This window comes from Camellia sinensis, chromosome 4 (genome assembly GCF_055761805.1).
Source record: "Camellia sinensis isolate YWXY chromosome 4, ASM5576180v1, whole genome shotgun sequence".
Lineage (NCBI taxonomy): Eukaryota > Viridiplantae > Streptophyta > Magnoliopsida > Ericales > Theaceae > Camellia > Camellia sinensis.
Window position 1 is genome coordinate 75081661 of NC_138964.1, and position 72089 is coordinate 75153749.

General features: G+C 40.5%; 1 protein-coding gene across 3 annotated transcripts; it reads right to left on the reverse strand.

Annotated features, from left to right (window-relative positions):
- Positions 1-4037: 4037 nt before the first annotated feature.
- LOC114291708 (putative lysophospholipase BODYGUARD 3) lies at positions 4038-31170 on the reverse strand. Of its 3 annotated transcripts, none has more exons than XM_028235571.2 (4): positions 30237-31170; positions 29776-30104; positions 29149-29348; positions 4038-4555 (listed from the first exon to the last, which is right to left on the reverse strand). In XM_028235571.2, exons 1-4 carry the CDS (start codon positions 30805-30807, stop codon positions 4225-4227), a joined length of 1431 nt encoding a protein of 476 aa, XP_028091372.2. In that variant the 5' UTR covers positions 30808-31170; the 3' UTR covers positions 4038-4224. The 3 variants fall into 3 exon arrangements, with proteins under 3 accessions (XP_028091372.2, XP_082781290.1, XP_082781291.1); XM_082925164.1 differs by lacking the exon at positions 4038-4555 and adding an exon at positions 4572-6036; XM_082925165.1 differs by lacking the exon at positions 4038-4555 and adding an exon at positions 28536-28659.
- Positions 31171-72089: the final 40919 nt, after the last annotated feature.

A 72089-nucleotide genomic window follows, 5' to 3' on the forward strand; every position in this document is an offset into this window, starting at 1 on the left:
TTTTTGTGGGATTGCTGATATGTTGGCTGTTGGAGTTTGTTGTTGAGGTGTTTGTTCTGTTTCTTTGGTTGGTTCCTCACCAACTCTAGGGGTAATGTTGGCACCATAAATCTGTAATTTTTATTATTATTTATTATTTCTATAATTGCAGGACATGTGGCATCCTTCTACTCATTTGGAGGTTATGAGAAGTTATGAAATGTGAAAAAATGATGGAGAATAAAGTGGAGAACATGGAGTATAAATTGGAGATTAAAAGAAGTTATGAAGACATGGAGGGATATGTCGCATTGTGGGAATGAAGATGGAAGAGTGGGTAGGTTTAGGTGGTTATTGGATAGTTATTGCTGGAAGTTTTTTTCTTACAAATATTTGCCTATAAATAGCCATTCATGGCTACATTGTAAAAGATCCAGAATTCAAATCAAAGACAATTGATATTTCTTGTCATTTTCCTTATCTTGGGAGTAGTTTAACATAGATTTATATTTCGAAACATTTATTTTCAGCGTTTCCTTTTCGAAGTATCTTATGCACTTCATTTTCAAAGCATAGGAGTAGAGTTAAGTAATTATTACTTCAATTATTCACTCAATCATCTTTCTTCGTCCCCCTTATTCTTCTTTTAATTTTTCTTTTCTTTACACTTGGCAATTTTGAAGTCCTCTTTGTTGAGGCAAAAGAGTGTCAACTCAATCGCTTGATAATTGGCTTGAATTTAATCTGTAAGGATTTTTCAATCCTTACTAGCACGCTCGCATTTACGATATTTTCCTTCGTAGGAAAAATAAGCCAACAATTTTTGGTATGCCTAGTGGGACGTCAAGTGTAAGAAATGAAAAATGAATTGGATTTGTCCATTTCAAAATAGCCTAGATGAAATTTATAGGCGTAAACAAAAAAATTTAGATCTTTAAGAAAAGATCCATTTTCTTGATGAAATAAACTTTCATCCCTTACAATATTATTTGGTGGAAGAAAAAAGACACCATTTAATTGGAGAAATTCATCAACTTGGTATGGAAATTCGCCAATGGAATGATAAGTTATCAACTCTCACTACCAAGTCTTTAACTGAGGCTTTAACGGGCAGAATTGGTGAATTTTTTTAAAATTTTTCTAGAATTTTTCCATGGTTAAAAATAACAAAAGTAAAGAGTTGATTTTATCAATGGCTCGGGAGGTTCAAGAGTCCGTTTTTAAAGAGCCAAATTATGAAATTAAGCATGTTCTTGAGCCAAATTTGGCTAAGAATGATGTTCCATGCATGGCTTTTTCAAATCCAATTTTTAGAGAGTCAAGTCATGAAAATAATATATCTATAGGTGATTTTCATAAGCCATTAATGGCTAACATGGAAAAACAACTCACTTTGCCAAATAATTATGAAAATCAATTCAACAAAAGTCATGTTTTTAAAACAAACATGGTCAAGAATAATGAACAAGCCATTGTTCCTGAATTCAAAATTTTTGACATTTTTCAAAGTGTCAAAAAGTATGAATTTTCATGCTCACACTATATCATGACTTTTGTTGTTCGAAATCCATTTTGGATTTGTGGATCACATCAAACGTTGATTTTGATGGAATGACTAACAAATAATATTTCTTTACTGCAATATATTGACCCAAAAATATTGTTATTCGTTGATCCATAAAACCATCACCATTTGGTTTTGTGGTTACCTTCGAAGCATGTCTCAAGACACTTCGAAGCATGTTATTCATTGAAATATCATTTTATAGCCATTAATGGCTAGTTAAAATGCTAAACTAATTTCATAGTAATCCAACTCTTTGGATTTGGTTCAAAGAGATGTCGTAAGCACTTTCGAAGAACAACTTTGATCCTTTAGTAACATATGTGACTTTTCGAATGGTGGTTTTGTCATTAATAAACACCTTCGAAACGTAACATGGGACGAGAAAACTTTCAAAATGTGTACCTCCCTTCAAATATATGTAAAATAATAATTAATTAATTATCAAATAATGTCTATTTTTGACATGATAATTAGTGGCTTTACTGATAACCATTTTTATAGCCATTTATTACATGAAAATGTAACTAGTAGTCTACAAAAGTTGGCTCGAAGAACAACGGTTTTAGTATCTTCGGAGAATTAATAATTGGTTTAAAGCATAAAATTAATATTTTTCATTAATTATGTGTGAACCAAAACATACAAAATTTGAATAACCACAATGTTGGCCAAAAGTTGCTTTGAATGCCCTTTTGCCATAATCCTGTAAGTTTCGAAGCACTCCATCTTGTATTAACAACAGTTTCGAAGAAAAAATAGTGATGGTTGTGAACCTTCAAAGCTTTTCCGAGTATTTATAAGGATGTAATTCGTTCTTTGTCGGCACTTTCGACCTTCGAATGATGATTTTGGTCCTCTATACCACCTTCGAAGCTGGTTATTTAGCATGTGTAACAGTTTGCTAAGGTGAATCATTGACTTTGACTTGAAAATATGTAGTTATCCTTCGAAGCTTTTCTGCAATAATATCCCTTCAATGCGTATATATATAATTCACAACATTTAATCATAATTTCATGCTCATTCGAAGCACTTTATTGGTTCTATTATATCATTCGACGCACTTTGTTGATATTATTTGAAGCACTTTATTGCTTAGATTAGTCATGTGCTTGGTTCAGCCCTTCAAAAATTCAAGTAAACATCATTTTTTAAAGGCCACAGGAGGGTAATGTTGGCACCATAAATCTGTAATTTTTATTATTATTTATTATTTATATAATTGCAGGATATGTGGCATCCTTCTACTCATTTGGAGGTTATGAGAAGTTATGAAATATGAAAAAATGATAGAGAATAAAGTGAAGAATATGGAGTATGAATTGGAGGTTAAAGGAAGTTATGAAGACATGGAGGGATATGTGGCATTGTGGGAACGAAGATGGAAGAGTGGGTAGATTTAGGTGGTTATTGGATAGTTATTGCTGGAAGTTTTTTTCCTACAAATATTTACCTATAAATAGCCATTCATGGCTACATTGTAAAAGATCCAGAATTCAAATCAAAGACAATTGATTTCAATATTTCTTGTCATTTTCCTTATCTTATGAGTAGTTTAACATTAATTTATATTTCGAAACATTTATTTTCAGCGTTTCCTTTTCGAAGTATCTTATGCACTTCATTTTCAAATCATAGGAGTAGAAGTAAGTAATTATTGCTTTGATTGTTCACTCAATCATCTTTTTTTCGTCTCCCTTATACTTCTTTTAATTTTTATTTTCTCTATACTTGGCAATTTTGAAGTCCTCTTTGTTGAGGCAAAAGAGTCGCCGACTCAATCGCTTGATAATTGACTTGAATTTAATCTGTAAGGATTTTTCAATCCTTACTGGCATGCTCGCATTTATGATATTTTCCTTTGTAGGAAAAATAAGTCAACGGGTACTAGCAAATGATAGGATGGGCTCTTTAGTACCAACCTAGTTGGGATGATTTAGCCCATTGTGATGCTTTTGGGCTTTCTTCTCTTTATTGGTACATTTTGTTTTGTACCTTGTACTCTATTCTTACATCAATAAAGTCTCTTTCACTACAACATGTAAGAGTTTTAGAGACCAAATGTTTTGGTTTCTAAAAGTGAAAGTTTTGTTGCAAAATATATTTAGGGACCAATTTCCATCGTCATGAGGATAGTCGCTAAAAGATCGTCCCGAAAAGTTAAAAATAAGGCTTTTAGCGACAAAATTTTGAAAATGTCACTAATAAATAGACTTTTAGGGACAAAACAATTTGGTCTCAAAATGGTTTATTTTTTTAGACAAAATTTGGTCCCAAAAGGATAATAATTCATCACTAATGTCTAATTTTTGTTGCTAAAAATATGATTGCGACATTGTTTGCAACAAAATTATTTGGTCCCTAAAAAGTAATTTTATCCCTAAATTTTGGTCTCTAAAACTTAATTTTTTGTAGTGTTTTTTGCCGTTCAAAAAAAAAAAAAAAAAAAAAAGTGGTAAATTAGAAGACAGACCATTGTTAGGCATTCATATCCCAAAAAAAATAATGGCTAATATTTCACTAGGCCTTACTAAAAGTTCATACTTGATGAATGAAGAAAAGATACGGGAGAAAACATGCCAAATTTCAAGACCATCTTGAATTGGTTAGATATATAGGATAATCTGGTGCTTGTCTTCACTTCTTCTATCTAGCATTGCAAAAAAGAGAGGTTTCAATTAATAATCTGTTGAAGACAACTTCCAAATTTCTTCAAGTTCTCTGGCGAATGCCTTCTGTCTTCCGACTACAATGGTGATATGATCTTTGTTCTCAACCACCTTAACACGTGCACGATGAATTCTAGATTGTACATTGTAGCTACATTCTACAGGAATGAGTTCATCGTCTCTACCATGGAATATGGTGACATTGCATTTTAGAACATTTCGGACGGTGTCCAAGTATCCATCAATTTTGCCAGCAGTCCCACATATGATGTTGTGTAGGGTATGCCATGCAGCGTTATGGGTGTGGCAGCAAAACCCTTCGATCAAGAACGTTCTGATCCTGTAAATGTTTCCAAACTACCATTAATGAATAATAGCAACAGCGATATCGGATACAAGTAACTTTCTATAAGAAATTGTTTAGTTTATAATTGAAAATTTGTTGACCAAGTAATCTAAAGAGTGTACCAACATTTATTGGAAAACCACTTCAGTTTATTTAAAAGTTGCTTCTATCATTTTCAAGAAAAAATGTCTCAACAACATTTGACCTTGCTCGCTCAGCATGGTATTTAAATTGACTAAAATATCCCAAATTCAGTGACAATCTTCCCCCTAGCCTTTCCCAACTCATTTCCAGTCTTCTTAATTTTTCAGAAAAAGAAAAAGAAATGACCCCTCATTTAAAAAATTTATATAAATTCATTAGAATGATGTGAAGTTGCATTTTACAAATGGTTTTGGATTTTTTTTTTTTTTTTTTTGGACTTTTTATGAAATCACATAAATTTGTTTCTGAATGTCTGAAAACTGTTTTTGTACAAAAGATGAAAATAATAGAAAAATTATGGATATTTTTGAACTTTTTATTTATTGTTCTAAAAAATATACAAAAATAAAATACAGTATTGGAAATACAATCAAAGAAGCCCTTAATGGTGTGTTTGGTTAAGGGGATTTGGAGAGAGATTTAGAAAGGGAAAGAGAAACGGTGTGTGAAACTATGTGAAATTTAGGTATATTTTATTCACATTTCACCTGTTTTTTCTATTTTCCTTTCCAAAATTCCGCTTCAAATCCCCCAATCAAACCCAGTATAAAGATCACAAAGATTGTAGAAGAGGGCTCAGGCCAAAAAAATAAAAGCAATAAAAAAAATGTTTGGCATCTTATTAGTTTTAGCATCTTTAACTAGTCTTACTAAGTAGTAGTGTTGTTAATGAGTGCTTTAAAAATATTGATTAACTAAGTTCAAACTGATTATATATTGTTCAATCGCGCTACGTAGCTCGCATTGGAAGCCCCCCGAATCACCCGAAATCCCAAAACGACATCGTTTTGGGATTTATTTATTTATTCCTTTTTTCCTTCCCGTTTTTCTGAAGAAGAAGAAGACGCAGAAGAAGAAGAAGAACATCATCATCATCAACAACATCTTCTTCATCACATCATCATCAGCCAGCAATTTTTTTCCCCCTTTAGACCTGGATTCAGATCTTGATCTACTAGAGAAAAGAAAAAAAAAAAAAAATCAACAAACAATCAACAACAACAACATCTTCATCAGCATCACCATCACCATCACAATCATCAACACATCATCTTCATCTTCATCATCAACACATCAGAGCCAGAAATCGCAAGGGTGAGCATCCATCGTCGCATCCACCGTCGCACCCTCCATCACCGTCGCTCGCACCACCATCGCCATCATCTCTCTCTCTCTCTCTTTGTTTCCCTTCTCTCCTCTCCTCCTCTCTCTTTCTCCCTCTCTCCTCTCCTCCTCTCTCTTTCTCCATCTGTTTCTCCCTCTCTCTCCCTCTGTTTCAAACAAAAGGAGAAAAATAAAAAAAATAAAAAAATAAACTGCCCAAAACGACGTCGTTTTGGGCAGTCGGGGGATTCGGAGGGGAAAACTTTCGAGCTACAAAACATTTCTGTATATTGTTTGTCAGATGTATTTATATATATATATATAGGAAAATTATATGATACATAATTCATTTTGGAGGGTCTATCATATGGCATTAGTTACGATGTTAGTAGTATTTGATTATGATTTATTGTAATATTAATTATGATTTGGTTATATATATTGTAATGTGAGTTATGACTTATTATAATGTTGATTATGATATTATTTAGTTGTAATCAACAAAAGTCTTTTGTTATATCTTATATAATGTTTGGTTCTGATTCATATTTTTTATTATTTAGTTATGACTTTAAAAAATATTCAATTATAATATTTGTAATAATTAATCACACAAATATTATGGCTTGCATAAGATACACACTATTTTGTATGGCTCATAAATAAAATACAATTATTGTAAATTTGCCTCATCAATCTCATCCATTTTTTTTTTTTTTTTTTTTGGTATACTCAATCTCAATCTTATCCATGTCTATCATAGGGTGCCTAACTACTTTTGAAAAGTCTAATACGCATGGCATGAAGTGCTATCTATGGTTCGTCCTGTCCAAATTTGAGATTAGTAATTCCACCGAATAATGTATATGGAGAATTATGAAATGCATTCCTTATATCATAGTAATTTTAGATCCTACTAAATTTCTAATGGTTAATATTGTCTTTCAAATAATATTATTCATCATTTATGATTATCTATAATGAAATATGATGATTTGACATTTATTTTGATTTTCAAAACTTTAAAATATCAACTTTAAAATTGAAATAATTGAAAAAAATAAATGTCTTTTTTGAAAAAATGAAAAAGTTGAATTATTTTTTTGTGTAAAATTGAAAATTTTGTGTCTATAAGGAAATATGATGATGGAATATTGATGTGCAAAATTAGAAGAAAAAAAATTAAAAATAAAAAAACAGATAATGTTATCAGTTTTAAAATTGAAGAAAATTGATAATATTATAGAATCAAACCAATAATAAAAAGATAAAAACGTTTAATCTCATATTCTATTTTTTCTTCAGTTAATAAAATAATTATTTAAAATATTATTATGCAAATTTGATAATACTCTTAATTTTAAAAATTAAAAAAAATTAATAATACTTTTAATTTTATTAAATAAGACTTATTTGTTCAAAACAATTTAAATAGAATCTAAATTATCATAAAATTTATAAACAAGACTTTTAAATGATCTTTAATTTAAAAATCTGGTTTATTTTGGAAGTAACTTCGTTACGACGGTCCCATACAATCCTTAATTATCAGATGGCCAATTCAAACATGCCACGTCAATTCATTTTGAATCACATTAATGATTTTTACACGCAAACATACACTCACACTTATGTAATCATCTCTCACATGTCTCCACTGTCCTTGTCGTTCCGCTTCTCTCTCTCCAATCCATGGTTTTGAAAATCGGATTGGATACGCCTTTTCGACCGGTTGAACAGTAGACATATAAGAATTTCGATTTGAATATACTCTTTAAATCGTTCTAATTTAAAAATCGATCTATTTAAAAGAATTGAAAAAACTGACGGTTAGACTACTAATGGGTCAAGTAAATCGGCCAGGTTTAAAAAAAATTAAAATCTTAAATTTTTTTTGATATTTTTTAACTATTTTTTTATTCTTTCTTTGCTATTATATGTGTATATATATATAATATAAAAAAAAATTTAATTATAAATTCTCTTTTAAAGGTCTCCTCTTGTGAGAAATTTCACTAAAAACATAAAAATATTGTGAAAGTTTTCATCTATTTATTAAAAAAAAAATTCAAAAAAAACTCAAAAAATCTATGTGCGATTCAATTAAATTTTATTGAAGAAAAACTTAAAATTTTGATATCCCTCTAAACTTTTTGTTTTTTTTTCAATCAAATTATTTGAATTAAAATTATATGGGAAAAATATTAAATATTTGGTTTCCTCTTCTAAAATTAAAATTAATAATATTTTAAAATATATTATAATATTTTTTAGTAAAAAAATATTAAGATAAATATTTAACATAATTTAATATTTTTTATTTTTTTGAATTTATAATTTTATTACTTATATTTTTATTTAAATATAATTTTAATATATTTATTGTGTCACGATTTGATTCCAGTTCAAACCAAATCTAATTAGATTCTTTCAAAATTGCTGATCGCATAAGAGTTTTGTTTTTTTCCTAGTTATAATGGGGTCTTTTGGAAACAATGGTAAAAAGTCAATTTTTTGACCTTTTAATTTTTTTAGCCAAAAAAATCAATTTTTTTTTATCCAAGACAACCCAATTTTTTGTCCAAAAAAATACTAAAAAAAGCTAAAAAAACCAAAATATTAACTTTTTACCATCTTTCTAAAACAGCACAGCATGGGTCTTGGAGGAGTGAGATGAGTCAGAGGGATAATCATGGCGAGAGTGGGGGACTTATAGATAAGCGTTTTAGGAAGAGGGTTAACAACAGATTTTTTTTTTATTTTTTGTAATTTTTTTTTGAAAAATATGTAAAAAATATTAAAGATAATATGATGTAAAATAAGTTAAAAGTTAATTTTGCTGTCCAAATACGCCAAGGCAATGGCGGTAGCCCTCAGTGATGGAGAGAGAAAGAGAGCGATAGAGATGAATGTGTGAAAGAGGAAGAGAGGAGTGATCACATAAAGGTGAGTGTATGGTAATGAATGTAAAATTTTTATAAAATTCAATAAAATGTTGATGTGGAACCTTTCAATTGGCTTTTCGTAAATCAGTGTTTTACAACTGAGTCGTGAAAAAGTTAAACTCATTTATTTTTTTTGTTTTCTTTTAGGCCTGTTTGATTTCGATATAATGGGTTAAATTAGATATTATATACGGTGAGATTCATATATCTTATATTTGTAATTTTTTTTTTTTTTAACAGAGGATATAATCTATTATGAGATTGTATATCTTTCAAAATTGGTAGATATATAGGCCTCGTTTGGGAAGTGGCTATTTTAGTAGGCTATTTTAGTTTTTGGCTATTTTAGTATGCTAAAATTTTTGTGTTTGGGAAGATGATTGGATTTTTTTGTGATTGGATGTGATGTTTGTGAGAGAAAAAGTGAAATTATTATGGGTTTGATGTGATATTTTGTCTTATTAACCATTTTAACCTATTTTATTTTTTTGTGATTTTTAACCTAAACTAAGCTATTTTTTTTCTTCCCAAACAACCCCTACCCTCCCCCTATTTTATCATATCTTGTAATCTTGAATAAAAGTTAAAAAGACCCATTTATTTTTCTGGTCTATCTAATATGTGGTCTTTTAACCAGTTGAGTTAAAAGCTGTGTTTACGACGTGGGGGTTAAAAAGTTAGATGGCATTTTTAGTTGTCTCATTTGACGGTTCTAAAAAAGTTGCATGTAAATTATAATTATATTTTTTATATTATTTAGGATTATACTTAAGTGAAAATGTAAATTTTTTAAATTGGATGGGGTAATTTGATCATTTTATTATGATGTTACATCATAAATAAATATTAACTAAAAGTAACTTTTAAATAGGGGTGCAACTCGGGCGGGTTCGGTCGGGTTGGAAGATTGTCCAAGCCCAGCCCAAGTTGTGCTGAGACCTGTCCAAGCTCGCCCAAGCCTGAATTGTAACCCGAGGTTGTCTGCCCATGCCAACCCGAGTTAAACCCGAATTTCCCGAGTTGCCCGAATTGTAAATGAATTTTATTTATTTTTTTTTTTTTGCAACTATATTATTAAATTATTAAAATTTAACTCTATTTATAATTTTTTTTAATAGAAAATCATTAATACCATCAAAACAAATAATTTATATAATGTAAGAGAGATACCATTATAGTAGTCCTTACAATTTATGAGTGAAAATAAAAAGAAAAAAAAAAGTAAGATTTTATATTATTTGTATATATAATATATATTTAATATGATTTAATAATATAAATTACTTTAATATCATGTAATGACTAATAATTTATATGTATATTTAATATTTATATATATATATATATATATATATGTAAATTCGGATTTCGAGTTGCACGGGTTGTGTGACGTCTTTGCCCAAATCCGCCTAAATTTAATTCAGACTTCTGAATTTTTACCCGAGCCCGTACCGAATTTGAAAATATTTTGTTCAAGCCCTAAAAAAATTCAGGCTGGGCTCAGGTTGCTCGAGTTGAACCCACCCAAGTTACACCCCTACTTTTAACTATCTTTCCAAATCATTTTCTAAAAAAATCAAAATACTTAGCAAAAAGTTAAAAATCAATTTTTTTACTATCTTTTCAAAGTACCTCTATATACAAACATTACGATTCAATGAATCAAAATCTGTTGCTCAAAATATATCCAGACAAAAAACCAGGAGCTCTGGTGTAGATCAACTGTGATTTTCTGACGATTTTCCATCCACATAATGCCAAATATATAGGTTAGAAAGTGATTTCTTATCTTCATGCCTAACACATTTTGAAATCATTAAATTTAAAATATAGATTTAATTTTTAAATTTAAAAAACATTTTTTTTTGGTAATTATTTAACTTTTAGATATATAATATAAGAGAAGAAAAATGTTTAGGATTCTTTTTTTTTTAGACTTCATAAACCTTTTGAGCCTCCGTTTGGGAAGTGGGTTGGCTTTTTGGCTTTTTGGCTTTTTGGCTATTTTAGCCTGGGCTATTTTAGCCTGGTTTGGGAAAGGCTTTTTGGCTTTTTGACTTTTTTGGCTTTTTTTGTGAGAGATGATTGTAATGATTATGGGTTGGATTTGATATTTTGTTTTTTGTGACTAAAATAGCCTATTTTGTTTTTTGTGGCTATTTTAGCCCCAAACCAAGTTCCCAAACAATGCCAGTCTCAATCATTGATATATTTGTGAGATCTACTCATATATATATATATATATATATAGCATTCACACCTTTAATAATTAAGATTTAAAGAGAGTTAGGGGCGTCTAAAAAAAAAAAAAAAGGGGTCACTAGTGTGTTTCAAGTGTAAATCAACTGTGATTTCTGACGATTTTCCATCCACACATAAAGCCAAATATATATGTTAGAAAGTGATTTCTTATCTTCATGCCTAACAGATTTTGAAATCATTAAATTTAAAATATAAATTTCATTTTAAAATTTAAAAAACATTTTTTTTGGTAATTATTTAACTTTTAGATATATAAGAGAGGAAAAATGTTTAGGATTCTTTTTTTTCAGACTTCCATAAACCCTTTGAATTTCAATCATTGATATATATATGAGATCTATTCATATATGTATAGCATTCACACCATTAATAATTAAGATTCAAAAAGAATTAGCAGCGTCTCAAAAAAAAAAAAAAGGAGTCACTGGTGTGTTTCAAGTGTAAATCAACTGTGATTTTCTGACGATTTTCCATCCACATATAATGCCAAATATATATGTTAGAAAATGATTTCTTATCTTCATGCCTAACAGATTTTGAAATCATTAAATTTAAAATATAAATTTCATTTTAAAATTTAAAAAAAAAAATTTTGGTAATTATTTAACTTTTAGATATATAAGAGAGGAAAAATGTTTAGGACCCCTTTTTTTAGACTTCTATAACCTTTTTGAATTTTAATTATTGATATATATGTGAGATCTACTCATATATGTATAAGACCCACACCATTGATAATTAAGATTCCAAAAAAGTTAGGGGCGTCTCAAAAAATAAATAAATAAATAAATAAAAAAGGTCTCTGGTGTGTTTACAAGTGTAAATCAACTGCGATTTTCTGACTATTTTCCATCCACATAATGCCGAATATATAGGTTAGAAAGTGATTTCTTATCTTCATGCCTAACAGGTTTTGAAATCATTAAACTTAAAATATAAATTTAATTTTTAAATTTAAAAAACATTTTTTTTTGGGTGGTAATTATTTAACTTTTAGATATATAAGAGAGGAAAAATGTTTAGGACTCTTTTTTTGGAGACTTCCATAATCTCTTTAAATCTTAATCATTGATATATGTATGAGATCTACTTATATATGTGTAGGATCCACACCATTAATAATTAAGATTCAAAGAGAGTTAGGGGCGTCTCAAAAAAAAAAAAAAAAAGAGGTCTCATTATTGTATAAGAGAATGCAACCTGTTTTTTTTATTTTTTTTTTATTTTACAGGAAAATCCTCCCTACTCTCCTTCAGGTCTTAGGTAGTGCCCCTTGCAGAGATCACCATGATGTCCTATTAGCCGTTCCGAGCGAGGAGACTATAACTTGGCAACTTGTCCTGATTTCCCAAGACAAGTTCCACTTAAGTCAGGACTCGCACAACGGGGGAGTATTGAACCCACACCAAGTGCTGATTAGACAAATTGAGGTCTAACCTCGTAACCAATTATACTTCGCCCAGGAGATTAGCCCGGAGGGAGAATTGAACCTGTGACTTGGGGGCTTAATCCCCATATCTTAACCACAATGTCACCCACCCCTAAATTACATCCTGTTAATATGATGGGGTGTGTGAGAAACAAAGAGGACCCTTTCAGTATATAATGTAACAACTAGATGCCCAACCAAACATCAGAAAGGGGGCCCTATGGGTGAATCAACACACCACCTGAGTTTGTGTCCCAATGGGTGGCGTTCGGATCCTCTAGAGTGATAGTGCAACACCTGTTTCACTAGAATGATCCAAAGACTGATAAGTTCCCTCACTAAAATGACTTCACGAGGGAAATAAGAAAAAAAGGAAAATTTCTTGAGTTGAACCAGGTTCAGAATACAACGTGAGAGAGGGAGGAGGAGAGAGTGAGGAATTGATTGAGAGCCATCGCTGCCCCGTCACTGACACCAACAAACGCACCGCCTGATTGAATCAAATCTGTGGCTACTCAGATCCTTCAGGTTCTTTTCCAAATCTGAGCGGTATCTGCTCAGATTTGTGTTACTTGAAACGTGAGTGGTTTTGGTACAGAAAATGAAAATGGAAACGTGATACGTCACATGTTCTAAAATGTAGTATGATAGGGATAGATTTGTATATATTATACTCGCAAATTTAAGATACTTTTAGAATAATTTTTTTTAACTATTAAGCATCTAATAAAATTTAGTTTTTCTTCTACATATAACAAAACACTTCTATGAGTATTATGACTCTTTTTTTATGTTTTGTTTTGTCAAAACTTAACTTACTTTAGATTTTAATTCATTATATTTGATTTTTTCATCTTAAGGAAACATTTAAGAAAATTTATTAGAAAAATCTTTTGGGATCGTTTCAAATCACTAAATTTATTGTTTTAAAATAAAAGTGTACCATATTTTAAAACGCGTGTATCAATACGTAATTCAATAGGGTATTAACGTTTTCTGGTAACACAGGCTCAGATCTGCCTTGGGTTATTCCTCCTATTCTTCGCACTGGCTTATACCCTCCAAAATGAAGCCCTTTTCATTTACATGGTTGCCTGGCCCTTATGAGTTTTTTCATGCACCATGTTTTACCATTTCTTTCTGGCATAATCAATGAACCACATTTAAGATTCAGATTTCAGAGCATCGAATGATCTGTGGTCCACAACATAAAGCAAGGCAAGTTTTGTGATAACTAGTTGAATAAAAAAATCAATACTTACCCAAACTTTGGTTCTATTACTGACTCAAGAAAGAGTTTCTTTCAAAGTCATCAACAACCGCTAGTACAACTTTTCCAAAACTATCAAAACCAATCCCCCATTAATTGCTAAGATAGCCTCTCTACTTCAACGGTCAATTATTTTCTATTAGCATCGCACCAAAGAACCAGGGTTGAATCAAATCTATTGAAGGAACTTCGGCATATATAAAATAAGAAAGAAAAAAAGAAAAAAAGAAAAAAAGAAAGAAAGAAAAATAATTAGAAAATATCAATAACAAAAAAAAGGGTCCAAAATTTTTATCGTCGATTTTGTCGGTTCTCTCTACATAAATAGTTTAGAAGATATATCTGGACCAAAATCCCAACTGGTCGAACTGGCTGGTCCGATCCGATTTTTAAAACCATGCCCTCAATGTTGTGTTCTGAATCTGATTCAAACGAGGAATATTTTTTCTTTTTTCTTTCGGTTTAACTCACCAACATTTTGGTGAGGAGACTTATCAGCCCTTGGATCACTTTAGTGGGACAGGTGTTGTACGTTTAGAGGATCACTTCACAGGATCACTCTAGAGGATCCGAACACAATTGGGTGTGGTGAGTTTCTAGTTAAAAAAATCAAAAAAATAAAAATATCCAATCATATGTAATCATTTTTTATTTTTTATTTTTATAAGTCTTTTCATAAAAAATTTAAAAAATAAAATAAAATAATCAATACTGAAAGGAGTTCTAAGTTTGGATCTGGGCGATGTGAAAACTACTCCTTCCATTAAGCGTCAGGGTCCATGTATAGATCTACAGCCCGCTTTTATTTTTGACCACCGCGTGTACACTTGCATCATGTAATTAGAAAATTAAAAATAAATAAAGAAATAAAATAAAAATAATCACTAGAGTTAATTTAAGTCATAACTTTATTGTTTTAATACGATCAAGACCTACAGTCTGCTTTCATCAATGTTCTGGAACCAACAACCAAGTTCGTTTAAGTCGAGATTGTCCTATTAGCCGAGGTTTCTGCTTCATTATATTGAGAACTCCAATAGTTTCAACATGCGTATTAGCTGTCACGCATTGCAATTCAACCGTTTTTGCTACACGTCCCTCCCCCGCTAGACCGTGTCCGATGCGCGCCATTAAGTCGCCTTGCACCTACGTGCGCCGTCTGACAAACACATTGTTTAAGACACATCAATTGCGTTTTGCCTCCTCTTCGCGTTTTTGACAAAACTCCATCCCTCTCTCCTCATCTTCTCACCTCTTCATCATCACTTTTGCGAAAAAGGCCCTCTCTCTCTCTTACTTTCTCAGATCCGCCATTGTCTCAAGCTCGCAAGCTCTGTGATTGCTTCCAGTCTTCCCCTCCAGCGAAGTTTTCACCGCTCTGTCGTTTTGCTGTTGTCGTCTGACCTCGGCGAACTCAACGCCGACTTCATTTTTCTTCGGTGAGTTACTTATTCCTCCTTTATCAGCCTGTGTTTCTCTTCAAAAAGCTTTTCTTTATTATTTGTTGCCATTGTTGTTTTGCTCAAGTTCTTGATTTATGAATCACGTATCTGAGAACGTTTATTTTACGATTTTGCTTTTGCCCAATTCGTGTCTTGAATACACACACTGCTCACAAATTTGTTCACTTTTGCCACTGTTCTTAGCCTCGCACCCTTGTGCACACTTTGTCACAGTGTTCTTGATAGTTCATCACTGTTCTTGATTCTGAAGCACGTTCTTGTTTTCTATTTTCTATGTCTTTTCTAGATTCGTGCCTTCAATCTTCATTTCCATAGATCTAGGTTTGGGATTTTCTTGTAGAACCCACAATTTTTAGGAAAAACTGAAACGAATTACCCTTAAAATCCCCACAAATTCGTACCCCAACTTACATTTAGTTTTTAGCCGAGGTCCTTCAAAACCGTCACAAAACACTTCTTTCTGAAATCCTACACCTTCCCCTCAAGCCAATATCATGGGTATGTGGAAGTATAGGGTAAACACCCCAACCAAGTTAGAATACTTTAGGCAGGAGTTTTCCATTCCAGCCGATGTTCACCTTTGATTGGCTGGGGAGGACGACTCCATTATGCCCACAGTCAGCTCTATGCCTTTCCCGGTCGTTGCCTTCATTGAGTGTGGACTCAGGCTTCCACTAGACATCCTTTTTCCGAGAAGTCCTCCATTATTACAAGCTTAACCCAATGCAGTTAACCATTAACTGATACAAAGTCATTAATGGTATCATAGCCTTAGCACGCTGAGAAAATGCTAGGGTGACCTTAGCTGACATCCAATACTGCTACACTATGTGTGGCATCAAATTAGAAAAAGGCTATGTCTACTACCTCAAACCGAGGTCTACGGAATACAAACTTGTTGCCGACCTCCCAGACTCCAACAAGGGAGCCGGGGATGATTACTTCATTGTCTCGGGCAACTGAGAGTTTGCTCCAGATGACGACCTTCACCTCTACCCTCTCAGCCGAACAGTATTCGTAGAGAGTAATGGTAAGAGCCAAGTGCTATATTTTTTCAAGCCTTTAATACTTCGTTCTTTCCATATGTTCTAACATCTGTTTTTCTTGCAGTTTTTCCACAACCACCAAAAGACTTTCGCAAGTCCTTCTTTCCCAGCAAGGATCTTAAGAAGTTGCTAGACCTGCCAGTCTACAAGCGGAGAGCTCCTTTATTGCTCAACTTCATCCCAACCTATAAGTCGGTACTTCCCGACGTCCCAAGGAAGCAGAAAAGCAAGTCTCCTCCTTCCGCCACAACTCCACAAACAACTTCATCATCTCAGCTAGATCAAGGGTCAACCTCAGATCCAGCAAAACAACCATCTACCTCAGCTCCACAGTTGATCCCTCCATCTCAACGCCGACGAAGGCGCGGAATTGCAATCGCCACTGAGATGGGCCGCAAAAAAGCAGTCGCAGAGGATCTTTTGGCCGACATCCCTACCAGTGTTGACGCTCAAGCAGCACTATCTCAGCCTAAACCAAAGCCGAAACAAAACGGCTGAAGAAGGCTCAGCCAAAGGCAACGGTGACTCAGATTGATACTGAGGACACCTTGCCAATTTCAAAATTGGCTGAGAGTGAAAAGACCACTTCCGCCACCGAGAAGAGGCCCGCTGAGGCCGAACCATCCCAATCTACTCGGTCAAAAAGGCCAAGGTCTGAGTCGGCCACAACCTCGGGGCCAATGAAGCCAGATGTCCCCTGGACCCCTCCGATCACCATTGATGACAAGCCAGTCAGAGCTGGCGACAGTGCGACTAATCTCGAAGTCGGCGTCGCCCTTTCTACGGCTTTACTCCTTCCAAAAGATCTTAACCGAAACGCCGAGATGAGCGAGTATGAAAACTTCGCTCTGATGCTCCAGCATTCTGTTCAAGTAAGTCTCTTACACTTTGTATTTTTCTTTCTCTATTCTTTCATACTTTTAGAACTTCTAATAACTTCTGCTCTGTCCATTTTCCTTCAAGCAATCCAACACGCCCACTCCTTCTCAATGCAATCTTTTGAGATGAGGAAGCAGCTGGCCGACAAGATCAGGGAGGTCTTTGGTTTGCAGAAGACCCTCAAAAAGACCGAGGGAAAGATAAAGACCTTGTTAGATCAGGCTGAGGCAGCCGTCAAGGCTAAAGATGAGGCCGAAGAGAAAGCTGATGCCGCCGAGGCCATTGCCAAGGTCCTCACAGCTGAAAAGAAAGAGGCCGAGACAAAGATGGCTGAGGCCCAAAAAGAATTATAAGATGACTTGGCTATAAAAGCTGTCGAGGTCAAGGCCGCAGATGAAAAGGCATACAATGAGGGGGTGGCCGATGTCACGGCGGACTACAAAAAGCAAGTGAAATAGGTATGCAGCAAGGGTTTCACCCTTGGTTGGATGGCTGCCCTCAAAAAGCTTAACGTCCCTGAGGACTCCCTCTTTAAGAATGACGACGTCCTCCCCTTTCCATTCCCCTATACTCCAAGCCAATCTGAAGACGATTCTGAGTTTGAGGATAAAGCTTTGGTGAGGAAGAAGAAGGATGTTGAGACTGCTGGGGCCAAGTCCCATACTCTGAATGAGCAAGTCTTAGACTTGACTCAGGATGAGGAGGGTGAGCAGGTCTCTAAAGACTTTACTCTTGAGAAGACAACATCGGACGTACCCATTGCCGACAAGAGCATCGACCAAACTCTCAAAGAGATCGATGCCGAGCTTGCTGCTGAGAAGGACGCTGAAAATAATTCTCAAATGTCTTCGGAGCCCCATCCTACTGCTGATGCCCAATAGTCTTGGTTTTTTGCTTTGTACTTAGTACTTTGTCTTACTTTTTGAATCAATGTAAGTTTGGATTTGGCCGAAGTGCCATTTTTGTAATTTTTGAACAACTACTCTTTTGGTAGGCCGCAGTGCCCTCTTCTTTTTGAACTGATTCTTCGGAATGCAAATACAATTTCCTTTGTATGACTCTTGCATGATTTTGTACTTAGAATAATTTTGCATGCTTTCAAGCATACACCTTATCTGTGCAATTTCCTCAGGGTGATATACCTCGGTGATACAAACCAATGGTTTACCCCGGCAAGTACACAAGTACTTCTTTTAATACAACCTTGGTCTTAACTTGTAAATTTTTCTAACAAATTTCAACAAGTGTTTAGACCAATTTTCTTTTAGTCATAACCTCTGTTTAACTTCAACTTATAACTTCAACTTGTAAACTCAAGTTTCAACAAGTGTAAAACATGACATCGGTTTAACTTCAACTTGTAAACTTAAATTTCAACAAGTGTTAAACATAATCTCGGTTAAACTTCAACTTGTAAACTCGAGTTTCAACAAGTGTTAAACATGATCTCGGTTTAACTTTAACTTGTAAATTTTTCTCAAATTCCAACAAGTGTTAAACATGGCCTTAATTTAACTTCAACTTGTAAATTTTTCTCAAATTTCAACAAGTGTTAAACATGGCCTCGGTTTAATTTCAACTTGTAAATTTAAATTTCAACAAGCGTTAAACTAATTTTCGTTTGTAAATTCTACCTTTCCAGGAACCATTTCCCAACTCTCTACCCCTAATGTGAACTTAAGTTCCACTTCGGTTCTCATTATGCATGTATTCTAGAGACATCGTCAAGTATCTTATCAGTCATAAGTGTAAAAAATCAAGCTAGAACTTTATTATTACTTCGGCTAATAACAAAGAACAAGAAAGTCTAATGATAAAAAAATTTCAGATTGCAAGTATTCTAGGATCTTGGTAGCTCTTTGCCTTCGCAATCCTCAAGCCGATATGCCTCGTTGCCCAAGACCGAGATTATTCTATGGGGTCTTTCCCAATTTGGGCCAAGCTTGCCTTCTCTGGGATCTTTCTTGTTGCCGACGACCTTTCTCAAGACGAGGTCACCAACTTGGAACTCTCGTGGGTTCACCTTTTTATTGTAAGCCATGGCAAGCTGCTGTTGGCATGTCCCCAGCTGAATTGTTGCTTTCTCCTTTCTCTCTTCTAAAAGATCCAGATCTCGGGCTAAAAATACATCATTAGTTCCATTCTCCACTGCCTGGGTTCTGACCCCTGGGATGCCGACCTCTAGCGGAATGACTGTTTCTGTGCCATAAGCCATGGCAAACGGGGATTCCCCCGTTGATCTTCTCGACGTAGTCTGATATGCCCAGAGTACACTGGGCAATTCATCTACTCACTTTCCCTTTGCTACTTGCAGCCTTTTCTTTATCCCATCCAAGATAACTTTGTTAGACGCTTCTGCTTGTCCATTGCTTTGAGGAAAACTTGGGGTCGAAAAGTAATTCTTGATTTTGAACTTTGCACAGAAGCTTTTCATTAGCTTACTATCAAATTGTGTTCTATTGTCTGCAACTATTGCTCTTGGAATCCCAAACCTGGTAATGATGTTCTTTCAGATGAAGTTCTTCACATCAATGTCTTGAATCTTGGCAAGGGGTTCAGCTTCTACCCACTTGGTGAAATAATCTGTTGCCACTAGTAAGTACTTCCTTTGTCCAGTTGCTTGAGGTAGTTTTTCGACAAGATCCATGTCCCATTGGGCAAATGGCCAAGGACTGGATACTGGGTTCAAGTCGGCTGCTGGTTGATGTATCAAAGGTGCAAACCTTTGGCACTTCTCACACTTCTTCACATAAGCTTCGACATCTTTCTGCATATATCCAACTTGGTCCCATCTCCACACACATTGCTTCGCGCTCTGTGTTTAATGGTTCTATGCTTGGACCAGGCAAGTATTCAACCATTATCGTCATTGCCTTTCCAAGTTGTATTGTACTAGCCAGGTTGGCCAGGGCATCAGCATGATTGTTATCATCTCGGCTAACCTGCTGTAGTTGGCAATTCTGAAACAAGGCCACCAATCTGTCGTCCTCCTTTACATAGGCCGACATCCTTTCGTCTCGGGCTGCGAACTCGCCTGTTTTCTGGTTGACTATAAATTGAGAGTCACAGAAGACTATCACCTTATCTGCTTCTACTGCTACTGCCAGTTTTAGTCCTGCAATCAGTGCTTCATACTCTGCTTCGTTGTTTGAGGCCTTGAACCCCAAACGAATGGATTGTTCTAGTTTCTGTCCATCTGGAGATACCAGTACTACTCTTGCCCCCGCTCCTTGTCTGTTTGAACTCCTATCAACAAACAGTCGTAAGGAGTCGCCGATGTAAATGCTGCAGGGCCTGAATTTTTCTTCCTTCCTTTGTTTCATTGCCCTCGACTGGGCTCCTCTTTGTTCACTTGGACATCGTTCACCTCGGCTCAACAAAGCCCGATGTACGATGACTCCTGGTGTGAACTCGGCCACGAAATCGGCCAAAACTTGGCCTTTGATTGCTGTTCTGGGTCTGTATTCCAGGTCATACTAGCCCATGGCCACTGCTCATCTGGCTATTCTGCCTGTCAGATCTCCTTGCTGTAATAGGGACTTCAAAGGATGTTTAGTTAGCACCACAATTTTATGGGCTTGAAGTAATGGTTCAGCTTCTTTGAAGCCATTACTAAAGTCAGCGTTAACTTCTCCAAGGGTAAATACCTGGTTTCTGCATCAGCCAGGGTTTTGCTTACGTAGTAAACAGCCCTTTGTTCTCCTTTTTTTTCTCGGATTACCACTGCACTTACCATATGTTCCGAAACTGCTAAGTACAGGAATAGCTCCCCTTCAGGTTCTGGATTTGAGAGAACTGGAACCGTGGTCAAATACTTATTCAACTCGGCCAAGGCGATTTCGCACTCTTCCATCCATAAGAAGTCTGTGGCCTTCTTCACTAAGTTGAAGAAGGGTTTGCATTTGTCAGAACTTCTACTTATGAACCTATTCAGGGCTGCAGCCCTTCCAATCAACATATGTACTTGCTTCGCCGATGTTGGGCTTTTTAGTTCTAGGATGGCCTTGATTTGATTTGGGCTAGCCTCAATGCCCCTTCTAGTCACCAAGTATCCCAAGAACTTACCAGATCTAACTCCAAATGCACACTTCGATGCATTGAGTCGGAGTCGATATGTTTTTAGGATGTCAAAGACAGCCTTTAAGTCTTCCAGATGGTCCTTAGGTTCCCTGGTCTTCACGACCATGTCATCGATGTATACCTCTACTGTTCGGCCAATTAGGTGTTTGAACATCTTGGTTACCAGTCTCTGATAAGTTGCTCCTGCATTTTTCAACCCAAAAGGCATCACTCTGTAGCAATACAACCCTTTTGGGGTGATAAACGCAGTCTTTTCTTTATCTGGGAAATACATGGCTATCTGATGGTACCCCCTATAGGCATCTAAGAAGCTCATCCTTCCATGCCCTGAAGTATCATCCACCAACTGTCAATCTTGGGTAATGGGAAACTGTCTTTGGGACAACCCTTGTTTAGGCTGGTAAAGTCCACGCAGACCCTCCATTTACCATTCTTTTTCTTCACCACCACTGTATTCGATAGCCATGTCGAGTAATTTACCTCTCGAATGGCTTTGGCCTCCAGAAGTCTGTCTACTTCTTCTTTCACTGCCTCAACATGCATCAATGTCAGTCTTCTTACTCGTTGGATTACAGGTTTGGCCGACCTGTCTACGTTCAGTTTATGGCAAGTTACCTCAGGGTCAATGCTAGGCATCTCGTAAGGCGTCCAAGCAAATACCTCAATGTTTGCTCTCAAGAAAGCCTCCAGTTCTTTTTCCTATTCCTCGGCTAAGCCCGAGCCGAGAAGGAAAAAGCGTTCCTCATCCCCTTGTTGGACAAGGATTTTCTTCAGGGCTTCTTCACTCTTCTCGGTTGGCTCTTTGCCGACGTCATCTAGGACTTTCACGTCCTCGTCTTCGATCTCTACTGTCTCTGGTTCTCGTATGCTACATGTGGATTTCATTGTTACCATGGAGCAGTTCTTTGCCTGCAGCTGATCCCCTCTGACCTCCTCTGTCCCATGTTCTGTTGGGAACCGCAATAGCTGATGCAACGTTGAGGGAACAACCCTCATTGCATGCAGCCATGGCCTTCCCAAGATAGCATTGTAGGGGGAGGATGTGTCGATTATGATGAATTCTGTTTTTATCTTTTTGGTGCCAACCTGCACTTCCAAGCTTGTTACCCCCAGTGACCATGTCGGCGTTCCATTGAACCCGACCATTGGGCTGTTGGACTGCTCCATATCATCTGGGTGAAGGCTAAGCTCCTTGTAACACCTGACATATATGATGTCACAAGAGCTGCCTTGGTCAATTAGGATGCGCTTCACTTGGCACTCCCCAACCTGGAGGGATACTACCAAGGCAACGTTGTGTGGATGTTGCACCATCTCAAGGTCGGCTTTAGTAAAGGATACTACTGGTCCCTGAGACTCCTCGGCCCGAGGTCTTTTCTCCCGAATCTGGTACACATGCTACAAGTGCTTTACCTTCTGGGTCTCCTCCCGTATTTCGTTTTCGTTGACCTTCGAGTGAATTACATTAATTACCCGAGGTTCGCCTGCTTGAGGTTGTTGTGCTGGGGGAGGTGGAGCTGTTGGTGCCTGAGGCAGTCTTGCCTGCTCTTCCCTTACCCTGGCTTCATCTACAAGGTCCCTTAAATGGCCTTGCCTTACTAGGTCTTCCAAGTGTGCTTTCAGGGCTCTGCAACCCTGAGTCAGATGCCCATCTTCATTGTGGTAAGCACAATGCTTACCAAGGCTTCTTCCCATAAACTCTCCTGGTACCCTTGCTGGTGCTCTGAAATAGGGCTGGGTTCAGATTTTCTCCAAGACTTTGTCAACCGGAATTCGGAATACGGTTGTGACTGCCTGAGTAGCCCTTAATCCGATTTCTGGTTTGTTGTAGCCACCATCACCTCGACCTCGCTTCGGCAAGCCATTTTTCTTCTTTGGTTTCGGCGCCTTTATTCCTAGCGTATCCTCCTCAGCCTGGCGTACTTATCTATTCTGGCCATTAATTCCTCCATACTTTTTAGCAGTGTTTTTGCCAATGATTTTCGAAGCAGACAATTATCTTTCAGGCCGTTCTTAAATGATACGACCGCCACCTCTTGGTTGTATTCTAGTATCTGGTTGAATACCTCATAGTATCATTTGGCATAGGCCCTCAGGCTTTCATCCTCGCCAATTTTCAGAGCCATCAAGGCATCCACCATTAATGGTTGTAGTTTGTTCGTCAAGAACCTGGCCACAAACATCTCGGTCAGGCCTTCCCAGGTTTTCACAGTTCTTTTTGGCAACTTGTGAAACCAGTTTGATGCAATTTCTCCGAAGGATGAGGGGAACACCTTGCAAAGCAATGGCTTGTTTCCGGTGTATAATGCCATCGAGTTCAGGTACAAATCGACGTGAAAGTTGGGGTCTGACTTCTCATCGTAGATCTGGAATCTCAGCATGCTAAACCTTTTCGGGGCTTCGAATTTGTCAAATTCTACCGAGAATGGCGTTCTTGGCTTGACTGGGGAGGTTACCTCAGTATCTTGTTGCCTCCTCTGTAGGTAATCCCTTAGGTCCTCCTTGGTCCGACCAGGAGCTCGACTATCTCCTGACTTCAGCCTTTTAGGTGCACTACTCTCATCTTCATTGCGAGCCCTCTTCGACCTTTCTCCATTAGTTACGTCGAAGCATAACTCCTGCCTTTGAACATGCCAATGTTCTTTTGGGGCTTCTTCCTTGGTGTGATGTGTCCTTCGAGATTCCTCCATTCTCAACTCTCCTCGTCCGACCTCCCTTGAAGGCCGGTGAGAGTGTTTTTCGCTCCTAGTGTGTTGGGGGACTGTAGGCACTGTTTTCTGCCCATCTTGTCGGGCATCTTTCTTGGCCGCTGGAATCGGTGTATCTTGTAACGGGAACAATGGCTGCATGACGTTGTTCTACATCATGAAATTGACGACCGTTTGCAGGTCCGTCAATTTGTTCGCCATTCCCTTTACCTCATCGTCCCTTTGTAGGCATCTATCCATCCATACCTGAAGGTCGTCCTCGTTTTAATACCCGCTTTGGTTCGTTTTCTTTGGTATGTCGCCTTCCTGGCCGACGTCCTTTCTTTCGTGATTCTGATCACGAGTCTCTTCGTTGCAGTTGTCTCCTTCAATGTCAAGGTCTACAGGTTTCCCACTCCCAATAAGGGTGTCATCCCCAACCTTCTCTTGCTGTTCGTTGTTGGCCATCTATTCTCATTTCTTTCCCACAGACGGCGCCAAATTGTGTGTGTCAATTTCCGACCACACCGCCAAATTAGTACTTAGCTAGAGAGCACTGGCAAAATAGATTAGTCCCGAACGACCTGAAATAGAAAGAAGAGATTTCGGCGGTGGTTTGTCCACCCGGGGGCACTCCGATGATCAAGTCAGTTATCTCTCGAAGATAGCAAAAGTGCTTAACATACTATTGAGAATATAAATTGCGTACCTTAGACCCATGATGGTGCCTTTCTTTTATAGCCAACACAATCCTAGTCCCAATAGAAGCCTAGCTCTAATGGACTTAGGATTACTGCTAATCTTGGACTCCCAGTAGGATTAAGATAAACTCTCTAAGAGTCTTATCTTTACCCAAACTGAAGTCCCCTCTCATTCTAGGACTCTTATCCCTTATTTGCTTATCCCGGATTCCGGTATTCTCACATATAACCTCGGCTTAGCTGAGATCATCTTGGCACCTCGGCTGACACTTCGGCGTCACCTTGGCCACGTGTTGGCACTCAGAAAATATGTTCCCACAGTAATCATTAATAGATCACATGTTAAAGAGATAAGTGAATTTTCAATTACTGTAGGGTTACATGAATGATTAACCTTAAATCTTTATCTTTTTGTTTTAGTTATGGATGAGTTGACAGGAAATATCCAAGATGATATGTCATGATGTATGCTTTTTGCATATGATATCGGGTTAGTGGATGAGACTAGATGATGAATTAACACTAAGTTGAAGACATGGAGAGAAATACTTGAATCTGAAGAATTTATGGTAAGCAGAACTAACACAGAATATATGGAGTGTAGTTTTAGTAACAGTAATAATGGATGCAGAGGAGAAGTGAAAATAGAGAGTCAAAAACTACCTAAGAGTGAACATTTTTGTTATTTAGGATCAATTATTATAACGGCTGAGGAGATTGAAACAGATGTGATCCATCGAATTAAGGTGAGGTGGCTTAAGTGACGGAGTACGTTTAGGGTACTATGCGATAAACGAGTACTCACTAGACTAAAAGGGAAGTTATATAGAATGGTTATTAGACCAGCGATGTTGTATCGGTCAGAATATTGGACAACTGAGAAATAACATATAGATAAGATAAATATTGCTGAGATGAGGATGCTAAGGTGGGTGTGTGGCAAAACTAGAAAGTATAGAATTAAGAATGAGTATATTCGAAAATGAGTAAGAGTAGTACCGATAGAAAATAAGTTGAGAACGAATAGATTGAAATAGTTAGGTCATATACAACGGAGACCAATAGAGACAGTAGCAAAGAGATGCGATACAATAACGATAGATGAAAGTGTTAGGGAAAGGGATTGACCTAGATTGACGTGGGCTAGTGTAGTAAACAGAGATATAAGCCTCCTTAATTTGACTAATGAAATAGCCTTGGATAGTGTCTAGTGGAGAAGAAAGATTCATGTAATCGATCTCATTTAATAGAATTTAATAGCTTAGTTTGGTTTGGTTATTTATCTCTTGTGTTAATAATAATAAAATTTTAAGATTTTTTATACGTAAGAATTGTGTAATGATGATTGGATACTACTAATCATAGTGAGAAACTTCTCAAACTGAATAAATGATTGGGACATTTTGATTTTTATTTATAAAATTTGATTTATTTTTAGTTTATTTATATTAATTAGTTTGTATTAAAATATGGGAAAAATTGGTCTAAGGTCCTACTCTCATTTTTAGTAATGGAAGAGACCCACAATATTATTTTGTGATGTGTAAAGTCCCTCAACCCCACACCTTTATATCACAGAGAAATTTGACTCTCACAACCATGGCACTCAATCTCCGACAAAGATAGATTGGTATTTCTCTCAACAAGAACAATACAGGGAGGGAGCCATAAAAGGTGGAGATTGGTAATCCATGGTGAGCGTGGGAATCATCCTCTGCAACTAGCCAGCAACCACTACTCACACTCTCCATTTTCGAACCCCTAAATCAACATCAACCGCACTCCAACATCTTGTACTCAACTCTCCCTTCATACCCATATCGCTTGGAAAGACGACCGGAGGCTTGTCTATGGTGACCGGAGTAGGTCCCGGCATTGGCACCTACATTTTTGCATTCGTCCTCCCTCTGTCTCTCTCCTTGTCGTCACTGTCTTCACTACCTCTCGAATCGCCGATAAGCACGACCGCGATTTCCTACAGGAGGTTTTTTATTCTTTTTCTTCTTCTTCTTCCTACCCATTTCATATCCTTTTTTTGTGTGTGTTTGTTTCAACAATTAGAATGTTCTACTTGGTTTTTTTGTTAACTGGTTCAAATAAATTTTGAATACGTTGGTTGATTTAATGGTCAATTGACGAGTGTTGCTATGCTGTTGATTTAATGGTCATCAGTTTGTGCCCTTTGCAGAACAGAGGATGAATCTTTAAATCACATAATGTTACATTGCTCATTCGTTTGGAAACTCTAGTCTAGCATCATCAAATGGTGGGGAGTGCAATGGGCTATACTAGGTACAGTGGAAAGGTTGCTTCATTGGTGGAGTGGATGGAAGTTTAAAAAAGGGGAACTGGAAAATGGAAAGCTATACCAGCAGTAACTTTTTGGTCTGTGTGGAAATACAAAAATGAAGTTATTTTCAATGAGGTCCAGCCCAATCTTGAAGAACTTTACGACCTTATCCGGGTAAGAGTGGCCATGTGAATGAAGTCAAATTTGGTGGGAAGAGATTATTTAATTAACTAGTTTGTATCAAATTTGGAGAGTGGAAAGTCTAGAGAAATTTGGAGAGAATTTCTCGGGAGAATGGGATGTTCAGAGAAATTTGGAGAGAATTTTTCTGGAGAGTGGGATGTCTAGAGAAATTTCTAGAGAATTTCTCTAGGCCACTATAATGGTGAATTTCTCTGGTTTGAACCAGAATATCTAGCATTGTATACACCTTAGAACCATATAAAGCCTACAAACATAATGACTCTTGTACTTAGCTTATAGAAACCATATATTGTGCCTGTTTGGCAGAGCTTAATTACAGCTTATTTCAGCTTTCAACTTAATTTAAGCTATTTTGATGTGTTTAGTTTAGCTTATAACTTATAGCTTATAGCTTTTTGGAAGTCAGAAATCAGCTTATTCTTTGAGTGGGGCAGGAGATGCTTTAAGAATAAGCTGGAAATCAGCTTAAGCTGAAAGTTATAAGGTATAAGCTGTTGAGGCATAAGCTATAAGTACTTTCCCACAACTCTACCAAACAGATGGATTGTAATAAGCAGGGCACATTTGGCTGCTATAGATTCTTCTTACCAAAACATGTATGGGAACTCACTGAAAAAGGTAATTTGTTCTTAATGTCGTCACTGTCTCTTTTTATTGTAAATTCTTGTTATGATTTTTAACAAATTGAGATAATTATAGGCTATAACGAATGAAACTTCAGGGGAATTTGAGCTTGCCCTTTTGACAATCGTACAATGTGCACATAATCCTACAAAATACTTTGCAAAGGTATTCATCCAATCTTAACTTTTTCTTTTCTTATTAATGTAATTAGGACTTCTTAGGATGCATATATATTTGGCTGCATGTAATAGTTTTAAGGACTAGACTATCATTTGTGTCCTGAACAACTGATTTTTGAGATATTGACTTGGGATTGTGACTTTCCAATTTCATTGTTCTTCAACAATACTTCTATGCAACGCCAATAGTGGATAATGTTTTCTCAATTTCTTTGGTTTGAACAGAATTTCTCTAGAACCAAAATTTTTCTGGGGAGAATTTCTCTAGTTTGGACAAAATTTCTCTAGAACCAGAATTTCTCTGGTTTGGACATAATTTCTCTAGAATCAGAATTTCTCTGATTTGAACAAAATTTCTCTAGAACAAGAATTTCTCTGGAGAAAATTTCTCTGGAACTAGATTTTCTCTGTGGAAGTCCAGAGAAATTCTCTGGATCGAATTTTTTCTGGATTGATTCAAGGGACCTTAGACATTATGAAAATATTGAATGTCCTTTATACTATAAAATCTTATACTAGGGACCCTAACAAAAATTCCCTTAAAATATGATATGGAAGTATAAATAGTTAAATTCGCATAATCATATAAAATTTTATAAATTTACATGAATTTATATTTAACTTACATAATTTTATTATACGATTGTATACTGTACATATTGCATACCGGTTTATTTCTCCTTCTGCATATATAAGTTTGTATATTTCTCAAAAAGGTCGTTTTAGTGCACCTGTCGGAATTCGAGGGGTTAGTTTAGCAAATTAAACCCGAGCAAGGATCCTCTAGAGTGATTTTTTCCTTTCCTAGAGTGCTACATTGTGTGGTTGAGATTTACTAGCAAATCACATCAATTTTTCTGATGTGACTTGCCAGTAAATCTCAACCACACAATATAACACTCTAGGAAACTTTAGAGAAATTCCTTGGTGATTAAACCCCACCATAGAAAGAGAGGAAGAGCATGGTCTACACACGTTTGGTATGTTGAAGGATTGTATATTCGTAGTGTACACGCTATTAAGTTAAAAAACACAATTCTAATACAAACTAAATTTTTGTACAAAATTGTTATATAAATTAATTTCGTCTTTTATGGTCTTTTTAATATTAAATTAACATATCTATTATTATAACTCATAATTTCAAAATGTCACACTATCATATGATATATTTTCTTGAAGTAATATAGAAAGAGTATGAGAGAAACTTGTACAAATACCTGTTTCTGGTGACAAGTTTGGTGAGAAAGTCCCAAAGGCGGTGGTTCTTGCATATGAGGAGGCAAGCTGTCCTGCTGATGTGCTCATACCAGCAAGCTATGGATGCCCCGAACGCAATCAGCGGCCACACTCGCCTTGGTGCCAACTTCCTCATCAAATACTGTGTCGCTTGTTCACCCTTTGGTACTGGAAAATATGGCTGCCAATTTTTTTTTTTTTTAAATATTTTTGGTAAATTGGTTCATACATATATAAAAATGAAGGTCTTATTTGGTTTGCTTTTGAGAAATAAATTTTGGAGAAAATTTTTTAAAATTTTGTTTGGTTTAGTGATTTTAGAAAAAAAATTTCAAAATCACATTATCTCTTCTGCATATCAGTCAGTCGTTTTTTTCTCTCTCTTCTCTCATTCTCAATTACTTTTTCTGTCACACATATCTACTCAATTACAACAGAATATCAAATTATCCCAAATTCTCATACTCCAAAACTATTTTCAAAATATACAACAAAACAAATCAAAAATATTCTAAACTCTCTCCCCGAAATCTTTTTTAAAAATTTATCTCTCAAAACCAAACCAAACACACCCGAAATCTCTGAATATGTTAATTTAGAGAACTTACTGGTGCAAGTAGAGTTAGGGACTTGACAGAGCCGGGATGTCTAACCGCGAGTGCAAGGGCTAGAATGCAACCTAGTGAATGTGCCACAATGTGGAACGATTTTACTTTGTAAGGCAACAGAACAGAGCGTTCGATCATCTCCAAATGCTCTCTTAGTGTATAAAGGGAGTCAGTTGGCTTCGGACTTCTTCCAAAACCAAGTAGATCGATGGCGAATAGCCGATACATTGCTTTCGCAGACTCTGAGAAATTCGGAAACAATGTCTCCGTCCAAAATGCAGAAGATGAGATGAACCCATGAATAAAAATCACATCTTCTTGCATGTTATCTGACTCATCCCATCAAACCCAACTTAATCAATTAATTAAATTTCTAAACCAAAAGTAAAAATAAAAAAATAAAAAAAATAAAATAAAAAAAGTGATGATGTGTTATGTGAACTAATATTGAATTAAATTACCTTTGGCTCCATCAACTCGGACAAAAAGAGTTTCTTTGCAGGAAGAGGCCCAAGAAGTGCAAGTTTTGCAATCGCAGTCGGACCATCTGGGATTGGGGGTGGGAATGGGAAGTGATTGGTGACCTCGTCCGATCTGTCCTTGTAGCATTTCGACAATGGTGGAGCTTACGGTGAATGTTGATCGGACTGTGCCTCTCTTGAATATCTTCTCCAAATTGATGCTAGATTTGGAGACATCGGAGACTAACGAAGGACGAGTGTAGAGGGTGTCAGAGATGTCTTCAAGTTCTAACTTGGTTGAAGAAGTGAGGCAAACAATCTTAGACTCGCCTTGTTCGGAGACCAAGATATTGCCACTGCTGGTGATGCCTAAGGCTTGTTTGGTTGAAGTTGAAGAGCAGTAACAAGGCTTCCATTGGGCTTCAATCAAGAAATCAACAACTTTGTAAGCATAACACAGTAGGAAATCAACAATGTCAAAGAGAGAGAAGACAATGAAGCTCAAGACTACATTAATGGTTCTGCCAATGAAATTCAAAACTGGTCTGGTTTGGCCTATTAACACAGCCATTTCTGTGAAAACCAGCACCACCACAACCAGCACCAGCTCACAACAGCTGTCTATTTTTAAGTTTAAATAACCTATGAGATGAGAGAATGGGAAACAGAGTGAGGTTGTGGTGGGGGGCCAGATTTACGAAGATAGCTATTTGTGGTTGTGAATAGAGAAAATCATTGGTACAACTGAAGACACTTGTTAGCTTCGTCGTCTTTGTACTCTTCTCTCTGCTCTTGGTTTTTAATAGGCAAACAAAGATGCCAAACAATACAACACAACCATTACAGAATAACATGGGTCTTTCTTCAGTGCAAAATGGGTCATGGAAATAACCCAACATGCACAACCTTCATGAACCCCCCTTGGTTTGAACAAATATTGGCCTCGTTTGGAAAGTGACTATTTTAGTAGGTTATTTGGATTTTTAGTTATTTTAATAGGTTATTTTAGTTTTTGTGTTTGGGAAGATGAGATAGATTTTATTTGAGTTGTTGTATTGAAAAATGTGTTGAAATGATGTTTGAAATTAAAATGACAAATTTATCTCTAAAAATATATTTTTTTAAATTGATGTCAAGGGATAAACTCGTAATTTACTCATTGATGGAACAATATCTGTAGCTGACAGTGTAGGCTATGCCTACCCTGCCGGTTGTGCAGCTTTTTTTTTTTTTTTTTTGTTGAAAAAGCTTTCAACAGTGAGTTTTTTTTTTGACTAAATTTTCATTTTAGGCTATAACAGCCTTTTAGCCACTTCCCAAACAGCGCCGTTAAGAGGGAGAGAGAGAGAGAGAGAGTTGAAAGATGGGCATAAACATGTGCCAACAACAGATGACACAGAAATGAATTGATTGTCACATTAAAATGGTTTGTTGGCCAAGGCAGAAATGGTTGGTGGTAGTTGAACCTCCCCGGTGAAGAAACAATTCTCTTATTCAATCCTTAACAAGCATTCGTTTCTTCACACCTTCCTATTCAAATTATTGTTATGCATACCTAGCTCCAAGGATACTCTTCATTTTATATTAATTAAGTTATAAAAGATGGCAATCCTCTCCAATCCAAACTGAAGTAGAGGGCATTGTTTCCTGTAGGTCTTGTCACGAGCTAGAAGTACCCAAATATCGAAAAACATGCTGTATCGGATACTTATCGATATATGGTTCTTTGTATGGTACTTCTGTATATGTATCGGGTATATGAAATATGTATTTAAATTTTCTTCTTATTTTTTGGTATACCCAAACGTACCTAGTATATACCTAAGCAATACCGTACCTTAGTTGAAACAATATTTTCTTTTACTACAGAGATAAAACTCCTTTCACTAAAGTTCTTTTTTATTTTTAGTTTTTTGCTTAGCATGATTATAAAATTAAACTATGGTTTGTAATTTATTTAATATATTGACATTTAATTTTGATTTATAACTTTACTTTTCACATTAAATGTTAATTATAGGTTGGATCTTAACAAATTAAACCATTTAATTAATTTTTACATTACTCTAAATTAAAAATAAATATATTTTTATAAGCATACCAAACAGTACCTGTATCATATTTTTTTAAGTTTTTACCGTATCGACGTACCCGTATCATACCAGTACCAGTACTCGTACCTGTAACCGTGCTTCATAGGTCATGAGCCTTATTTTGATAATCTAATATGTTAATTTTGTTGAGTATTTCGTATATTTCATTCACGTATAAAATTAGATCAATTCGATAATTGTAAAATATTCAATTTATAAAATTTTCATTAAAAAAATAGATAACAATTGTATTTTTAAAAATAAATCATATAATTTTTTTGTAACAAACGCAATAAATTGAACAAGTTACATTTATTGAATTGACTTAATATTTTTTGTGAATGAAATATACAAAGTAACTAATAAAATAAACAGTTCGAATCATAAAAACGGGGTCATAATGAGCCTTATGAACCCAAATAGCACCCTTCAGTCCAAATTTTTGACTGGAGGGGATCGTCTCCATATATAAAAAATCTACTCTTTATTTTACTTTATTCTTTATTTATTCCAACCCCTACATTATTTAAACAACCTCTTAGTACTCTGCCAATGTAGCTAGTTTGGAAAATTTTTGTTAAAATAACTAGTTAGTCTATTGGAGAGAATAAAATATAATGAGATCAATTATAATAGCAAACAAGTCTTTTTTTCAAAAGAGTCCATTAAAGATGGTCTTAAGTTTGTTTAGGAATTGATTTTTTAAATAATTTTAATTTTATTTTTATGGAAATTCGTGTATAAAAGTAAGGAGAATTGATTTTTTTTTTTTTTTTGTAATAAATTTTTTTTTTAATTTTTAAACTTTTTAACTATATCTTGAGCTTTAACTTTTTAACTATATCAACCACTTCTCAACACACCCCTTAATTAAACATACCCTCTCTATCCCATTTTTCTTACTCGTTTGTACTTTGGATGTTCTAAAATGTTGGTCCTATTTAATATATCAAAAAATATATGTATATATATATATATATAGATATATTTAGTTTTCCAAAACTATCTTTCAAAAGTGACAATAACTATGTCAAAAATTGAAATAAAAAAATTTCTCGACATAAATATTTTAAAATTTAAATTCAAATATAATAATTATATATTCTTTATAAAAATTAAAATTCCATAAAGACACTAACAAAACAAAACAGAGTATAATTTATTATTATTACTACTACTAATTAATTTCATTAATCCGTAAATAATGAGCTCTCATATCCTTTAAAAACTCTAGCACACTTCATTTCTACCCCTCTTCATTTGCATGGCTGCCCAGTCTGACTAAGGCTAAGTTTGGGAAGTCCCAAATAAGTCAAAAAGTTACTCAAAAAGTTAAAAAGTTAACACTATTCACCAAAAGTCAACAATTACGGCTGCACAACTCCCAATTCAAATTTTCCTCTACAAATCAATTTTTACAATTTTTTATTACACATTTTTTCATAAAAAGTCAAAAAGTTAACCCAAACATCCATATTTTCAATCTCAATTTTTTAGTCCAAAAAGACAAAAAATACACTTATTTAGTCTTCCCAAACTTAACCTAATTAATGTGTGAACAACTTTTCAAAGTGAACAGGTCTTGTATTTATTGCTATTTGTGTAGGGCACATGGCTCCGATTTCATCCCCTAGGATCCACCCCTTCACCGCCTTCATAAGAGCATCTCTAGTGTTTGCTAAACGGAAAATGTTATAGGTCATAAATTTTTAATTAAATAAATAATTAAATATCTTATATAGGTATAAAGTTTATAAAATTATAGACTTTATATTTATATGAGATATTTAGCCATTTATTTATTAGAAAATTTAGTATTTCTAGCATTATTATTGTTAAAATAGCAATATTATTGTTATAATTTGGCAATGAATAGTATTATTTTACCAAATTATAATAATGGTGCTCCAATAGTCGCATGTTATTTTGGCAAATCTTAACTAACTTTCCCTCCAAATTTGTAGGTGTTGTTTGGATATAGGTTTTTTAGTAAAATTTTTTGTTGTTTATTTTTTGTCTTTTGTAACATTTTTTCAATTGTTCGTAAAGAAAATTATATATTTACATTATATCCAACTAGACAAATATAAAAAAATATAAAAAAAAATTAAATATAAGTCACACCACCAAAAAACATACCATTAAAAAAAATAAAAATTATTAACTACATTAAAAAATACATTCCACTGTAATTATTCATTAGAAGGCAGGGGAAAAAATTTCTTTCTGTTTTGCAATATTTTTTTTCTTTTATTTTTTTAAATTTTTTTGTAGGAAAATAAAAGTACAACTCTTTTTGCATTCCAATACATCATTCACACCGTTGATGTTTTCACAATCCAATGGCTAATTTGAGAATTCTGGAATAATCTGTTGCTTTCTCAAAACAACCCACCTTCACTCTTTCTCATCTTCATTTTCATTAAACCAGTTGGTTGAACATCTCTCTCTCTCTCTCTCCCTCTCTGTGTCACGACCCAAACTCGCCTTTATAGTTTAATGTCATGACCAGCCAGTAACCTCTATAAACAAAATCCATGAAATATAAAGTACGAGGCTTAACGAAAGTACAACATAACGTGAAAATTATCCATTGAGCCATGCGTATAAGAAAAGAACTCCATAATAAGACTGTACAACCATTCAATATGTAAGTGCATACAATGCGAAAGTTTTTAAAACAACACTCAGCCCACAATTACCAAAAACTTTACTAGTCATACATTCACAAAAACCCCTATACCTAAAAATCAAACTAAGAGTCCATAACAAAAAAAGGGGTTTAGACTTTTGTTGGCTTTTTGGCTTTTCGAAGGGTATTTTTGTAAATGCGAGCGTGCCAGCAAGGATCAATCAGTCCTTACAGAAATTGTGATTGCCAACCAATTATCAGACGATTGTGTTTTAGTTCTTTTCAGCCTCAATGAAGAGGACTTTTACTGGTGGCTTGACTTAGGAGAAATTAAGAGAAATAACAGTAATATGAAGAACAATTGAAGTATTTCATAAAAATGAACACTTACAATGGTCCAAACTCAGCCTCGGAGAGGTTTACAACAGCAATCTACTTGAAGCTACTCCTATGAATCGAAGTGCAGTGCGGGTATTTAAAGTGCAGGTATTTAAAGAACAGGTATTTAAAGACTGGAAATGTAAAAAACTGGAAAAGAAAATATATGAAGTAAATGACTGATTTGTATGGTCTGAGTTCGGTCCTTTTTTCTGGGGGCTGCCCTGCTATTTATATTCGTCAGTGATGACCTTCGAAATGCACTTCGAACCGTCGAACTGCTCCTCCATGATCGCTGATCATGCTTCCTTACAAGTAGCTCCATTACGCCATTACTGGCAGTTGAACTTCCCTCTTGTATTTGAATTTGAATATGAGTAACCGTTGAAGATATGTCATCTTGCATTCCGTTATTGATCTTGTGTTACTCAGATCATGTGAGGACCAATATTTATTGCCACGTGTACGATCAGGATTAAAGGCTTGAATAACCTTCCTTTATTACCCTTATTCTGCCACGTGTCGAACTGTAACTGGCTTTTACAAAATATGTAGCCAACATTACCCCCCGCACTAATATACCCAATACTTGGTGATATTAGTGGATTACAATTTTCTCGCGCCTCTAGAACGTGTATGGAGTCCAGATTCTGGAAACACAACCGTCATCTATTTAGTGATCATTTGCATTAACTCGTCGAACATCCCAATACCTTAGTATTCGAACAGGCTATGGCTGCATCAACTTCCCTTACTACTGATCAAGCATATGAAGAGCCTTTGAGTGATGTTATTCCTCCTCGAAAGAATCTCCACGCATTCATTAGCCACTTTTACCCGCCCTTCTCTATTCAGGTAATGGAGGCTTTTGCAGATTATAAACCTTTGGACTACGAACACATTGCCTTTAATCCCTTGGTTTACAAACTTACGGACACAAAGAGTTCTTCTCCTAAGCTCCCTTTGTATTTTGACCGAACCACTCTCAAGCCTTTGCTTCGACAAGTTGCAAATATGGATTTAGGAAACTCTTCTTCACAGACCTCTGCATGGGATGAAACTGTAACCTCTTCACCTTCTGGGGCTTCTGGCTGGACAAGCTGGTCAACTCCTGAGACTTGTGATTTAAGGGAGCGAATCAATCACCATTTTGTTGAGTTCACTGACCCCCTGGAGTTTCCCTCCTACGCTCGAAGCTCAGTGGTCTACCCTTACATGCCCATTGACCTTCGACGTAACTTGGAAGAGACTCTTCTTGTGGCTTGGTATACTTCTTCCATGCCTACAAAGATAATGCATCCTGCCCGGCGTCCAGAAGAAGCACAAGGTTATACCCCTTCATTCTTAGCCAAAAAGGCGAAGATTTGTTCTTCTGATTGGCTTGATTACATTAATGCCTTTGTTCCTTCTGCTCCCGTGCCATCTCCCATAATAGAGGCATCCACACCCTCTTCTGCATCTTCTGAGATAGAAATATCTACTCCCTCCCCTTTGTCTTCTGAAGCAGAGCCATCTATTCTCTTCCCATCTTCCGAAGCAGGATCATCTTCTCCTTCTCCTTCTCCCATTCTTTCCTGGACAGAGAAACTAAAACTTGCCCTTCCAATGGACAAAGTTTTTTCACCTTACCAACCTCCGTCACCCCCTTCTCCAGCCGAGCGAAAACAAGCTCAACTTTTGCTCGCGGTTTTCTCCCACCTGCCCTTCAATGTTCTTGAGGATGACATTCCTCTTAAGAACTTTCAATGGGCTTGTGATGTCTTGACTAGGGGTCATGTCCTTAACCCTCTTGCCCAAGCAGAGCTTCATTTGTTTTTGGACCAACTCCCAGTACTCCTCTACTAGCATCAGAATTCTAAGATCACTATCCAAAATCTGGATCAACTTTTATCTCTTCGAATTCATGCCCAGTATGAAGCAGAGAATTTTATCGAAGAGTTCGATGACTTCAGGAATAAAGATTCTGCGTACTGGGATGGTTTGGTTATAGATGAATTGGAACAAAAATCGAGGGAAGAGGCTTTCGAAGCAAAGGCTAAAGAATTCTATTATGAAGTGAGAGCTCATCAGCTTATGCAACCAACTTTAGAAGAGATAGAAGAAATAATAAAGAAGGAACAGAAATTTATTGACCATTGCTGGACAAAATTTCATGACCTTGTTATTTATTCTATTCCTTATTTTTATGAGCTTGAATTTGTACCCAGATAGGGTTACTTAATGTAATCATCTTGGCTCTAATATAAACAAAGTCTTTCTGTACTTAACACTGTTTGACTCTGTTTCCTTTTATTTCTAAAAGCTAACTCATAACTTCGAATTGAACAATCTCATCCTTCGAGTCAATTGTTTAATGAAGTACTAAAAGAACCAACATGTCTTACTCCAATTTGTGGAGTAAAATTGACAATTCTGGCCGATGTCGTCTGGAATTAATGCTTTAAATTTTAACAATATTACCCCTCAAAGCCAATTACAACCAACATATGGTCATGGTTAATATAATCAATCAATTTCAAATTGACCATTTTTCCTTCGAAGAGTAATATGTATAAAAAACCAACAATTGGTTTTGATGCTTTGAACAACGTTTCTCATACTCAGAGAATACTAGGGTTTGCTTCGAAGGTCGTTACTTTGGCGGATAACCTTCAAACAGACCTATAATCAAGCAATTTAGCACCTTTAAGCATATACTAGGCTTCGAAGCCAACTTATGTATTTCGAAGCCGTTGTTATTTGATTTTTTGACGCCAAGATCTTGTATTCGAAGCCAAATATTTCATTTCGAAGCTGGCCCCAATCCCGGAATAAGCTCTTCCCTCCAAAACTATAAATATTGGAAGAAATTCCTCGCATTCGTACTTTTAGTACTTAACGACTTGCGGGGTATAATTTCGGACACGAAGGTTTTATAACCCTCTCGTTTCGTGTTCCGAAATCTCTTGCCTTTTACAAACCCTTCTCTCTACTGGTTCCTCCTTGCTTCGGTCTTCATCTTCTGAAGAGTGTATCATCAATGGCTTCTTCTTCACAAAAAGTGCCAGCCCCAGAGCGCATAGGCTCATCTTTAGCTTTGAAGAGGCTTATTGACGCAGAATGTGAGAAGTACAAGGCTGGAGAGAAGAGCGCTATCGATGGGCGTATCTTCGTCCTTCGTCATCATGAGCAGCAGGACTACGTGCTCGGACCAATTTTCAAGGAAGTCCTTACTGAGCTCCCAACCTTTTATCCACGTCTGGTGGACCAACGTCTCCTTTATGAAAGTGACCTTGACTGGAAGAACTGGAGAAGCAATCGTCCTCATCGATGCTGGCCCACGATAAGACCGGAATGGCAAGAATGGTATGATCGGATCATTCCTGCTAAGACACTGGACCTCCAAGAGCTCTGTCTCCTCGATGCTCTTCGACTATCTAGGGTAACTATCTCGGAGGACCCTTTCCTAGTTCCTACTGCTTTGTGCTTTTGGAACCCCGTCTTCAATTTCTTTCAATTTAGATGTGGGATGATGGCCCCCACTGTTCTTGATATTTGCCATCTATTAGGAGTATCTCCCATTGGTACCCACATCACACCAGATTTTCCTGACTTAGCAGTCCCTTTCTCCCTCCCCTCTCTTAATTCATCTTACAGTGATTTTGTTAGAGCCGAGAACAAAAGAATGGGTCCAATAACTGATAGAGAATTCTTTTCCTTTTTATTATATTGGCTTTGCAAATTTCTTTTCTGCACCTCCTCCCAAAGAATCATGCCTGAATTTGCTCCTCTTGCCAAAGCTTTGGTTTTGCGGAAAAGAGTAGCCTTAGCCCCATACATTCTGGGTCATGTATATAGAGTTTGTTCCCTCTTTTGTGAGAAACCCCTAGATGCTAATCAAGGGGGACCATTTTGGATCCTTCAGCTTTGGCTCTTTGCCTATTTTACTGAACTACAATCCAAATGCCTCAAATTTTCTGGGCTACACTCTCTCACTCATGGCATAAAACTAGCCAACGCTTCACTTTATCCGGCTACTTTTGCCTTTTATTTCTCCTTCTTTTATCAACTACCAGCTACTCTTCCGGATCACCATTTTCGTCCCTTCGAGGCTAGCACAGGTCCAGCCTGGTTGAATCACTTTCTCAGTGACAGGCTTTGTGCCTTGCCTATTCACAAAGATATGTGGGCTTCCCTACTGATCCCTAGAGAACTGTTTATTGGGACCACCAACCCCAGAGCCTATAAATGCATAGCTGAGCCTTATTGTCCTGCTCAATTTGCTAGACAATTTGGCCTCACACAAGGAGTTCCAATACCTCTATGCAGCAACACCAACCTCACTCTGACTAAGAGAGATTTGAAGGTTCGAAAGTCAAGGCTAGAAGAGGCAACCTTCAAGTTTATGGATGATCTGGTCACTTTTGAGTACATTCCTTTCATTCCTCGAAGCACCTTTTTGAAGAGATATCAGAATTGGTGGGTGAGTAATATGGAAGTTTATTTGGTTGAGGGTGATCAGAAACAAAAGAAGCAGAGGCTGCTTGAGCTTGGGAAGAAAACAATTGAGGTGCAAGAAGAAAAAAAAAGAAGATGCAAAAGATCAAAAGCATGAACTACCCTTGATGAGGAGGAAAAAGGCGATTGCTTTGCCCCAAGAAGAGACAACTACTAGGGAAGTAGAAAAGGAGGTTATTTCTAAGGAATTCGAACCTCAGGCTGAAGGAGCTGAGAAAACAATTAAGGAGCAGACAATGCCAATTCAAAGAAAAAAGAGAAGAAAGATTACTGTCTCTTCTTCTGAGTTTGATGTCTCCCCTTCCAACTTTGATGAGGATTCTGATTCTGAAACAATTGCCCAAGCCATAGGAAAGAGAAGGAAAATGACTGCTTCAACTACTGCTTTGACTGAAGATCCCCTTCATGAGGCAGCCGCCAAGGCCGTGGAACAAGAACATTCCAAAGCCATAGTCGTCTTTGAAAGGGCTGAGAAAATACGGCAACAACAAATTTTAAGAGAGAGAGTTGCTGCTGCTGATGCATTGCAAAGGGAATTAGCCAGAAAACAACGGACTGCTGGACACTATTTCCTTCGCAGTTCTCCCATCAGTACTAGCGCCTCTGGAACAAGTAATTTCTTTCATACCTCTGCTGTTTTTTACTTTATCAGCTTGTGGTATTGAAGTTTAACATTGTTCTACGTTTCTTCCCTTTGCAGTGACAACTACTGCACTCACCTTTCCAATGAGACCTTCCTCAATTTCGGTTGAGGTTGACCAAATACAGAATGTCAGGGTTGTTCGAGTCGTACTTCCACTTCCAAAGCTTATATTTGTCATACCTTCTTTAGACTCCAGTATTCCTGCATCTCCTTTTCTTGGATTAAAGCCATACCTCCCTTTTTTGGCTCGTAGCCTACCTCAGTCTATTTTTCCTTCGAGCCTTGCTCTTTCTCCATCCTTTATAGAAACTCCAACTGCTACTCCATTCCCAATGGCAGTTGATTCTTCCACAGAAGACACTGGTAGCCCTTCAATCCATGGTTCATCACCAATGCCCACTTCCAGTCCCTCTTCTCTTGATTTGCTGGTGGCCAAGACCATAGAGGCTGCCAAAGATGCTCCATCCGTTTCTCCCATCCCTATGCAGCCCTTTGCGTCTTCCACCACAACACTCTCTATGCCCTTCATGTCAAGGGATGAGATAGACATTTTTGAAGGAAGACTAGCTAGTCTCTTTGACATACCTTCTACCTCTCCCACCTCTACTGCTGAAGCTGAGCCATTAGCCTTGGCTGACTCCCTACTGAAAATCTTCAAGAGTTCTCCTTCCTCCAGCAACAAGCCTTTTGCACCCGCAGTAGATTTGGACACATGCTTGGAACTGTTGACTTCTTTTTCGAGGATCCCCTTCGAGGCTTTACAAAGGCCTATCATCAGGAATGGGTTCCTTCAATGCTGTAACATTGCTGAGCAGTCTGCCATGAGTGTCTCAAGTCATCTATCTCAGGCTGCAGCTACTATTGATTTTTATCTCAACATTTGCCATGCTGCTAAGGCTGCGGATGATAAGCTGGCTAAGGACCAGAGTTTTGTTTCTCAAGTGCATACTGAAATATCAACTCTGAAAGAACAACACTCTTCTGCCTCCCACTTTCGAGTCCAACTCCTGGAGAGGAAAGCTCAGCTCGAAGAAGAGTTAGCCGCAGTAAACCAAGCCTTGGTTCGAACTGATAAGAAACTGCACATCACCAATCAAGGGCTGGCTGATCGAAAAGAAGACATGGCTGCAGCTATTCAATTATTTCCTTCTCTTAGCAATAGGAAAGCTATTGTACAAAAACAATTAAAGCATTGTAATGATTTTTGGGCCAATTTGTGGCACAACGTACTTGATTCTTTATGAAAGCACAATATTTTGTATATCATTTGAGCAAGCTTGTGTTTTTTCATATGATGCTTGCATATGATGTTTACTCTATCCCTCGTGTTTCCCAAATGGTTGAAAAATAAGGTTTTAAATATCTGCCATTAATCTTTTTGGGATGTACATAACCATTCAAATTTCTTAAATGGTATGCTCCAAAAGGCAGAACCCTATGAATTTGATATGGTCCTTCCCAGTTAGGTGACCATTTGCCAAACTTATGGCTTTTAATCCCAATTGGGAGTATTGTCTTCCATACCAAATCACCTTCATCAAAGCCAATGTGTTTGACTTTCTTATTATAATTCTTGGCTGCTTTCTTCTTTTGGAAAAGAATGCTATTTAATGCCAAAATTCTGGCTTCATCTATGCCTTCTATTTCTAAGCACATACTTTGATGGTATTGTTCAGGATTCAATTGATCTTGACATCTTACTCTCAAAGATTTAACATTAATCTCTACTGGTAAGACTGCATCATGTCCATACACCAAGGCATAGGGAGTGACTCCTGTGCTTGACCTCGGTGAGGTTCTATATGCCCACAAAACATCCAATAATAGGTTATGCCAATCCCTAGGATTGTCATCCACAACCTTTTGTATTCCCTTTTTCAAGGACTTATTGGATGACTCAGCTTGACCATTAGCTTGTGCATAATAGGGTGTGGAATTAACAAGACTAATTCCAAATTCTGCCACAAAAGATTTCACCATCTTCCCATCAAACACAGTTCCATTATCAACTGTTATGGTTTGCGGGATGCCAAATCTATGGATCAAATCTTTAATAAAACCAATAACCTCTGTTTGGTCTACAGTCTTGTATGGCTTAGCTTCGACCCATTTAGTGAAGTAGTCAGTAGCCACTAGAATGAAACAATGATGTTTCGAAGAAGGTGGGTGTATTTTTCCCATCATGTCCATGGCCCACCCTCTGAATGGCCAAGGCTTCACTACTGCATGTAGGTCAGTTATGGGCACGTGCCTTATTGTGCCATGCTTTTGACATGCCTGACACCCCTTTGCATATTCTATGCAGTCTTTAAGGATGGTTGGCCAATAATAGGAATGCCTTCGAAGCAACCACCTCATTTTTACACCAGGTTGGTGAGCACCACAGATACCTTCATGGACCTCAGCCATGGCTGTTAGCGCTTCTTTCGGGCCTAGACATTCTAACAATAAGCCATCTCCCCCCCTCTTGTAGAGAGCATTACCATATATCATATATTGCATAGACTGCAATTTGACTTTTCTACTGGCCTTCGAAGATGGACCAGCCAAGTACTGCATTATTGGATGCCTCCAATCTTGTTCTTGTAAGTCATTATGATTGACTTCCAAGATCACATTCCTTTTATTCAAAGGTTGTATTAATCTCTGATATGTTGTTTGGCTTATGTCCCTTTGTGTATTATCCCTTCTCTTGAAGTTCGAAGCTTTCTGAGCCACATCATTGGCTCTATTGTTCAAGAATCTTGGAACATGAGTTACATTTGCTATTTGAAACTGAGAAAGCAAATGTAATGCAACAACATAATATGGCAAGATACTTATGCTTTGACATTTGAAAATTCCTTTTACTTGGTTAACCACCAATTGAGAATCTCCGAATATGTCAACTGCATGCACTTGTAATCCAATAAGAATCTCTAGTCCTACAATTAAGGCTTCATATTCAGCCTGGTTATTGGAACAGGTAGCTTCATCCACTCTAAAACCATGGGTAGTTTCTGTCCCTTGTGGAGACTTGATTACAATACCAATTCCAATTAAGCCATTGGCTTTCGACCCATCGAACCACATTTACCATGGCTCAACACTGACCATACCAAGTTCCATTACTTCTTGGCCCTCTGTTTGAGATGGATGGTCTGCTAGAAAATTGGCTAAAACTTGCCCTTTTACTGCCCTCTGAGAGACATATTCTAAATGAAATTCTGACAAGGCTAGTATCCACTTGCCAATTCTTCCCCTCAACATAGGTCTAGATAACATGTATTTAACCAAATCTGTGGTTGCAATTACCAAGACAGTTGTAGGTAAAAGATAGTATCTCAATTTCATGGCAGCAAAATACAAAGCAAGGCACAGCTTTTCAACAGCTGAGTATTTACATTCACAAGAATTTAAAAACCTACTAAGGTAATAAATAGTTTGCTCCTTGCCTTCTTCATTGTCTTGGGCCAAGAAAGCTCCCAATGAATCTTCTGCTGCAGCTATGTACAACTTCAAGGGGTTGTTACCCTTTGGTGGCATCAGCACTGGAGGGTTGGCCAAGTAGGCCTTGATACCTTCGAAAGCAATTTGATGCTCTGCTGTCCACGTAAATTCCTCTTCATCTTTCAGCCTTAACAAGGAAGAAAATACTTTAGTTTTCCCTGCAGTGTTAGAAATGAACCTTCGAAGAAAGTTAACCTGCCCAAGGAACCTTTGTAATTCTTTCTTACTTGATGGGGGTTTGGCTTCAATGATTGCTTTGGCTTTATTCTGATCAATCTGTATTCCTTTCTTGTGAACAACATAGCCCAAGAAATTTCCAGATGATACACCAAAAGCACATTTAAGCGGATTGAGCTTCAACTTGAACTTCCTCATCCTTTCAAAGGTTGCTTCTAAGTGAAGCAGGTGTTCCTCCATGGACTGGGATTTCACTACAATGTCATCAATATAACATTCTAAATACCCTCCAATGAGGTCATGAAAAATGGTGTTCATAGCCCTCTGGTATGTAGCTCCAGCATTCTTCAGGCCAAATGGCATCTTAACCCATTCAAAGGTGCCAATATTTCCAGGACATCTGAATGCTGTCTTATGGACATCCTCCTCTGCAATGCAGATTTGATTATAACCGGAATGCCCATCCATCATTGACAAGACTTGGTGACCTGCTGAACTGTCCACCAGCAAGTCCACTATAGGCATAGGGTACTCATCTTTGGGAGTTGCCAGATTTAAATTTCTGAAATCGATACATACCCTCATTTTGCCATTCTTCTTGACTACAGGCACAATATTAGATAGCCACTCGACATACCTGGCCGTTCTAATAAAACCTGCCTTGAGGAGTCTAAGGATCTCTTCCTTGACTTTCTGAATTACTTCTGGACTCATCCTCCTTGGTTTCTGCTTGTAAGGCTTGAAATTAGGCTTCATGGGGAGCCTATGTTCCACTAATGACCTATCCAATCCTGGTAGTTCATTATAAGACCATGCAAAGCAATCTTTGTATTTCTTCAGAACAACCAATAGCTGGTTTCTGTCCAGAGCATTCAAACAAGCACTTACATAAGTGGGCTGTTGTACAGAACCTTCCCCTAGATTTACTTCTTCTAAAGGGTCTTGTGTATGAGAACTCCCTCTGGTTTCTGCTACCTTTGAAGTGATCTTCAAGCTTGGTTCTGCCCCAAGGTTCTTCAATTCAATATCTCTGCCTTCCTCCTCATAGACAAAATCTGTCCACAAGGCTTCCTCTTCCTGTATCTCCTGGACTTTTGTTTCAATGTCCAGGGCACAGTACTTACCAAGAGTCAAGACTCTAGCCCGTTGCTGCTGCTGTTTGCAGCCAATTATCATGGCCTCTCTCTCTTGCTCCTGAACTTTCTGGACTATTGCTTTTATATCCAATGCTGAAAATTTAATCAAAGCCAAGGACTTGGCTTCTTGTGATTCCTCTCTTTGCCTATAACCAGGCATCATTGTTATCTCTAAGGACAACCTCTTCATCAGCACTTTCTTGGACTAAGTGCTTCAGGTGTGTCACCTCCTCATCAGCCGTCACTTCGGCTGAACTGTCATCTTTCATCAGTATACTGAGCGGTGTTACTCCCTCAATATACAATTTAGCCTCCGCAAAGTCTGCACAGGCTATGAAGGGTTGAGGATCTGCATCGATTTCCTCTGTCTCTCCATTGCCTAAAGCCATCATGATTTTCTGATGTAAAGAAGAAAGCACACATTTGTTAGTGTGGATCCAATCCCTTCCAAGCAAAGCATTATATTTAGCATTACTGTCGATTACGAAGAATGCTGTCATGCAATCCCTGGTTCCCACACTTAAATTAATGGGTAGAATCCCCTGAGCCATTTGCTTATCTCCAGCAAAACCAGCAATGGTTGTGCTGGTTGGTATCAACCTGGGATTCTTTTTTCCTAGTTTCTTCAAAGAAGATTTCGGGAGTAGGTTTATTGCTGCCCCATTGTCTATCAGGACTCGGTTCAGCTGTACCCCATCAAAGAAAGCCTTGATGTACAAAGGCCTGACGTGCTGCGTCATCGAATCCGAGGGGTACTCAAATGGGTACGATAGATTGATGCTTACCACTTCCTCACTTTCACATTCATCTTCCATCGGGGTAACCATTTCAAAATTATCTTGGACCATACTTGCTTGGGAACCTTCACTAGAGATCTGGACTGGATTAGCTTCCTGCCCCTCTTGATTTTCGTCTCTAGCTTGAAATTCCTGCGGTAGTATGTGTACCATGTTCACTGATACTGGGGAAAACGAGCCAAACTGGATGGCTGGCTGTACTTGTTCCCCTTCTTGGTTACTTTGGTCGACTCCCTCAGAAACATCTTGCATGATGCATTCTGGTATTTCATCGCTAACTGATCCCTTCAAAGGATCTTTTTCAACTGGCTCTTCAGTCAGAAACGTTTGCTCAGCCATGAAGGCTTTAAACATCTCTTCCTCCACGACCTCTTTCTTCTGGCTTATGCTAATCTCTTCTTCAGTCTCGCTATCTGTCTCCATCAGAGCTTTCTCCAACCCTACCAAACTAGCCTTCTCTCTGGTCTTTAGTTCAGAATGAACCTTGGCCAACTGTTCTCGGCTGCAGACCACTTTGCTCTGTGGAACTGGCTTTGGAGCATAGTCTGACTTTGGGTTCTTCCTTCCTTCCGTTTTGACTTGTGAAGAATTCTCTCCACTTTCCTTCAGATCTTTCTGGTACTGGGTGTACCTGCGCTGAATTTTTCTCCTCTGTGATCTTGAGATGACTGGGACCATGTCTGGTTCCCTCATCTTTGGGTGTTTAAGCAGCACCCAGTTATTCGGAGCCACCATAGGAGGCCTGATCATCCTGCCTTGGTTTACAGCATCTCCATAAGCAAGTACCTCCCTAGGTTTGTTTTGCATTACAAACCAGTCTGGGACTCCAGGTACCCATGAACTTGCTGATTCAGACGCTAAACTGCCCTTTTCCACCTTCGAAGCCATCTTCGAAACTGGCCGTGAAGGTAAGTGCTTGGTTTTGTCCTCATGCTTTGAATCTGATCCAAACCTTTGATAAGGGTGACCATTTTCTGTCCTGCGTGAAACTGGTCTGGGGGGCCAATCTCTGGCTTTGATTCCATGAACTGAACCTCTCTCCAGTTTTCTTTCAGAATGGCTACTCTCCATTCTATAATAGTTATGTGGCCTGGATTCATGCAAGAGCTTCTTGCCTTTGTCATGCATTCTGTTCACCACAGGCTCAACCACTGGTGGTCTCTGCCTATCACTAGCCGGATACGGCCTTTTGTTGTAAGCATTGGTTGACTTAGGACGTCTTTGAACATCCCTGTAGTATTGCTTCCCATCAGTTGGAAGCCCCTTCAACCACTTGTAACTGAGTCTGCACCTGGGGCACATTCTCTGCATCACCGCTGCTTCCAAGGAGTTGTCATCTAGTGTTTCTTCGTCAGATTGCTCCTCCTGATGTGAGAAACCTTGTCCAATAGCTGGTGGGTTTCTAGCCTCCTTGATGTTGGTTTGATTTGCAACATGCATCTGCACATTGACTTCCTCCAATTCTGTCAAGGACAAGTTCTGGAAGTCTGAAGTAATGACATTGGCTGCTGCCTCTCCAACTTCTGGAAAGGGATCACTGTCAATTCCCATGGCTTTTTCTGTTTTAACTGAGAACTTCAAACTTCTTTTTCGAATTTGTTCTTGGATCCTGTCTCGAAAAACAATGCAGTTTTTAGTCGAGTGAGACCAAGAATTATGCCATTTACAGTATACTTTTCCTTTTAGTTCATCTGGAGATGGTAGTTTTACTCCTTTAGGTAACTTAAGGAAATTAGCCGCGAGCAAATGATCAAAGATGTCATCTGCTTTTGTTAAATCGAAAGAGTATTTTCTGTGAAAGTCTTTCTTTTTAAACTGCTGGTCTATAGTTGTATCCTTATGAATTAATGCTTCACAGACTACAGGTTCTTTGCCTACAATCTCTGCTGCATCTATTTCATAATTAGGATCTCTATAATATGTCTTATATGATGCATTATTTCGATCTTGTTCCTCTTCCAATAATGCTTCATATCGAGACACCTTATAGGTCAGTTCGACCAAATCTCTGAATTCAGTTGAATCAAACTTCTTTCGAAGCCTGAATTCTAAACCATTTTGAGCCAATCTGACGAATTCTGGCTCTGGCAGGATGACTCTACATTTATTTCGAGCCCTTTTAAATCTGGCAATAAACTGAGTAGCCTTTTCCTCAGGCCTTTGACTCAATCTAGCCAAGTCTGCCATGGAAACTTCTGGCTCTGATTGGAAGAATTGGGCATGGAATGCCTCTTCCATCTGTTGCCAATTTTGAATGGACCCAGGTGTAAGGTTGATGTACCATACGAATGCTCCTCCAGTCAGAGAATTTGGAAATAATCTCAGTTTCATATAATCATGGTTAGTGAATTCACCGCATTGAGCAGCAAATCTAGCAATATGCTCTATCGTTGATTGATTTCCAGTCCCATAAAAAAGGGTAAAATCTGGTATCCTGAATCCCCTTGGGTATTCATGTACCCTATCTACCCATTCTGGGTATGGTTTTCTGTATATAGGAGTCTGGACCCCCCGAGCCATTGGTCCACATATCTCCCTAACAATATCAGCAATCTGGTCTCTAGGGACCATATTTTGTGCCTGCTGAACCACTACTGGAGGGGCAAACACAGGATTTGGTGGACAAACTTGTGCTTGTGGTCCTCTTGGTCCATAAGGTGGTAAATTTGGGGCTGGTTGTCCTTGTGGTGCAGGTTGCTGTTGAGGGTATGGGTAACCTCTTTGAGCGTGACCTACGAAAGGACCTGCAAAAGGTGCTGGAACGGGTGTTGCGTCTCTGCCATTTGTAGGAAAACCCTCCAACCCCCCGGGTGTAAATTCGAATAAGGGATTAGTGTACCCCCTTGTGCCAGGTATGGCTTCGAACATGGGATTTGTAACCATTCTTATGCCAGTTTCTTGTACTTGGCCAGATCCACCAACTTGTGTGGCTTCATTATTAAGTACTGAGGCATTTTGGCCTGCTATAGGCCTTGAAATGGGTTCATACCAAGACTGAGGTGGTGGTCTTTCAAAGTTTTGGGTACTAGTTTGACCATTAGAATGTCCATTAACTTGCATAGGCTGTTTTTCTCTAGCCAATCTTTGTTGGGGGACAGTTACAACTTCCTCCGTGTGTCTTGTGTTTGTTGGTTGGTGGTTATTCATTCGATCCAAAAAGGATGTTGCCCACCTTTCCATTGTGTTCATTAATTGTTGTCCCATGGCATCTACTAAACCATCCCATGGATTTGTTGGTTGAGTAAATGGCACAGTGGATGGTCCAATTCCTTGGTTTCGTCCAGTAATATGAACATATGGTTCTTGTCCAGAAGTACTGGTTTGCTCGACCATAGGTTCTGACAATATAGGAGTTTCTACAGGATGTGTTACCACATTATCCTCTGGATCTGGTATTTCTACCTCTCCTTCTACGCCTTCTTCGAAGCGTTCAGTTTCTCCTTGTCGTCTTCTTCTAGCCATTTTTAATTAAGTCCCACTGGGCGTGCCAAAAATATATGTTGGCTTTTTGGCTTTTCGAAGGGTATTTTTGTAAATGCGAGCGTGCCAGCTGTAACAAGCCCGCGGGGGACCTCGCTACAGCTCGGACTCTCAAATGTTTGTCACGGTTCTTAATCTGAACCAAAGAGTCCAAATCTGGCAAATCGTTTTGAGAAAAACTGATTTTTGAAAAAGTAGTGCCAAACATGGACTGCTTTGCCAGATACAGAGTCGCCACCTAAATATTTTATTTTGGGAAATTTAGGAAACCCTGACTCGGTGCCAAAAGGCCACGTGTCCGTCATCACCAAAGTTGCCTCGGCTCGGGAACTTGGGTACGATTGGGGAAGGTCACTTCGTGAGCACCCCCGCTCGCCCGGTCATAGACCGGCCTCTACTAACCATGATATCAATTTTTGAAAACATTGTATGTTCTTATTCCGGTTATTAGCCTAGGTTACTATGTGATGCTCACAGCATATAAGTATAGACCGGGTCGCCCGAATTGGAACAAAACATTTCATGTTTGTTTTTGAAAGATGGTTTGCTACCCGCAGGTAAGTTTAAAACATTTGATGATTTATTCCAATCCAAGTAACCCAACCTTCACCCACAGGCATTCAGGCAGTTATATCATATAAGCAATTAGCCTCATGGTAAGCATGCTATTCATGGCAGTCACTCACACGCATGCAAGGATGCTAAAGCATAAAACTCACCGAGTACTCCAAGCCAAAGCAGAAACTCATTAGAAATCATGCATGAATCCTAAGTATACAAAAATGCCTAATGCAACATATGCAAAAAATGCAACTATGGCAGGCTCGGCTATTCTAAACATGGCATGTGGAATGCGGCAACTAGCATGTATTCAACTTGGAATTGAAAGTACAATGCAGTTAGTATGATGCGCCGAGCCCGATGCATGCAATACAGATGAATGATGCAAACATGCTGTCATACTGTATGCTAATTAAAATATGCCCTAATCTAACCATCAAAAGCGGATAAATAAAAGGGAGAAAGACGTGGGGTTGGAAGACATACATCACACTCACCCACACTTATTACAGTTGTGCCCTCGCACAGAGGGTCCGAATAAATAATACAGTCCGAATATTACAGTCCCCAAATAAAAGAATATTACAGTCCAAAATATTATAAAATCCTAATTAATTAATGAATTAACTAAGAAAGCAAATAAACTGGCGTGCAAGCCAGGGACTGTCTTGCTTCTGATGGATGATGTATGTCCGGATTGTCTTGCGCGGAAATCCACCGGAATGCCCCAATTAGCCTCTGTTTATACTTGTTCTTGAAATGCGTGCCAAGTCCCAAAAAGTTGCTGATTCTGCGTTTTGCTGCAACAGAGAGCAGGAAAGGGGCATAGCAATGTATTTGCACAGATATATGCATACCTCGATCCTCGTGCCACCAATCACGCATACCGAGGCATAATGGCCGAGGAGTCGAAATGCACAACTCAATATAGGATGAATGCACATGAAACTACAGCTAAAACCTAGCTCCATCATGGATAATCCGGAGTGTCAGTGACTGGGGAATTGAGACACATTCCGTCACTCGGAGTACGAAATGTACCTCGTTTCCCGTGCCCGGACTAACTCCTATTCCGGACACGATGCAATATGCATGATATGCATGAAATGCAACTAAGATGTAATCCTAACATACAGAATGCTATGGAAATGAGATGCCTCGAAATGCGTGCACGCGGGCACGCAAACCGAGAAAGTGACGGGATGTTGAAAATATGATGCCTCGAAATACGTGCACATGGGCGCGCAATCCGAGGTAATGGTAAATGCAGTGAAAATAAGATGCCTCGAAATGCGTGCACACGGGCACGCAAACCGAGGCAATAACAGATGCAATGCAAATAAGGTGCCTCGAAGTACGTGCACACGGGCACGCAAACCGAGGCGATGACAGATGCAATGAAGATGAGATGTCTCGAAGTGCGTGCACGCGGGCACGCAAACCGAGGCGGTGACAGATGCAATGAAGATGAGATGCCTCGAAATACGTGCACGCGGGCACGCAAACCGAGGCGGTGCTAAAGTGACATGGAAATGACAAATGGGCTTATACCAACATGAGTGAGCCTCAGCCACACTCACATCGGATGCCAGTGGCAGAAAATGAAGTGCCTCGAAATACGTGCACACGGGCACGCAAACCGAGGCAATGCATACGCAATGCAAATGACATGGAAAATGACAAATGGACTTATACTAACATGAGTGAGCCTCAGCCACACTCATATAGGATGCCGGTGGCAGAAAATGAAGTGCCTCGAAATGCGCGCACACGGGCACGCAAACCGAGGCAATGGTAAAATGCGATGAAACATGGCAAAAATGATATGCAAGCATGCTAATGGAATTTCAGCAACAAAATATGGGGGAAAACAGTCCCGAAATGAAGCGAAATGACATGAAATGCAAGGAAATGACCCGAAATGCAACATTAGGCATCCGAAATGGCCTATAGCCATACTAAACATGCACAACATGGACATGCAATGCAAAGACAGAAGCTAGACAGTCCCAAAATAAGCACTTTTCCAGTTATAAACATGGCCAAACAGCAAATATAGGTATGGCAAAAATAGCATACAAGAATAGGGGCCAAGATAGGGGTAATGAAGCAAGTGGTATAAGCTAAACCCAAACTGAAAAATTTCCTTCTACAACACTGAAGATGGACCAAAAATATGAACATTTACAGTATATGGCAGCCTCAAAATCAGTATATAAACATGCTAAAAATATGATGCAAAATAAGGCTCAAAAGGTGCTAAAACATGAAGTGTATAAAATAATCACCAAACAGAAAAAAAGTGTGAATGAAACATGAAGTATAGGCCAAAATAAGACCACTTTCAGTTCGGACCAAGGTCCAAAAATAGAAACAAAGAGGGCTACTAATTTATGCAAAAATGGGGCCAAATAGGGGATATAACTACAAGTGACATATGGAAACACCAAACAATGTTGAGCCCTTCTCCAATGTTGAAGAGGGGCTCAAAATAAGCCCTAAATCAGTTTACCACATGCTCGAAAATAAATTACTCATGGGTCAAAAATAGCATGCAAAATTATGACATACAAGATGGTCAAAGAAGCAAGTGTATTCTGGAGGGCTCAAACAGGGTTGAGCCCTTGATGAGAAGTGAAGATGAGCTCAAAATATGGCCCTTTTCAGTTAAGGCCGAAGCTCAACACAAAAAGCATGCATGGCTTACATATTGATTAAGAAAAAGGGTCAAAAAGGTAAAAGTGTAACTTACCCTTGAAGATCTAGACTTTGGTTGCTTCTTGGATGGATTTGCTGCTCCTTTGGCCTTCAAGAACCCTTCTTTGTTGCTGGAAATGAGATAGTGGTGGTAGGGCTTGGTGGTGTAGAAGAAATGAAGGTTAAGGAGTTAGGGTTTTTTGAAGTTTTGAGAGTTATAACAATGGAGTTTAGGGTTGAGCCTTGGAGATGAATTTTTCTAACCTCTATGAAGAAGACCCTCAGCTGGTTTATATGGTCAAGAAAGGGGTGTAAAAGGGGGGTCAAATGGAGAGGAAAACTCTCTCCCAAAATATCCCCCGGATACAGAAAATATCTGGGGGATATTGCCCCACAACTGGAAAGGGCACAGTGAGGAGAGCACGGCCGGCCGCTCACTTTGGCCGGAGGTGGCCGGCCGGCCACACCCCCTAGCCGGCCGGCTAGGGGTCAAAAGGGTCAACCAGATTTTCTGGCCGGCCAGGTATTGGGGAGGTAGCCCTATGTGTGTACAACACAACCATGTAATTGAAATTCCAAGAAAGTGGGCCCAAGGGGTTCAACAATGGCTCGGAAAGAGGGGGTCAAAAGGGTCAAGTTGACTTACTGGCCGGCCATGAACTTTTAGGGGCCTCCCATGTGTGTACATCACAGATATGTAGTTCAAAGTTCAAGAAAAAAGGTCCAAGGGGTTCAACATTAGCCCGGAAGAAAGGGGTCAAAAGGGTCAGGTGACCTTAATGGCCGGCCACCAACTTTTAGTGGCCTCCCAGATGTGTAGATCACAGATATGTGGTTGAAAGTTGGCAACGCTAGCTCTAAGGTATTCAACATTAGCCCGGAAGTGCGAAAAACGGGCGTCGGGAGGCTCGGGAGGAGAGATAACTGGTTGCTGCAACAATTGCTGGCCTCCCACCCTTCAGTGACCTTCCTCGGGATAAAACAGAGGTACCTGCCAAAAATGAGCGAAAACCGTTGCAAAACGAATGTCCCGGAGCCAAAACACGCAGTTCGGGGTCCCGGAAATGGGCTGTTAAGCACCGAAAATTGTATTCGACCCCGAAGTGGGTTTCTCAGCCCCCAGTGTCCCTCAAAAGGGATGAAATAAGATGTATGCCAAAAAAACAGAGCAATAGGAGATGGTCAAGCGGTCCCGAACCGAGGCACACGGCCTGACGGCTCCGAAAACCGGGAACCGGACTCCGAAATGGGCAAAATGGCCTACGGCCACCAAATGTAGCCTACGGACATTGAGAGATGGTCTACGGGACCTCTCCCTCCCTTCAAGAAAAGAAACAAAGAAAACCGAGTCTGGTTCGCAAACCGAGACAAGGCATAGAAAAGGGTTCGGAAGTCCGGAGGCAGGGCTTACGGCCGCGACTCTGAAACTTCTGAACGAGCACATTATGCAACATCACCAAGTGCTCAATTGGCAACGTCTGAGTCTTAAGGTCGGTCAAAAATGGGGTGTCTACAGTTGCCCCTCTTTGACAGAACTCGGAAGTCACAAGTGACGGGAGTGAATGTCAAAGCCCAGAGACGACCCATTTTTGACAAGGCCGAAGACTTAGACAAACATACAGGATAACCAGAGATGTGCCCGCAGGCATGCCCGCAGGCAGGGGGCAAAATGCAAATGATATGCAAGAAGCCGAAGGTAACCCAATGATTATGCAAATGCAGCAAGCTGTAATGAAGCAAGTATTCGCAAATAGATGCAACAGTTTTAAGCAAGAATGCAAAGCAACAACTACATTTCATGCAGTTAAGAATGCGGAGGATTATTCAATCTCCGCCATGTCTCACACGGAGAAGATACGATACCTGCGCGATTCGTCTGGTCGCACCAGCCTCAATTGAACCGTACATACAATATCGTGCCTGCAAAAGAGAGAAATTGCAACAAGTACAATATGCTAACAACAAATATTTAACGCGATTCCGAAAATTTCGACACACGCGGCGTCGATGAGTGTATGCATCGCAATGCAAGAGTGGAACATGCGCGACAACGCATGCTCAAACACAGAGGTATACAAATAACAAGAAATGTACATGACAATGTGAGTATGCCCATGAGAATGCGAGAAATGTGCATGAAAGTACAAAACGAGTATGAATCAGGGTGTTCATTCGTCGTGAAACAACGAGTACGGAAACGTGTGTTTCGGCGAAGGTAACTCGATCACGGCCTCCGATCTGCTTCTTTGAAAGGTTACTACTCATTCAAAAAGGATACACTTTGATTTTGATGAATGATGATGAGACACATGTCAGAACTTGAAACCGAAGTCCCGACGGAGCAATTTCGCGACCGAAAGTGTACTTTTCTTGAACTTTTTCAGGTCCCGGGAACTCCGATCTTCCTCAAAATTTGCAGAGAGCTAGGTGAGCATGTGGGGAGCATGGCCGGCCACTTATCTTCCCAAGGGTGGGTGTCCAACCGTTTTCCACAAAAGCTAATGGCTGGCCGGCCATTTCTGCAAAAAGCAGATGGCTGGCCAGCTAGAAACAGGGGCCGGCCGGCCATGCCCTTTTCCCGAGGGTATTTCGGTCTTTTTGCCTCCTTTTTGCATGCCTTTCATCCAAGGCTTTGAAGCCTATAAATAGCAGCCGAACCCCATTTCATTTCTTGTCTCTTTCAACACTTTTCTCTCCAGTTTTGAGTTTTATGCGCGTTTTCCAACGCCTCGCGCAAATTGTTTTTGTAAAAACACCTAGTTTTAAACACTTTGGAGCGATTAAATTCCGGCTTCGGAGCTTCTCTTTGCATTTTCACCACTTGAGGTAAGTTCATCTTAATATTTAGAATATTTTCTCGGGAGTTGACTTTTGTTGACTTTTTATTTCCCGAGAGTTGACTTTTGTTGACTTTTTCCAATTTTTGCGCATTTTGCTCATTTTTGCTTCCCTTTTGCAGATTCTTGAACATGGCGGGCAATTCTCCCCACGGTGGAGGCTTTTCAGGTGCCGGAGATGACTTCGATCCCATGACCCTACCTCCGAGGACTCGCCCTTTTATTCCCGGGAGGTATCGTCCACCAGTACACGTTCTTCCACGTGCCGTTTTCCGTCATTTTACCAGTTTCGACGAGAGAGCACCTGCGGATCTGCTTCTCAGAGAGCCGGAGCAGCATCTCTCTCACGAGGCCCGAGAGGTATTTACCTCATCTTCTTTTTTTTTTTTACATTTCGCACCCTTGCCATGCTTAAACATTTAGCTTGTGACATAGTACTTTCCTTACATCTTGAACATGTAGTTTCAACACTTGAATTTTCGAACACTCGGTTCATTAATTGCGAACACACAGCCCGCATTAAAACACATGGCTCAAACACGGATTTGTCGAATACTCAGCCCGAATTCGAAAGTGAACACACAGCCCACACTTTAAATGGAAGTTGAGTACGCAGCCCAAAATTCAAAATTTTTTTCTGAACACACAGCCCAGGTAGATAGTGAACACGCAGCCCACAAATTAACTGAAAGTTGAACACGCAGCCCAAAATTCAAATTCTCTGAACACGCAGCCCAGGTAGATAGTGAACACGCAGCCCACAAATTAACTGAAAGTTGAACACGCAGCCCAAAATTCAAAATTCTCTGAACACGCAGCCCAGGTAGATAGTGAACACGCAGCCCACAAATTAACTGAAAGTTGAACACGCAGCCCAAAATTCAAAATTCTCTGAACACGCAGCCCAGGTAGATAGTGAACACGCAGCCCACAAATTAACTGAAAGTTGAACACGCAGCCCAAAATTCAAAATTCTCTGAACACGCAGCCCAGGTAGATAGTGAACACGCAGCCCACAAATTAACTGAAAGTTGAACACGCAGCCCAAAATTCAAAATTCTCTGAACACGCAGCCCAGGTAGATAGTGAACACGCAGCCCACAAATTAACTGAAAGTTGAACACGCAGCCCAAAATTCAAAATTCTCTGAACACGCAGCCCAGGTAGATAGTGAACACGCAGCCCACAAATTAACTGAAAGTTGAACACGCAGCCCAAAATTCAAAATTCTCTGAACACGCAGCCCAGGTAGATAGTGAACACGCAGCCCACAAATTAACTGAAAGTTGAACACGCAGCCCAAAATTCAAAATTCTCTGAACACGCAGCCCAGGTAGATAGTGAACACGCATGTAGCTTATTTTACTTCGTCGGCACACAGCCCATTTCATCTTATTGGCACACAGCCCAGTTATTTCATTATTGACACATATATTCATTCTGAATGCAGGGTGGTTCCCGCAGTGTGCGAGGGTATGGTTCTACCATGGCGCGGGATTGGTACGCTGAGCTCCCGGAGGGCGTCAGGGATTTGGTAGACTTGGCAGGGTTTGGGCCCTTCTGCGCCGGGTTGTCACGCTGTCCTGCCAGGAGGACCTTGATGGCAGCTTTGGTAGAGAGATGGTGGGACACCACCAATTCCTTTCATTTCTCTGCCACCGGGGACATGACCATGACCCCTTTTGACTTTGCTGTATTGACCGGCCTTGATGTCGGAGGTTGGGCCATCCCCTATGACGAGGATATGGGCGAGTGGGAGGCCGCCTGGATGTATTTGTTGGGGGCTCGCCCACCTGTTGATAGGGTTTCAGGGAGGGTCAGATACACTTGGTTCTCCTCCCATTTCCGGCGGGCTGAGATGGTGCCCGAGACTCCTGAGGAGACAGAGCAGTATGCTCGTGGCTTCCTGATGTTCCTCTTCGGGACTACCCTGTTTGCCGACAGAGGGAACACCATTGGGCTATACCTGTTGAGCGCTCTGGTTGACCTATCACAGGTCAGTAGATATGATTGGGGTGGCGCTGGCCTGGCTACCCTCTACTTTTACATGAGCGCGACCTCCCGCGGGCGGGGCGATTTGCTTGGCGGCTACTGGAGAGCTTGGGAGGTACTTTCTGTCCCCTCGATTTACATTTCTGCTCTTCATTACTTGTACATTGCACACACAGCGTACTTTTACAGTCTGCATTTTGCTCTCAGCATTTCGTATTTACATTCTGCACTGCTCTTCTCAGTTATGGGCTTATGTATACTTCCCATCGTTAGCCCCAGTGCTGGAGGTGGTGGGGATTCCCGTGACCCCATATTCATTAATATTTGAGGGCCCGCACCGGGCGAGGCCTCGAGAGACCCTGGTCCGCCTGCGACAGTACTTCGACACTGTGCGACACTCAGAGGTACTTCAGAACTTTTAGTTCTTTTCATTTTCATCTTTGATTTGCTCTGTATATTCTCGTTCTCTGATTGGTTTATACATTTATCATCCGCAGATTACTTGGCAGCCTTGGGCACCTCTGGGTGATGATCTCCTACTTCAGTATACCGGAGCATCAGGCATCTCCCGGTATAGGGTCCTGCTCGAAGGGCCAGTCGGCAGAGTCTGGTTCCTGGGGGAGCGCTTTCTATGCCAGGTACGGGGGTATCTTTCTCAGGATGTTCCCGCGGTACCTCCAGCTAGTATGCGGACCGCTGACAGGCTCTCTTACTCAGAGGTAGTCGGCGCCATGCTGGGCAGTGATGCTTTGTTATATGTTGCGGAGGGGGACTACGCCACCTATCGTCACATATATTTGATGCCTCCATTGACAGAAGCTCGTATTCCGATGATGAGACCTGCCGGTATGCCATCTTCGGATCAGGCTCAGGCTCGAGCTACAGACATCCCTTCTTCTAGCAGGGCTGGTGCATCTAGAGGTGGGAATAGACCGTTTCCTCCGAACCCGTCGACTCATCCTCATCTGGGATGGCCAGATATGCCTACTGAGTTGATGGCGTGGCAGTATGGGACTAGCTCTTCGATTCCGATTCCACTAGAGCCTCCGATGCCCAGTGATCGATATGCCATTGATCCGGACTCACCGCCGGTATGCTCCACTTCTTTTCATTCATCATTCAGATGTTTAGACACTCTTCTGTTCACTGATGATTATGAACTCATTTTTGCAGCCATCGCGAGGGTACATGGAGGAGATGGTTGAGCTGGTGGCCACACTCGAGGGCATGGTCCTACGCAGGGAGGCACAGTTGTCTGTTGCGGGCATTCAGGTACCCTTCAGTTTTTTGGCATTTATCATACTTCTGATGACATGCTGGTTTCTACTGCATCGATAGACTACTTGTGTAGAGCACATCTGACACACACCTCACTTGTACACTGTATTTATATGCACCCACTTTACGTAGCTTTTGCTTGTATCTGCATCTGATGTATATATTTGGACTGATGTATTTGAATTGAACCCTTTGCTTTCAGATGCCTTCATGGTCTGGTCAGCCACAGACTAGGCCACCTGGGCCTCATTGGGGAGCTGGGCCATCTGGGCCTTATCAGGGGGAGGGGTCGTCTCGGCCTTCCCGAGGAGCCGGGCCATCTAGGCCTTTTCGAGGAGCTCGAGGGGGGCCTGTCCGCAGACGCAGGGCTCATGTTGTGGAGGTGGAGTCTGATGAGGAGGAGGAGGAGGCCACCGACCGTCAGTTCGAGACATCTGTCGAGGAGGGAGGCTCCGGTTTTGGCTCGGGGAACAGAGGCGAGGCTGAGGAGGATCCTGAGGACGACAGCTCCAACTCTGACGATGGTGTGGAGGTTGTTCCACAAAAGAGGACCAGGCGTGCTTCTCGTTCCCGTTCCCGAGGATTTTGATGTTGCTATTTCCTGCTTTATTTTTCTTTTACTAGTAGTTTGTAGCACTTTTGCTCATTGTTAGGCAGTTTTGTTTTTGTAAAACCTGTACCTTTTGTTCGTTGTAAAGCATGATGAAATGAAATAGCTTTTGAAAAGGTGTTTGTATTTTGAACTTTTAGCATCGTATCGCATCATTTATTTCGCACAAAGATGACATTGAATGGAAATGCGCATTGTGTAATCACCAAGTCAGGTAGTGAACCGACGCAACAAACTAAACAACTCAACTTACTAAGATATAACAGAATCTTTAGCAAGTTTACAACTCGATAAGCAAAATGCAACAACGCAAATAAACAAGACTTTAACAAAAATTGCTTAAACAGAGAGCAATGACTCAAAACACAAAACACGTCCGCTCGACAAACAACTCGATAAGCAAAACTCAACAACAACAAAGTGTACTTCTGACGATCTGGGCATCGGAACGCATCCGGAATGAAAGCCTTCGACTCTCCCGTTGCACGGAAATGCTTGGAGTTCTCCTTCGAAGAGTAAAACAGGGCCGAGGAGACACACCACAGCATTGCTAGCCATCCCGGGGAGCTGGTCGGCCATTTTTGCAAAAAGTGAATGGCTGGCCAGCCAAAGATATGCCACGGCATGGAGGACTAGAGAGCTTCTAGCCCCTGCTTCAACCTTCAGTTGCGCTTTGTCAGATGAATGCGTGGATTGGCTTAATGAGGAGGCACAGGTTGGGCCTAGCTTGGCATCAGATGCTTCATCCAGCTCTGGGAGGGGACGCAGAGATACTTGATTCAACTATGCCCCAAATTTATTGCTTACTTAGTATTTTCAAGTTTTCTTTAAGACTGTACTAAAATAAGCAACCTCGATTGTAATGCAAGAGCAAGAGAACTCTATTTTGAAATCAATGAAATTGAAAGTTATGGTACTGAAAATTTTCCACTTTTGGTCCAAAAATGGTCTAAGTCGTAAAAAGATTGATTTGAACAAAGTCAACTTTTATTAAAACTTTTCAAAACTATTTTCGATGCGGATCAGAACTGGACATGCCGAAAATCTGTCACCGAGATGCACGATCTTAGATCCCTGCAACTGGAAAGTTGCCCCTAGTCTGAAGAACAAGGTGGCACTCCAAAGCAACGGAAAGTTGCCCCTAGTTTGAAAAGCACTATACCGGAGATCACGGTAAATGCTGATAGATAAAGATGACTGAGATGATCGAAATGGACAAAGTTGATCAGGGAAAAGTTTATGACTGAACTTCAAGAACGAAGCTGCCTACGTATCCCAAAGATGGGAATCAAGCCTTACGTAGTTCAGGCTTTGGTTCGCTCGAGTATTTTCACTCTCCTTTTGCGCTCTAACTTTTGCCAAGGCCGCCCTTTGCGGGTTTTCAACCTTGCGAGCTCAGTTTTTATATTTTCTAATTTTTTGTGCTCTGACTTTTGCCTAGGTCGCCCTTTCGGGTTTTCGGCCTAGCGAGCCTCTCAAGGATAGTATTTCTTCAACTTGTCCATATTGATCGGTTGTGAGAACTCCAAGCCATCTAGATCCATCAGAACCACAGCCCCACCTGACCAGATAGCTTTGATGATGTAAGGACCAGTCCAATTAGGTTTGAACTTGCCCCTTGGGTCGTGGATGGGAGCTCGGTTGTCTTTGAGCACCAAATCTCCTTCTTTCAGATTCCTGGACTTAACCCTTTTGTTGAAAGCCCGGGCAATTCTGCGTTGATAGCCTTGGATGTGGTACAGTGCTTTCAGTCTTCTTTCATCAAAGAGCATGAGTTCTTCGAATCTGCTCTGCTGCCAATCTGCTTCGGCTATCTGGCATTCAGCCAATACTCGTAACGACGGAACCTCAATCTCAATGGGCAGAACAGCCTCCATTCCATAGACCAACGAATATGGAGTTGCTCCAGTAGAAGTTCTGATTGAAGTCCTGTAGCCCCACAGAGCAAATGGCAGCTTGTCTGGCCAATCTCGATAGGTTTCCACCATCTTCTGTAGTATATGCTTGATATTCTTGTTGGCGGCCTCAACTGCTCCGTTGGTCTGTGGCCTGAATGTTGATGACTTATGGAAAGCCACATTATATTTCTCCAACAAGTCTATCACTTCTTTCTTGAAGTGGGAACCATTATCTGAAATTATTTCGTTTGGCACCCCGTAGCGACAGATGATGTTGTTCCTGATGAACTTTGCGACATGCGACGCCTTCAACACCGCGTATGATTGGGCCTCGACCCACTTTGTGAAATAATCTATCGCTACTAGGATAAACTCATGCCCGTTGGACCCCTTCGGGGTAACAGCTCCGATCACATCAATTCCCCAGACTGAAAAAGGCCACGGCGAAGTCATGTTGTACAGTTTTGACGGCGGGATGTTCATGCGATTTGCATGAATTTGACATTTGTGGCATCGCCGAACAAAGCTAATACAATCCTCCTCCATGGTTGACCAGTAGTAGCCCTGTCTGAGGATCTTTCTGGCCAGCATTACTCCATTCATGTGTGCACCGCACTCCCCCCCATGGATGGCTTCCATCAGGCGTTTTGACTCTTCAGCTTCTACGCAGAGCTTATGCATTCCCAGATGACCCCTTTTGTACAGCTTTCCCCCGCAGATAACGAACTGAGCAGCCATTCTTCTGACAGCCCTCTTATCCTTGGCATTTGCCCCTAGTGGATATATCTCCTTTTCCAAGAAGTTCCAAATGTCGTAGTACCAGGGGTTGCCGTCTTGAACCTCATCTATGGCGGAAATCGACTCGTACGCTGGCGCAAACTTCTGATCAATAATGACTGGACGCATCCGGACTCCGGACGGGATGTCTATCATAGAAGATAGAGTTGCTAGTGAATCTGCAAACCTGTTGTTCTCTCTTACGAGGTGGGTGAAATTTAGCTTCTCAAACCGAGGAATTAACAGATCCAAGGTTTGGTGGTAGGTTATCATCCTTTCCTCTTTGACCTTCCAATCTCCTTTTGCTTGAGACACAACGAGGTTCGAGTCCCCAATGACGTCCACTCGTCTCGCCCCTAGTTCTAGGGCTGCTTCTAGGCCAGCAATACATGCTTCATACTCTGCTTCATTGTTGGAAACCTTGAACCGGAGCTTGAATGCTAAAGGGATACGGGAATCATCAGGCGCTATCAGCAACACCCCTATCCCATACCCATACTGGTTTGACGCTCCGTCAAAGTACATTGTCCAAGTTTCATCTTCGACGTGCAGGATGGCTTCATCTGGGAATAGATACTCAACCGCTTCATCCCCCTCAACCGGGTGGTCGGCAAGGAACTCCGCTACCGCTCTGCCTTTTACTGACTTGCGCGTCACATACTTCAAATCAAATTCGGAGAGCAACAGCAGCCAACGAGCTAGCCTACCTGTAAGTGCTGGTTTCTCGAAAAGATATTTGATGGGATCCAAACGCGAAACCAACATTACAGAGTGGGCTAACAGGTAGTGCCGCAGCTTCCTGGTTGCCCACACCAAGGCCAAACAAGCCTTTTCCAGCGGCGTATAGCGGGTCTCGTAATCTAGCATCTTTTTGCTCAGATAATAGATGGCTCTTTCCACTTTGTCTTCTGACTCCTGCGCGAGCATGCAGCCCATGGTAGTCTCAGTTACCGAGAGGTACAGTATCAACGGTCTCCCCGGCTCTGGCGGTGACAACACGGGTGGGTTCTGTAGATACTCCTTGATCTGCTCAAAAGCTGCTTGACATCGGCCGTCCCATTGGAATTTCTTTCCTTTCTTCAGGAGACCAAAAAGTGGTTCACAAGTCAAGGTTAATTTAGAAATAAACCGTCTTATGAATTGCACTTTACCCAGAAAGCCTCGCACCTCCTTTTCAGTCCTTGGTGGTGGCATTTCTAAGATGGCCTTGATTTTGGAAGGGTCGACCTCGATGCCCCTTTGTGTGATCAGAAACCCTAACATCTTCCCTGCTGTAACACCAAACGTGCATTTCTGGGGATTCAGTCGCAGCCGAAACTCTTTGATCCGTTGAAAGAATTTTTGTAAGGCGGTGTAGTGGCCCTCTCTATCTTTGGACTTGACAATCATGTCGTCCACATACACCTCGACCTCCTTATGGATCATATCATGCAATATTGTAGTCGCTGCCCGTTGATACGTAGCTCCAGCATTCTTCAGCCCGAATGGCATCACTCTATAACAATATGTCCCCCACGGGGTAGTGAACGCAGTCTTCTCCCGGTCTTCGGGTGCCATCACTATCTGGTTATAGCCTGAGAAACCATCCATAAACGAAAGCAAGGCGTGTCCTGCCGTGAAATCTACTAATTCGTCGATGTGCGGCAAGGGAAAATCGTCCTTCGGACTGGCCTTGTTCAAATCTCTGAAGTCTACACAGACCCGAATTCTGCCATCCTTCTTTGGCACCGGAACTATGTTGGCCAACCAAGTTGGATATTCAGATACCAGCAGGAACCCTGCGTCAATTTGCTTGGTGACCTCTTCCTTAATCTTGAGGGCCCAGTCCGGGCGAATCCTTCTGAGTTTCAGTTTGACAGGGCGGGCCTCTGGATCAAGAGGGATCCGGTGCTGTACAATCTCAGGATCGATTCCAGGCATGTCTTCATAGGACCACGCGAAAACATCTTTAAAATCTTTTAATAAAGCGACTAAGCGCTCGCGCTCCTCTGAAGACAACGTGGACCCGATCTGGACCAGCCGCGGGTCCTTCTCAGTACCAACATTCACAGTAGTGATTTCATCCATTAATGGTTTAACAAATCTTTCTTGCTCTTGATCAATTAATCGTTGCAAAACTGGGGGAATTTCTTCCTCGCTGTTTTCATCAAAGTTTTGAAAATCCTGATTTAAGCAATAAATCAAAGGCACAGAAAAATACTCGGAAACCACATCCACATCATTCTCATTAAATACTTCCAAGCCGTCAGATTCCTCTGTTACAACAGACTCAAAAGAAAATGAAAAAGACGACCTAGACAGGACTGTGGTATCCGGGTTATCACCCCCAGGAATACCGGACTCAGACTCAGTCGAGCTGGAATCTGATTCCGACGCAGAAGATTCGGTAGAATCAGATTCCGGCTCACTACCTGACCCGGAACTGCTAGATAAAAAGCCTTCTTCATATTGCCAGATGAGAGAAGGTGCGATAGATGCATCCAAGATCGACGCTGGAAAGCCCGCAGCTATTTCACCTCCAATCACAGAAACCGAAGAGTTATCCCCCAAGCACTCTTGGCCGATCGGAGGATCTGATAGTAGACTCGCCAGTGCTACCCCCATTTCCAACTCTGTACTCTCAGGATCCACTGCTTCACACTGCTCAGTCTCAGTTGGTGGGTCTGTCTGCGCTTCGGCAACGTCATCCCCAGATAGTTGTATGTCGAAAAAGATTTCAAAACCAGGCACGCGCTCCCCCTTCGCGTTTAGCCATGGCTCCGGGAAGCCGCAGAATGGAAAATCTTCCCCCTCCCGGACGAAACGTCCGTTTAGGGTACCCCAGATGGGCCTGTGCATTAAATCAAATGGCTTCCCGGCCTTCTTTGCCCTGGCCCTTCCGGCCATTTCTTTTCCTTTCCTCACCCAATCCTCCTTGGTGGGCAGATAACCCAGTCCAAAGGCGTGAGGATTGTGCGGCACTTCGGCCAACACTGAGACGCCTTTCCGGCCACTTCTCCCTAATCCCATCCCAGGGGTATGTTTTAGCTTGTTCATGAGGTAGATAGATTGTGCACTGACATACATGCCCTCATTTGCAGCCATGACATTCTGCACCACTTGAGCCTCGGCCAAAGTGAACCCCGACAAAAATACATCCTCCGTGCCGTGCTCGATTTCTAAGACGGGTGTAGACACTTCCGGCGGCGGATGGATTGATGAATTCCCAAAAACGACCGCTACCCCTTTCCCGTGAGGGTATTTCAGCATTTGATGTAGGGTGGAAGAGACTGCTTTGACCTGGTGCAACCACGGTCGCCCCAATAGTAAGTTAAAGGTTGCGGGAACGTCCAGGATATGAAATTCGATGCTGTGTTGTCCTGGACCAACCTTAGTTTGAATTTTAACAGTCCCCATCACTTCTCTGCTGGTATTGTCATATGCCCTGATCACTTGGGTGGTTGGGATGAAGTCCGCGGGTTTTAACCCGATTGCATATGCCGTTCTGGTTGGGCAGACATTAATCGCAGACCCGGTATCAACAAGTACCACCGGTATCCACTTATCTCTACATTCCACAGAGATGTAGAGAGGCTTGTTATGATTTGCACCCTCAGGCGGTAGCTCCTTGTCCGAAAAAGTTAATGCCGGGGAACCTCCTCCCGGAAAAACCAGCCCAACCAGCTGTTCAGGCGTGGTGTCTATAGAAAGTTTCGACTTGTCCATGGCAGATAGGACAGCTTCTCTGTGCACTCGTGATGCCATTAGCAGTCCCCAGATGGAGATGTCTGCCTGTATTTTCTTTAACTGTTTCAGCACAGCTTCATCCTCGATCTGCTTCTCCTTCTGTCTCTCCGCTTCTCTGTCTTTCCCAGATGCTTCGGGTTGGTCTAAGTGTGGGGGCTTGAAGTACCGCCCACTTCTTGTCATGTGGTCCACTTCGTCAAGATACCAAGTATCATCTGGTTGGCCATTTCCCCAGTCTTCATCGGTGTGGGCAAGACACAAATCGTCATCTTCCCACCACATTCCGCTGGCAGCCAACAGACATCTGTCCGGCTCCAATCTACTCGCACTTTCAGTGCTCTCTGTCCAAATGCTCGCAGCATTGTCTGTCTTTGTGCACACAGCACTTCCGGTCCCCTCAGGGCCCTTCGCCTTTCTGGCTCTCTCAGCTTCCTCAAACTTTGCTTGTTCCAACTGCGTCAGTACAGTTGTTTGTTCAACAGTTCCCACATCCGTAATGCCCATGTCCTGAGCGGAATTCTTAACACCGGCGCTCTCCGGCGGTACAACTTGATTTTCGGCCGTTCCGGTCACAAGTGATGTTTCTGCCCCCGCCGGGCTCTGTTCTGGTTGGGCTTCCCCCACTGCATCCGGTTGATCTTCAAGCCATCCAGTGGCCTCCTCTGATCCCTCATAATCATTCCAGTTAATGGACGCGTCCTCCAACTCCTGATCATCGCGAAATTGCAAGTTAGCAAAGTCCTCTTCTATGGTTGTCGGCTCATCTGCCCATAGCCTAGATCCATCCTCTCGGATCATGCACAGTTCTCCTGTCTCGGGAAATTCTACAATTAGCCCACTTCGGCTCGTTGATAGGATGTGCCTGCTCGGATCATAAGCTCCCTCAGCAAAATTCTGCCCAGTCCCAGATTTAACAGACTCATTCTTTCCTAAAATCTGCCCTGCCTTGTCTTCGATGGTCACCACCACCGGCTCCGATTGGGTTTTGGAGACGTCCACCATGCACAAAAGGTCAGTGTAAGCGGGGAGGAGCACCTCCGGCTTGGGTAGGTGGGTGGGCGTAATATAGATGCTAGGATCGTAAGACACGACCCCAGTCTGGATGAAATTAATTCTGTTGGGAGGGGGAGGTTGGTTATGTGGTGGGAGAGGGTTGGTTGTGACATTGGGTTTGTCTGGGGGTGCGATCACCTGTTTGTCAATAAGATCCTGGACCTCATGACGTAATCTGAAACAACGGTCGGTGTCGTGACCGTGTTGTTGGTGATAAGCGCAGTATTTCGATGAGTCAAAGGAGGGAGGGAGTGGATTTGGTAATGGCTTGGGTTCCAGGGGTTTCAAATGGTTTTTCCTGATCAGTATTCCGAGAACCTTGGACAGGGGCATGTATAATTGGGTAAATGCTCTTTGGCCCCGAGGTTGGAATCTATCGGTTCGTGTATTGCTTCCGGACGCGCCGGAGAAGGGTGTGGCAGTTGTGGGCCTTGGAGGAGGAGGGGGAGTGGTGGTGACCATACCAACTTCCGAGGCTCTTGTATTAGCAGCGCCACTCGGGCCCGCATTGTTGCCACGATTGAACGTCCTCCTCGGTTGTTCTCTGTCCTGGTCAAACAGACCTTGTCTCATAGCGTCTTCAATTTGGACCCCCATATCATGCAAATCTGCAAAAGTAGGAAAGGGGACTACGATCATTCTTTGCATCAGCTTCGGGTGGAGATTGCGCACAATCATCCGGATTTGATCTCTGTCTGTGGGTCTTAGAGTCATCGTCGACGCCTTCGCCCTCCATCGGACCACAAAGTCCGAGAAAGATTCCTTAGGCTCTTGCCTCGTCGTTTCAAGATCACGAGTTGTGATCTCGATCTGAGTATTATAGGAATATTGTGTGACAAAGGCCTCGGCCATCTCATCCCAGTTCTTCTTTACCTCATCCGATAATCTTGCGTACCAATGGGAGGCCACACCCGACAGGGTTCGGCCGAATAATGAGAGCTTCTGTTGTCGTGTGAGGCCCATTGGCCGCAAGACATCCGCAAACAGTCGGATATGAACCATGGGGTCACCAGTCCCGTCAAAACGGTCTATTTGTGGCATTTTGAATCTATCGGGGAGCGTCACGGCCTCCTCGGTATATCCATCTCCGATATCCGGCATAGCCTTAGCCCCTTGGGATTTTTTGAAAAGCTTCTCCAGTTTGCTCAATTTCAGAGCTGTTTGATCAACCTCGAGCTCGGATGGAGAGTCCGGGTGATTGGGTGTATGGACCTTGGACAGTTGTGGTGGAATCGGGGGCGGAGTTGGCCCCGTTGGAAGACTTGTGTCCTCTTGCAGAGTCTGGATGGTTGGTACGGTATTCTGGGTGTTCGGAGGAACGTCATGAACGGCAGGAGCCTTCTCAGGTAATGGGGCCCTTGCCGGGGGAGGGACTTGTTGCGAAGCAGATGCCTCATTCTGCTGTTGCAGTCTGGTAATCAGCTCAGCCTGATGGGTCATAATTTCAGACTGTTGCTTAGCGAGTTCATCCCGGCGAACGGCATCTTGCTGCATGGCCTGCATAGTTTCTTGCATTTGGCGCATCATCTCCTCAATTCCTGTTGGTGCCGTCATACTGTCTTGATTTGTTTGAACTACTGACAGATTTGTCTCAAGGGGGATCTCAGTCCGACTGTCCACTGGTGGGGGATACCACTGTTCTGGTGCTCTCAATTCAGATGTACTGCGCTTCCTTTGTTTCCTTCTTGTAACAGGGGGTAAAGAATGGAACACTGGCTGTCCGTCGATTAGATCCTCAGATCGGTGGAGTCGACGACCTCGCGTCCAAGGTGCTTGGGGAATGCCTGTTGGGTCGGAAGCAATCGTGCTAAAACTGACCTAGCAAAAGATAAATAAAGCGAAAAGGAAATAAATAAACAGATAAATGGACAGCACAACAGCTTAAAATAAAATGCATGACATGCAGTCGGGCACACAGTCAAAAAGCTGAACAACATACTGTCCTCAAACACTGGTTATTATCCCTGTATCACTGTCCCCTAACACTGAATCTGATACCCGCAGATACCTGATTCTCAAATACTGGCTGATGCTCGCAGGTCTGATACCCACAATGCTGAACTGATGCCTGCAGGCTCGGTACTCAAACTTGTATACTGATACACGCCCGCAGGCCTGATGCTGACAACTCTGAATTGATGCCCGCAGGCCTGATACTCAAACTTGTATACTGATCTGATGCCCGCAGGCCTGATACTGACAATACTGAATTGATGCCCGCAGGCCTGTTGCCCAAACCCATATGCTGATACATGCATTCCTGTAGAGACGCACTCCTAAGCACATAACAGATAAGTGAGAGCCAAAACACCCCTATGTTTGGGGTAGGGTTTCCCTGTCCTATTTTGTCAGGAGCTAGGGTTTCACTATGCACGCAGCGGTTTCAAACAACCTATAAACGGGTAAGCAACCTGTCCTAATTTAGAATGGTCACTATGGATCCGAATATGCACTAGGTCGAATGGTCAAAGAGGGTGCCCCGGTAAAACCGGGGTTTGTGTTCCCATACTGGCAGAGCCCACAACCGGTCAGCCTTATGGTCATGCCTTGACAAGACAAGCCTCCGGCAAACCGTTCAGGAATAGCAGATGGCAAACACGGTGTCCTAGGCGCACCAATGCAAATGCAATGCAAAGAATCACACAAGTGTAGTCAAAAACAGATATCATGAGTTCGAGTCAAGTTCTCTAAATCCCCAGTGGAGTCGCCAGAAACTGTAACAAGCCCGCGGGGGACCTCGCTACAGCTCGGACTCTCAAATGTTTGTCACGGTTCTTAATCTGAACCAAAGAGTCCAAATCTGGCAAATCGTTTTGAGAAAAACTGATTTTTGAAAAAGTAGTGCCAAACATGGACTGCTTTGCCAGATACAGAGTCGCCACCTAAATATTTTATTTTGGGAAATTTAGGAAACCCTGACTCGGTGCCAAAAGGCCACGTGTCCGTCATCACCAAAGTTGCCTCGGCTCGGGAACTTGGGTACGATTGGGGAAGGTCACTTCGTGAGCACCCCCGCTCGCCCGGTCATAGACCGGCCTCTACTAACCATGATATCAATTTTTGAAAACATTGTATGTTCTTATTCCGGTTATTAGCCTAGGTTACTATGTGATGCTCACAGCATATAAGTATAGACCGGGTCGCCCGAATTGGAACAAAACATTTCATGTTTGTTTTTGAAAGATGGTTTGCTACCCGCAGGTAAGTTTAAAACATTTGATGATTTATTCCAATCCAAGTAACCCAACCTTCACCCACAGGCATTCAGGCAGTTATATCATATAAGCAATTAGCCTCATGGTAAGCATGCTATTCATGGCAGTCACTCACACGCATGCAAGGATGCTAAAGCATAAAACTCACCGAGTACTCCAAGCCAAAGCAGAAACTCATTAGAAATCATGCATGAATCCTAAGTATACAAAAATGCCTAATGCAACATATGCAAAAAATGCAACTATGGCAGGCTCGGCTATTCTAAACATGGCATGTGGAATGCGGCAACTAGCATGTATTCAACTTGGAATTGAAAGTACAATGCAGTTAGTATGATGCGCCGAGCCCGATGCATGCAATACAGATGAATGATGCAAACATGCTGTCATACTGTATGCTAATTAAAATATGCCCTAATCTAACCATCAAAAGCGGATAAATAAAAGGGAGAAAGACGTGGGGTTGGAAGACATACATCACACTCACCCACACTTATTACAGTTGTGCCCTCGCACAGAGGGTCCGAATAAATAATACAGTCCGAATATTACAGTCCCCAAATAAAAGAATATTACAGTCCAAAATATTATAAAATCCTAATTAATTAATGAATTAACTAAGAAAGCAAATAAACTGGCGTGCAAGCCAGGGACTGTCTTGCTTCTGATGGATGATGTATGTCCGGATTGTCTTGCGTGGAAATCCACCGGAATGCCCCAATTAGCCTCTGTTTATACTTGTTCTTGAAATGCGTGCCAAGTCCCAAAAAGTTGCTGATTCTGCGTTTTGCTGCAACAGAGAGCAGGAAAGGGGCATAGCAATGTATTTGCACAGATATATGCATACCTCGATCCTCGTGCCACCAATCACGCATACCGAGGCATAATGGCCGAGGAGTCGAAATGCACAACTCAATATAGGATGAATGCACATGAAACTACAGCTAAAACCTAGCTCCATCATGGATAATCCGGAGTGTCAGTGACTGGGGAATTGAGACACATTCCGTCACTCGGAGTACGAAATGTACCTCGTTTCCCGTGCCCGGACTAACTCCTATTCCGGACACGATGCAATATGCATGATATGCATGAAATGCAACTAAGATGTAATCCTAACATACAGAATGCTATGGAAATGAGATGCCTCGAAATGCGTGCACGCGGGCACGCAAACCGAGAAAGTGACGGGATGTTGAAAATATGATGCCTCGAAATACGTGCACATGGGCGCGCAATCCGAGGTAATGGTAAATGCAGTGAAAATAAGATGTCTCGAAATGCGTGCACACGGGCACGCAAACCGAGGCAATAACAGATGCAATGCAAATAAGGTGCCTCGAAGTACGTGCACACGGGCACGCAAACCGAGGCGATGACAGATGCAATGAAGATGAGATGTCTCGAAGTGCGTGCACGCGGGCACGCAAACCGAGGCGGTGACAGATGCAATGAAGATGAGATGCCTCGAAATACGTGCACGCGGGCACGCAAACCGAGGCGGTGCTAAAGTGACATGGAAATGACAAATGGGCTTATACCAACATGAGTGAGCCTCAGCCACACTCACATCGGATGCCAGTGGCAGAAAATGAAGTGCCTCGAAATACGTGCACACGGGCACGCAAACCGAGGCAATGCATACGCAATGCAAATGACATGGAAAATGACAAATGGACTTATACTAACATGAGTGAGCCTCAGCCACACTCATATAGGATGCCGGTGGCAGAAAATGAAGTGCCTCGAAATGCGCGCACACGGGCACGCAAACCGAGGCAATGGTAAAATGCGATGAAACATGGCAAAAATGATATGCAAGCATGCTAATGGAATTTCAGCAACAAAATATGGGGGAAAACAGTCCCGAAATGAAGCGAAATGACA

Coding starts and splice junctions, on each gene's coding strand:
- LOC114291708 (XM_028235571.2), bottom strand. CDS start 30,807: ATGGCTGTGTTAATAGGCCAAACCAGACCAGTTTTGAATTTCATTGGC. Junction 29,349..29,775: donor CCCTAACTCTACTTGCACCA/GTAAGTTCTCTA, acceptor AAAAATTGGCAG/CCATATTTTCCAGTACCAAA. Junction 4,556..29,148: donor AAACTTGTCACCAGAAACAG/GTATTTGTACAA, acceptor AAACATTTACAG/GATCAGAACGTTCTTGATCG.